The sequence below is a fragment of the Pistacia vera genome, unplaced genomic scaffold (assembly GCF_008641045.1).
Source record: "Pistacia vera cultivar Batoury unplaced genomic scaffold, PisVer_v2 Contig456, whole genome shotgun sequence".
NCBI lineage: Eukaryota > Viridiplantae > Streptophyta > Magnoliopsida > Sapindales > Anacardiaceae > Pistacia > Pistacia vera.
The window spans coordinates 340-72,428 of record NW_022196286.1 but is presented as its reverse complement, the minus strand read 5'-3'; the positions used below and the strand labels follow the sequence as shown (position 1 = coordinate 72,428).

Below are 72,089 nucleotides of genomic sequence, written 5' to 3'. Positions count from 1 at the left end.
AATAGTTAAAGGAGAATAAAAGTATTAGAAGGAAAAAGAAAAACAGTGAGAATTAGAAACAGAAGAACGATAGAGTAAGGAAAGAACCAAAGAGTGAGTTGCGGGGACAGGTAGTAGAGGATTTACTTACTGAGCATTATTGTGCTCACCCCATTGTTCTTCCCTGTTTTGCAGGAAATAGGAGCAGCGGTCGGATGAAAGTCGAGGAGCGGAGAGTATTGGCACTACTGTCCACCAGTTATGATATTTTGTATTAAGTAGAAAGTTTTTAATACATAGTGTTTTGTATTTGTAAAGAATTATATTTTATTGAGTAAAGAAAATTTGAGCCCACTATTTTCCATACGCTATGTATATCTATAAATTACATAGTATGAACTATAAGAATAGTAGTCGAGAACAGGTGTTACATTGGTAATCACACAACCGCATGATCTATCGCCAACAAAGTTGTTCGTCAAGGGTATTATTGACCCATGATCAAAGAAGACACCTACAACTTTGTGAAAAAGTGTGACAAATGCCAGCGGTTCGCAAACATACCGCGAGCTCCTTCCCACTAGCTGATAACCATGATCCGCCTCTGGCCATTCTTCATGTGGGGAATCGATCTCATTGGTCTCATTCCAGTTGGTAAAGGGGGAGTCAAATATGCGATGGTCGTGGTAGACTACTTCACCAAGTGGGTCGAAGTAGAGCCATTAGTCGCAATCACCACCAAGAAGCTCAAGGACTTCGTCTTCAAGAACATTGTGTGTCGCTACGGGATTCCTCATACCCTCATCTCAGATAATGGCAAGCAGTTCGACAACGAGGAGTTCAAGTAGTTTTGCGATGAGCTGGGTATCCATAAAAAATTTGCCTCTGTCGCAAGACCATAAACGAATGGTCAGGTTGAAGCTATCAACAAAACCATCAAGCATACTCTGAATGCCAAACTTGGCACAGCCAAAGCGAATTGGGCCGACGACCTCTTTAAAGTCCTATGGGCATACAGGGTAACTCCGAGAACCTCTACCTCAGAAACCTATTTTTCGCTAGCATATGGCTGCGAAGCGATGATTCCTGTGGAGGTAAGGATTGGTTCACTTCGGAGGGACCTGTTCAATGAAGTCGACAATGAAGCGCTTATGCTCGCAAGTCTGGACCTAGTTGAAGAACATCGCAACAAGTCTCAACTAAGAATAGCAGCCTATCAGCAACGCACTAAAAGGTTCTTCGACTCTAAGGTTAGAAGAAGAGACTTCCAGGTCGACGACCTTGTCTTGAAGGAAGTTCTTCTCAATACTAGGGAACCAAGTGTGGGAGTTTTGGGACCAAACTAAGAAGGCCCATACCGCATCGCCAAAGTGATAAGACCGGGGACTTACCATCTCAAAATAATGAATGGTTTCATAGTGCCGCGAGCTTGGAATGCTGAACATCTACGACCATATTATCAGTAATTCCGAACTCGATTTTTCCTTGTGAAGATTTTACCTTTCTTAAGTCTTTGTAAATAGCAAGTGTACAATTTTTTTCGTTTGTAATTATTATCTTCCCATGTGTATGATTTTGTTCGCACAAACTTGCTCCATTGTAATGGTAAAACAGTTAGAGTGCGACCTCATGTGTAACAATACGAAAATTGTAAATATTCATAACGGGTTAAGAAAGCCTTGTCTTTATTCATAAAAGAAATACAAAAAGCAAGCATGGGAAAAGCAATACAAAAGTAAAGGAAATCAGTGGCCTTCATCCCCAATTCCCGGAGGCGCGACCTCGTCATCCCCAAGCTTATTGCCAATCACCTGGTCGGCTGCGGGCTCCTCGAGGACATACCCCGAATACTCCCCCTGGTAAGGTCCTCGGGCGACCTCCGCTGCATCCTCATCGTCGAGTCGCGCCATGGATATAAGGATTTCTTGGTACTCCTCTGGGAGGTCGGACATATCCAGTTTGGGATTCCTCGGCCGTAGGGCATAGATGGACTGAATTGCCTATTCAGTAGCCTTCGACTCGATCTCCGCCCCTTGACGCTGCATCTCTTCAGTCAACGAAGTGACTCTTCCCTGACTAGCTTGTAGCTCGGCCTCAAGCACCAGCCTTTGCTTTTCGGTGGCCTTCTACAACTCGCCCCTCTCCCGCTCTGTTTGCAAGGCCCGCTCAGAGGTCGTTTTTAGCTCTTTGTCTTTCTCGCCAGCCTCCTTGGTGAGTCTAGCCATTGTCCTCTGAAGCTTTTTCATCTCTTCTCCATGCTTCTCTAGCTCAGCTTTCTGGAAGTCCACCATGTGAAGAGCAGCGTTCCTCTCATTCAAGTACTGGTTCGCCAAAGTAGTGGATAAGTCTTTCTCCGCTTCAGTGGCTTCCAAGTCCTGTTTGAGCCGAGTGTCCTCTTCTCTCAGCGCGACCATCCCTTCGGCGGCTCCCAGCTAGACCTTTTGTAGGGACAGTTGCATGGAGAGCAAAGCCTGCGAAAAAAAGAAATAACAAGTTAGTTTCTTTGCTACTGAAAATAAGCAAAGTCCTCGCCGATGACGGCTCGTCCTACCTTGCTCAGGTACTGAATGGATGTGGACATCAGGTCCACATAATCGGAAGCCATGAACTCCTCGAAAGCCTCCGCGAGCCCGCGCTCCAGCAGGGTAAAAACCATTGAGTACAGATGGTCCGGAAGTTTTCCCATTGAGCAAGCACAGGAGTGTCCGTGCCTGCGCCTCTAGCAGGAGTCGTGCAGCCCACCGGTTCCTTGCCCGATCTCCTCCCAGGGTTCGCAGCCCCGCTTCACAGCACCCCCGAGGCAATGAAAATGCCGATCGCATCCCTGGTAGGCCCTCCCGAGTGGAATGCTTGGTAGGCCTGTGACCTTTTGGGTTGAACGCCCAAGTCCTCTGGTTCGGACTCTGATTCTTCAATCTGAATTTGTCGCCTCTACTTGGGCCGTTGAGCCGTGGTCTTCTACTTCAGGCGAATAGTCGGGGGCTAGGGAGCGCCCGTAGGTCAGACCGGAGCACCAACTGACGCCCTTCCTGTACGGGGACCGCTGGAAGCCCCTCCAGTCAGTCCAGTGGCCCCCACTCTAGGGAAGGTGAACTGCCTCGGTCGTGGTGATCTGGGCACCTTTGGCAGCATGGTCGCTGCATGTGAACATCGTTAGCAAAACAGTTCATTGTACGCACAATCAAAAAATAAACCAAGGTTGCGAAGCTTACTCGGTGAGGGCTCCAAGGTCGCTTTCGAGTTGAAGAAGCCGTATTTCTGCAAGTTTGTGGTTGTCACGAGCAATCTAGCGTCGCGACTTTCTTCGGGCAAAAAGCCGAAGGTAGTAATCCTGTCTGGATCCACGAAGAGCTCTAAACTGATCGTTTCGTTAACTGCAAAGAAAATAAGAGCTCATTAGCGAAGACCAAAAGAGTTCACAAAGCGGTAAAAAAGGGAAAACCTACTCAGATCTTGAAAATAGCAAAGGCTGTCATGACAAAAGAAAAAGAACTTCGTCTCATACACCCCCGCATTGCTCGGGTAGCTATGTATTTTCGCTCCAATGGTGGTTCGCCTGGAAATGTAGTAGGAATCTTTGTCCTTACTCTTTTTCAAGATATACGAGCAACCGAGCTCTAGCGCAGTTAGCTCGCTCAGTCCGTTTTCACAGCACGCGATGTACATGGCCACAACTATCATGCATGCGTTTGGTGTGAGCTGCAAGGGTGCGATCCCGAAATGGTTGAGGACCGACCTAACAAAGGGGTGGAAAGGGATCAACCCCCCCTCCCTCTGAAAATTTCCTCAGAGATCGCGGCCAACCTTCATGGCGGATTCCGAGCTGTGCGTGTCCTATCTCGGAAGACCTCTATGTTGATAGCATATTGGTCTATCACCTTTTGAAGCTCTTCGTCGATAATCAACGACAGGATCTCTTGAGGGGGACCCGCAGGAGCACCCTGCACAGACGAAGTGGTCCCTTCCTCAGCTCTGGTCATTAGGGGGTCCATTTTACTGCGGTTTGCAAAGGCGACAAGCAGGGAATCATTCAGTCCTCGTACACTATTATGTACGATGACGTGGAAGGAAACAATAAATACTTCCTCCCTTAAAAAACCCTAACAGAATACTTTTAAAGCCACCATTAATGGCTCAACCCCAAAGAGAGTATTTCATCTCTAATCATCTACCGACGGAATATCGTCGCATGACAACTACCGAAAACAACAATAAAAGTAGTAGAGGGACATTCCTTACCTCCTAAAATGAGAAGATTAATCCTTCTGCTTCGAATATCAAGTGCGCACCGGTTTGAAAGGCAAAGAATCAGAGTTCACGGAAATCTCTTACTCTCTCTAAGAAGATGTATATCGTGACATTGCCTGAAGTAAACCTGCGTTTTATAATGAAGGAAAAGACGCTTTGGTTTCCCAGAGTCAAACGACGTTTGGGTGGAAGACGCATCTGACCGTTGGTCGCGACCACGTGTCGTGAATCAGCAAAGAAGAGTGACCATCACGCCTCAAGAAACCAAATCGTCATTCTTTTCCGTTGAAAAAGTCAAGCGACGACACGTTCTCCCTCCTCCACATTAAATGCGCCCACGTCCGCATTTAATACTCTGATAGAGAATGTCGTTTCAGCATGACTCGCATTTAATACGTATGGCTGACACTTATTGCGCATAAGGCACATCTGTCAGAACAGAAGACATTTCATTAAATGCACTTACAGCAAAAGCACAACGGAAAACATCTTCGTCTTGTAAGTCGTGAAGCGACGCAACTCTTTAATCCCATCTCGTCAGTCGCGAGGCGACGTGACCCCTTGACCTCAACAGACACCAGTTACGAAGCAACGTGATCCTTTGTTCTTAACAAAACTTGTTAAGTGTAATCAGGTCGTGGAATTCAGTCCAGGTCGGTATCATCGTTATGGCACTGAATTCGATCTAAAAGTCAGGTACCTCTTTGCAAGCAGGTCAAGTCAACCATTACCTCTTCAAGTGCATCAAATCAAGGCATAATTATGTAGTTTCCAAGGTTTGATCCTCAAACCTTAAAAACTAGGGGACTTCTGTTATGCCTGAAAAAGTAAGGCTGACGCAGAGCCTAGTCAGCGTAAATGGTTAGAGTCTAGGCAGATTCTACAACCGTTCAGACGCAGCCACGCTGCATGATAGCGTGAGCAGCATGCCCATGCCAGTGTAGTGGGTGCGCGCCAGGCTGGCGAAAGGCTGAAGGTCGTCCACATGTCCAACCCCTATACTAAACGAGGAAATCGCTCGAGTGGGTGAGCAACGGGAACAAAGAAGGATTTGCACGGTGTCTGCCTCCATTTTATGGATTCTGTAATCATTACCCCAATTCATCCCATTATAAATAGAGAGCTCCTCTCCCGTTTGTGGGATTGGCTCATTTTTACTCTGTAATAGCTAAATTCTCTCTATAATAGCTTATTCTTTCTTCTATAATCACTTGCAAGTCAGCTCGCTGAACGCAACCCGACCCTCCATATTAATACAATATTAGTGGATGTAGGAGTCGCTTGCCTCAGCATCCGAACCACTTTAAAACGTTGTTTCTCCACCTATTACTCATTTTCACTACCCCCATTAGCATGTGTCTTCTGGGCCAGCTCAGCATTTCACACATGCGTTTAATTGGTGTCAAAATCATGTATCAACATAATCAAATGGGCATCATGATTTACCCTAACTGGAGTTGATTCATGCATGAGTTAATAACTCTTCGCATACAATATATTTGTCTTTTAACAAAAAAAAAAAAAAAAAAAAAAATTTAGATGTCTCTCACAAAATTGAGATCTTCACGCATATTCAACTAAAGACCTCTCTTTAAGAGTTATATCTGGGTTGAGTATAATCAATTCTTCCAAGGACTTGAACTCTTCAAAGAGAGAGAGATTACTTGCATGCACGGATATCTCTCGTCCTAACCTTTTAATTCTTTGAATGCGTTAATTTTCTCGTGCATGATGATCATGAAAACTATATATTAAGCTCCAAATTTATATATATCATATCAACAAACTCCTTTTTTTTTTTTTTTTATAATAAAATAGAAAAAAAACTTTAGTAATATAAAGATACAGTTCACAGAAGAAAAACATGAGGTTTGTTACGAAGATCGGCTTCTCCTTTTACTTTACAGGTTGCCCTCTCCTGCAGCCAAACCTCCTCAATCTTCTTTTTAACTGTTCTCCAAACGAACCTAACTATATATTTCATTATTATTATTTATATTCAAGAGAATTATTTCCTTTTATGCCCTTCTTTATCTTATTTTTTTGTTTTCCATTTTTGCATGAAACTTAATGGTTACATGAAGTGATAATTTTGGAAACACAAAGAAGAAAACATTAAACATTTATTGAGGGATAACGATGAGGACAAAAGTGACAGTGATAGATACTAGCTTGTTGGGTTTCTATAGCTAACATAACTCACAATATAATAATATTGCTCTAGTATAAAAGTTTTTTTTTTTTTTTTGTTTTTTGTTATTCGGAAGTGTAGCTAACTTGCGCACCTAAGTTAGTTTTCCTAACTATGAAGTTAACGTAGGTAAGTTTTCATGTACTATCCTTATTAGGGTCGTAAAGATCGAACTCAGAATCTCTTGAATAAAATCCAAAAATTCAAACGAATCACCAATACTTAAGAGATAGTTTAAAACTTAAAAGTTTGTTTTCAATCCATAATTTTAATTCAAGCCTATGGTATTTAATCAATAATTATCTTGTAAATACACTAATATTTTTTGACAGATTTTTCATGTTAGAAGAGCATTGCTACGAAAGTTCCTTTTTTTGTGGTGCTCGTCTTATAGACTACATGCAATTCTATGTTGGAAAGGATATATTCTATTATAATGAAGGGTTTATATATATTTTTTAATAAGTTAAATTTTTGAAAAAAAAATAATAATATTGTAGTTAGTATAAGGCATGTTGGTAATTTCATTATTTGATACTTCTAAGGAAAACGAAATTCAGCAGCCTCCATAACATAATGAAAGACTTCATGCAACAATATAACGACAAGTTACATGAAATGAAGGCCAAGACAAAAAAAGGAGGCTACCGATGCAAATAAAGCAACGCTCTTCACCAATATTCAGCCTTAAAGCTTGCAAATAACAGATATTGGATAAGCACGTAAATCTCTTTTCTCTTCTTTTCTTTCCCTTCTTCTTCATCAAATTATTGGTTTTTTATCATTTATCAAGACATATAGCTTCTAATACAATTTTAAACCACTTTTTATATAGGCTCTATATATATAAACCAAACATATCAGTTCTAATGATATGAGTAGTACTTGATACATACAAAGCTCTTAAAACTCTTTATTATTCTTCCTTATAAATCTTTTAAGAAACCCTAATTTGGTTTTTTTTTTTTTTTTTTTTTAATTTCTCCTTGAATGTTTGAGAGCTGTTGAATTCTTATTCTATTTAAGATCATCAAGTGGTTCTAGTAAAAGTTAGAACTCAAGATGTTGTGGGCAAAACTTAAAGCTGCGAAATTCAAAAGATCTGGTATGTTCTAATACTTATTTATATAATAAATACATGCATTACAATACTACATATATGTATATATCTTATATATCTATATATATATAAGAAAATAAAATACTATGAATTTCAGATTTAATGATGAAAGGGAGTGAAGAAAGCACGTAAAAGCTTGAATGTTAATGAGGAATATCTCAGTGCATTAGAACAAATCGTATGCAGAATTCTTCTCAAAAGCTAAATTACTTGTCAACAACGAGCCCTCTTCTCATCTTATTGCGATCAAAATTTTTCAGAAATCCTCCTCGAACCCGACCAGGACACGATCCCTAGCCTTCTTGAATCGGCTGTTCTTTCAAAACTGCCGGAGCTCAAAGGCCTCATGCTTAATTACTTCGACTAAGCGCCGAAGCTTCAACAATTTGTCCCATCTCCTCAAGAACATCAGCCATATCCAATGCGAATATCGGTTCTTCAAGGGGCACTTGACGCCATCGAGAATATTGTTACTCTCCGGTGAAAGTCGATCGATCGTCTCCAAGCTGAACTCGTTCATAATACTAAACAATCCGTTTTCCAATCCGGGTAAAAGCGTTTCAACTTATTCACGAGAAGTACTCCTCGGTGTTGCACCATTTGAAGTCGAAAGAAGAAGTTACTAGAAAAATTAAGCTGATCAAGTTCGCAAATAAAGCCACCGGATTTGCATAACTGCTGCTGTAGCTTATCGCTGTCACTGCAGTTTGTTCTCGCGGCGCATACTCTTACTGCACTCCTCATGGGCCGTGCTTTTCAGCTTCCCAGCAAAGTGCTTCCGGAAAAAGCTCTTCAGCTTCAGATTCTGAGGAGGGATTCCTGAGAATTTCAAGAGCAACTCGATGTGGCGGCCAAGGACTTATATTTTGAAAGGGATTTCGACACGATGGGGAGACTTGTTGCGAGGCTTCAGATGAAATTGAACACAATAAGGCGATGGTTCAGTTCTGTTGGATAGAAAGGAAGATAATTTTTGTCCGCATTTGGTGAGAAAATCAAGAAGAGCATGTTGGATTTCAGAAACGAGTTGAAGAGCTTGAAGAACATGTTTATTTGTGCCTTGTTACATCAATCGGGCGAGGGTTCTTGTCGTTAAGGAAATGATGATAAGTAATTCTTCTCCTTGTGAGAAAAATTGAAGGATTAATTAATAATTATCAAGCATTGTACAGTGTAATTAAATTAAATTCTTTTTTATTTATTTTTGTATATTACAAGTATGTGTATATTGTTTCAATTTTACATGAATTTTGTTTTATTTATTTCTTTTTGTTATTTTTATTAAAAATATATCTATGCACTTTTCATGGACTGGGCTTCGGTGCATACGAAAGCCCAAATCTCAAGGGTCAAACTCACTCATTTTGTAAATAATTTTTTTCCTTTTCTTTATTTTAATTGGGTTAAAAAAATTTTTGAAATTATCAAAAGCAAAAAGGATTATTCAAATCTCAAGGGTCCAAACTCACTTAATTTGTAAAAATTTTTTTCCTTTTCTTTATTTAATTGGGTTAAAAAACTTTATTCGAAATTATTCAAAAGCACAAGAAATTCCAATTCTTTGAATTTGAGTTTCTCATGTACTAATAGTGGTGTCTGTCACTGAGGTTTTATCTGATCAATAATTTCAAGAGTGCGAAGATTAGTTAGATACACACAAAAATCTACTCACCTTGCTGATAAAAAAAAATATTATAAAAAAGCAGCATAATTTTTTTAAAGGTACTTGAATTGGGTGTGGTTGGCTGGTATAAAATAATAACTTAATTATTAGTAATAAAATAGCATGGTCAAAGATTTACGTATTAGTTCATAGGTGTAAATACATATAGGATTAGTTTACAAAGTTGAGTAACATTATTTAATGGATATTACAACTCTCATTAATTTGATACTGAGATTGATTGGGTGGGTTTCAGTGTTGCCAGCCTGACGTTACAAGTTTTGGTAGCTGGCCTATTCAAGGAAGATTTTTTTATTAATATTTATTATTCCTATTTATTTTCTATTTATTGCGAAGGGGACTATTATTATTTTTTTTTTTTTTCATAAGACACCTAATACCACTTGTACCCTCGATACTTGTTAGGGGGCGTTTAGTTTAGAGAATGGTAGATTACTGGAAAGTTAGATTATCCTGAAGATTACTGAGAATCTTTAGGAAAATGTGTTTGGTTAATTGATGGATATGCTATATTAATATATTTGATTGGGAGAAATAAATTGGTGGGTATGTTATTTAAAATACTGAATTGTCCTCTAATTAAATATTATTATTATATTATTTTTTAATATTGATTATTATTTGGATTATTATAACCCCCCTACATTTAAAAAATTAGCAAAAACAACCCCATAGTAAAAGTTTAAAAAATCAACAAAGCACCCCCACCAACCTAGCCACTACCGGCCGCCGGCAACCACCGCAGGCTGTCGGCAGCCGACAACCTAATGGCGCACGGAAGGCAGGAAATGACCTTTGTGCACTGTAGGCCATTTCCGGCCAGAGATCTGGCCGGAAATGGCTAGACGTGACAAATCTGGCCTTTGAAGGTCATATTAGATCTGGCCGGAAATGGTTAGACGTGACAAATCTGGCCTTTGAAGGTCATATTAGATCTGGCCGGAAATGACCATATGGTGCATGGCGACCATTTTTGGCCTTCTGTGCACCGTTCTGGCGGCTGTCGAGGCTGGCCGCGATAGTGGTTTGCAGCAGCTGGTGGGTGGGGGTGGTGGCCTGGATGGGCTGTAATTTGTTTTGAATTTAAGGGTAATTTTGTCAAAAAAGTTAATTAATTGGGGTGAAATAGTAAAAGTCACATTCACGTAAATAAATTAAAAAATAAGGGTATTATTGTCCTAAAATTTTATTAATAAGGATAGAATTGTAACAAAAAAGGATAACTATGGTAATCTTAAAATACCTAAGAAAATTGAGGTAATCAGATTATCTCAAATATTTCTAATAGTAATCACTATTGGTATTTGAAGATTACCGATATCTTATATTTCAAATATGATAATCAAGTAATATAAGATGACTTAATCCCAATAATCTCACATAACTCCCAACCAAACAGCCGTTAGGCTCATCGTCATTAAATTTAAGACTATAAACCGGAGACGGATTGAACCAAGTTTGACCATTAGATTTGTTAATTTTGCTTTGCTTTATACTATCAGACAAAACAATATATTTATATATAATTAAAATCAATGATACAGTATCATTACCTGAAGCATTTTCCACTGATACGGGATGAATATTCTTTGCTTGCTTAGAATCTTATCACATATTTATATTAATACATGTGATGAAAATATTTACGTATTTAATTAAATATACTTAAGTCTTGTTTGGTAGGGATATTTTAGCTCAATTGACGGCGTTAAAACAGCGCGTCTGCGAATCCTCGTCAAGCCAACAAGGCTGGCCGCTGTCCCAAGATTCCATTAGGAAACGGCATTGCACGTACTTTTGATTTTTTTTTTTAATTAATTCACACACCTAATGTCTTAATCTAATATGTTTCACATTTATTTTTATATATATTCTATACATATTTTAATCATTCTAATGAAAAAATTATACTATATAATTCAAATAAAAAAAATTAGGTAGGAAGAGTATTATTGCTAAATTATTTATCTTCATTGGTTTTTTTTTTTTTTATATGATTCTATAATAAATTTATAAATATAGCTAGGGGTGGATTCAGCCCATTTTTGGTCCACCCTCAATTTTATTTTAAAAAATACTAATATATATAATTTCTAGATTTTGGCCCACCCTAACAAAATTTTTTGGATCCGCTACTGAATATAACATCCTTATTTTAATAAATTATAATATATATCTCACTTCATATTGTCAAAATATTAATTAATATATTAAACTTATAAAAAATTTCTCAATAAAAGTATAGAGTGATGCTATTTGCCCCCACATTTTATCTTATTAAATCCCATTTCTATTTAAACCCATTAAAAATATCTAAATATCAAAATAAACCCCATATATTTCAAAAATTACACTTCTTATTGTTATTTTAACTATTTATCTCATATTTTATCAATTTTTATTTTTATTATTTATTTATTTATTTATTTATTTTTGCTATAGAATTTGATAACGATCACATTTGAGATCTTGTTTTGCTATTAAATCAGTTATAAGACAATTATTGATCACTGAAAATTATTGTAACTAATTTAATTATAAAATAGAATACTGTTGAATTTGTTTTTTTGTTTTTGTATGAGCCAAAAAACGTATTAGACCTAATGAGGTCCAATAACAAAATAACAATCTCAAGGCCCAATGACCTTAACTCAATTCTGGTTGGGCCCACGCTTAAACTACCTTGTGAATTGTCTGCTCAACGAGTTGGACTACCCTACAAGTTAAGCTGAACTAGGACTGGCCCATTCGCCCACAGTAGTCTATAAAGGGATCAGAATCCTACTCAATTTCCTTTTCTTGCCTGATCCCGTATCCTATCCAAATTGGAAGCCTCAGCCAAAAAGGGGAATTGATCTTATCTTTTTCCCAAATTGGAACTCTTCTACTAAAAGGATTCATAATCCTCGTAGGAGACTAACCTCATAGGTTCACTACATAAGGGGAAGCATACCCCTCTTATCAGGCATCGAGAAATCACCTACTAACTCTCACATTCTAGCTTTCAAACCAGTCATATTCTGACAATTGCCCAGTGCCACCTAGCCCCGACCACCTTTATTGTCTTTCCTACAGGTCCACCAGATTGTCAATGACTCACACTATAAGATTCAATCCTCGTATTTGTAACCATAGATTTTATCGTCTACAGTGTTATCAATTAAAAAAAAAAAATTTGAAGTTAAAATAGTGGAGGAAGAATTGAAAAATATTGATCTAAAATGAGATTTTAGGATTAGAATAGAAATTAGGGATTTTGTAATAAATAAATATCTTAATTGCACTTATTAATTTTAATTAGTCTAAATTAGTCATTTTATAAGATGATAAAACTGAAATTATGTAAAAAGTTTTAGAATGGGTCATTTAGATAAGATGTGGACATCACTCAAAAGTATATTAGCAGAGTTTTATCAGTATGGGATGGTCAGAGCTTAGGAAAATTCTACGATCATTCAGAAGTAGCCACGTCGCATAATAACGTAAGTGGCATACCCTGTCAGTGCAGTGGGTAAATGTCAAGATAGCGGATGGTTGGAAATGTTTAGTGTTCCAATCCCTATATAGTCGAGAAAATCACTCAGACAAGTGAGTTATGGGACACAGAGAAGGATTTATATGGTACCCACCCACTTACAGATTTAGTAATCATTACTTGATTCATACACATATAAATAGAGGCATCTACTCATTTGCGGGATTAGCTAATTTTACTCCATAATAGCTTATTCTCTCTCTCTCTTGTATTCTCTAAATTGTGACTCAGCTCGCTGAACACGACCTGACCTTACTTTCATTAATACAATATTAATAGACGTAAGATTCGTTTTTGAGCATCCGAACCACTTTAACATCGTCTTTCCACCCTTTATTTAGCTATATCCTCACATCGCATGTGATTTTAAGCCCGTTTAGTGTTTCGCACGTGCAAATAGTTGGTATCAAAATCAAAGTATAACAAAACTTTTATTTAATTTCTCCCTGAATGTTTGAGAGCTGTTGAATTCTTATTCTATTTAAGATCATCAAGTTTGTTCTAGTAAAAGTTAAGAACTCAAGATGTTGTGGGCAAAACTTAAAGCTGCGAAATTCAAAAGATCTGGTATGTTCTAATACTTATTTGATTATAAATACATGCATATACATACATACATATATGTATATATCTTATTATATATATATATAAATGGAAAATAAAATTACTATGAATTTCAGATGTAGATGATGAAAATGGAGTGAGAGAAGCACGTAAAAGCTTGAATGTTAATGAGGAATATCTCAGTGCATTAAGAACAAAATCGTATGCAGAATTCTTCTCAAAAGCTAAATTACTTGTCAACAACGAACCCTCTTCTCCATCTTATTGCGATCAAAAGTTTTCAGAAATCCTCCTCGAACCCGACCAGGACACGATCCCTAGCCTTCTTGAATCGGCTGTTCTTTCAAAACTGCCGGAGCTCAAAGGCCTCATGCTTAATTACTTCGACATAAGCGCCGAAGCTTCAACAATTTGTACCCATCTCCTCAAGAACATCAGCCATATCCAATGCGAATATCGGTTAATTCAAGGGGCACTTGACGCCATCGAAGAATATTGTTACTCTCCGGTGAAAGTCGATTCGATCGTCTCCAAGCTGAACTCGTTCATAATACTAAACAATCCGTTTTCCAATCCGGGTAAAAGCGATTTCAATCTTATTCACGAGAAGTACTCCTCGGTGTTGCACCATTTGAAGTCGAAAAGAAAGAAGATTACTAGAAAAATTAAGCTGATCAAGTTCGCAAATAAAGCCACCGGGATTTGCATAACTGCTGCTTGTAGCTTAATCGCTGTCACTGCAGTTGTTCTCGCGGCGCATACTCTTACTGCACTCCTCATGGGGCCGGTGCTTTTCAGCTTCCCAGCAAAGTGCTTCCGGAAAAAGCTCTTCAGCTTCAGATTCTTGAGGAGTGGATTCCTGAAGAAAGTTCAAGAGCAACTCGATGTGGCGGCCAAAGGGACTTATATTTTGAACAGGGATTTCGACACGATGGGGAGACTTGTTGCGAGGCTTCAGGATGAAATTGAACACAATAAGGCGATGGTTCAGTTCTGTTTGGATAGAAAGGAAGATAAATTTTGTCCGCATTTGGTGAAGGAAATCAAGAAGAGCAATGTTGGATTTCAGAAACGAGTTGAAGAGCTTGAAGAACATGTTTATTTGTGCCTTGTTACAATCAATCGGGCGAGGGTTCTTGTCGTTAAGGAAATGATGATAAGTAATTCATCCATCTCTTGTGAGAAAAATTGAAGGATTAATTAATTAATTATACAAGCATTGTACAGTGTAAATTAAATTAAATTCTTTTTTATTTATTTTTGTATATTACAAGTATGTGTGATATTGTTTCAATTTTACAATGAATTTTGTTGATTTATTTATTTCTTTTTGTTATTTTTATTAAAAATATATCATATGCACTTTTCATGGACTGGGCTTCGGTGCATACGAAAGCCCAAATCTCAAGGGTCCAAACTCACTTCATTTTGTAAATAATTTTTTTCCTTTTCTTTATTTTAATTGGGTTAAAATAATTTATTTGAAATTATTCAAAAAGCAAAAAGAAATTTCTTGATCTCTTGAGTTTCTCATGTACTAATAGTGATGGTTTGTCATTGAGATTCTTATCCGATTAATAGTTTTAAGGCCCAAATGATTAAATGAGATACATACAAACTAATCCGCTCATCTAGTTGATTAAACAAAAATAATAATAATAAATATTATTTAAAAAGCAGCATAATTTTTTTAAAGGTACTTGAATTGGGTGGTTGGTATAAAATAATAACATTAATTAATTAATTAATAAAATAGAATGGTCAAAGATTTACGTATTAGTTCATAGGTGTAAATACATATAGGATTAGTTTACAAAGTTGAGTAACATTATTTAATGGATATTACGACTCTCATTAATTTGATACTGAGAGTCTGAGATTGACTGGGTGGGTTTCAGTGTTGCCAGCCTGACGTTACAAATTTTGGTAGCTTGCCTATACAAGGAAGATTTCTTTATTAATATTTATTATTCCTAATTATTTTCTATTTATTGCGAAGGGGACATTTTTTTTTTTTTTTTTTTTCCATAAGACACCTAATGCCAGTTGTACCCTCAATACCTGTTAGGCTCATCGTCATTAAATTTAAGACTATAAACCGGAGACGGATTGAACCAATTTTGACCATTAGATTTGTTAATTTTGCTTTGCTTTATACTATCAGACAAAACAATATATTTATATATAATTAAAATCAATGATACAGTATCATTGGAAAATATTTATATATAATTAAAATCAATGATACAGTATTATTACCTGAAGCATTTTCCAATGATACTGGATGAATATTCTTTGCTTTCTTATAATCTTTTTGCATATTTATATTAACACATGTGATGAAAATTGTTATACTGAAAAAGTAGTGCTGACGCAGAGTTTTATCAGTATGGGATGGTCAGAGCTTAGGAAAATTCTACGATCATTCAGACGTAGCCACGTCGCATAATAACGTAAGTGGCATACCCCTGTCAGTGCAGTGGGTAAATGTCAAGATAGCGGATGGTTGGAAATCGTTTACGTGTCCAATCCCTATATAAGTCGAGAAAATCACTCAGACAAGTGAGTTATGGGACACAGAGAAGGATTTATATGGTACCCACCCACTTACAGATTTAGTAATCATTACCTTGATTCATCACACTATAAATAGAGGCATCCTCACTCATTTGCGGGATTAGCTAATTTTACTCCATAATAGCTTATTCTCTCTCTCTCTCTTGTATTCTCTAAATTGTGACTCAGCTCGCTGAACACGACCTGACCTTACTTTCATTAATACAATATTAATAGACGTAAGATTCGTTTTTGAGCATCCGAACCACTTTAAACATCGTCTTTCCACCCTTTATTTAGCTACATATCCTCACATCGCATGTGACTTTTAAGCCCGTTTAGTGTTTCGCACGTGCAAATAGTTGGTATCAAAATCAAGTATCAACAAAAATATTTATATATTTAATTAAATATACTTAAGTCTTGTTTGGTAAGGATATTTTGACGGCGTTAAAACAGCGTCTGCGAATCCTCGTCAAGCCAACAAGGCTGGCCGCTGTCCCAAGATTCCATTAGGAAACGGCATTGCACGTACTTTTGATTTTTTTTTTTAATTAATTCACACACCTAATGTCTTAATCTAATATGTTTCACATTTATTTTTATATATATTCTATACATATTTTTATCATTCTAATGAAAAAATGATACTATATAATTCAAATAAAAAAAATTAGGTAGGAAGAGTATTATTGCTAAATTATTTATCTTTATTGGTTTTTTTTTATATATGATTCTATAATAAATTTATGAGTATAGCATCCTTATTTTAATAAGTTATAATACATATCTCACTTAAGATTGTCAAAATATTAATTAATATATTGAACTTATAAAAAATTTCTCAATAAAAGCACAGAGTGATGCTATTTGCCCCCACAAAACCTATTAAAAATATCTATATACTGAAATAAACCCCATATATTTCAAAAATTACACTTCTTATTGTTCTTTTAACTATTTATCTCATATTTTATCAATCTTTTTTTTTTTTTTTTTTTTTTTTTTTTTTTTTGCTATAGAATTTGATAACGATCACGTTTGAGATCTTGTTTTGCCATTAAATCAATTATAAGACAATTATTGATCACTGGAAATTATTATAACTAATTTAATTATAAAATGGAATACTGTTGAATTTGTTTTTTTGGTTTTTGTATAGGCCAAAAAGCGTATTGGACCTGACGAGATCCAATAACAAAATAACAATCTCACGGCCCAATGACCTTAGCCCAATTTTGGTTGGGTCCACACTTAAACTACCTTGTGAATTGTCTGCTCAATGAGTTGGGCTACCCTACAAGTTAAGCTGAACTAGGTCTGGCCCATTCGCCCACAATAGTCCACAAAGGGATCAGAATCTTACTCCATTTTCTCTTCTTGCATGATCCCGTATCCTATTCAAATTGGGAAGCCTCAGCCAAAAAGGGGAACGATCTGATCTTCTTCCCAAATTGGAACTCCTCTACCAAAAGGATTCATAATCCTCCTAGGAGACTAACCTCATAGGTTCACTACATAAGGGGAAGCATACCCCTCTTATCGAGAAATCACCTGCTAGCTCTCACATTCTAGCTCTCAAACCAGTCATATTCTGACAATTCCCTAGTGCCGCCTTAGCCCTAACCACCTTTATTGTCTTCCCCGCAGGTCCACCAGACTGTCAGTGACTCGCACTATAAGATTCGATCCGTGTATTTATAACTGTAGATTTTACCGTCTACAGTTTTAAAAAAATAAAAATAAAAATAAAAATTTGAAGTTAAAATAGTGGAGGAAGAATTGAAAAATATTGATCTAAAATAAGATTTTAGGATTAGAATAGAAATTAGGGATTTTGTAATAACTAAATATCTTAACTGTACTTATTAATTTTAATTTGACTAAATTAGTCATTTTATAAGAGGATAAAACAGAAATTATGTAAAAAGTTTTAAAATGGGTCATTTAGATAAGATGTGGACATCACTCAAAAGTATATTTACTTGGATCATACCAAATTGGACCAATAATTACATTTACCTCTTCTAGAGTTGGGGTCTATTATTTCAAATCTTGCTATTTAAACTACTAGAATACAATACTTAGGTGTGTTTGTTTTATTATTCCTATCATATTCTACTCAAAATACATGTTTATTTTACTATTTTCAAAATCCAATCGTATTTTATTAAACTCAAAATATTTAGTTTTTTAACTCTCTAGGTTTGTTAATTTAACTAAACAATAAAAATTTATAAATTAACATAAATGCCCCCACCCACCCACATATTCCCGACAGCCGGTGGTCGGCTATTGGCATTTAATGGGTGAGTGGAGGTGTTTTTGTTAATTTTAAAACTTTTATTTGTAGGGGGTGTTTAACAAATTAACAAATATAGGGGATTAAAAAAATCTTACTAAACACATTTTCAAATTTAAATCCTATCATCTTAATAATAACTCAACTCAACTTTTTCAAAAATACCACTCAAAATAATAAAACAAACATACCCTAACATATATTAAACTACATAAAGACAAAATGGATATATTCTATGTATTATTATTTTTATAGTAAAGTCGGGTTAATGTCACCTTAACATACGTTCATCTCTGCATAAAAAATATTATTTCGGAGTTAAAATGTAATTAATAGCCTTTAATTTAAGGGGGTATGTTGTAGTATTTGAAAGATTATGAGTAAATTCATTTTCAAATTAAAAGGACAGGTTAATTACATTTTCCCTCCAAGCTTTGGGAAAAATTGATCCACATATTTTGAAAACCTGACACTTTCACCCAAACAGCGACTGGGAACCTTATGGCTTAAGGTAGTATAGACTGTATAGTGGATTACCAATTTCAAAGAGTTTATAATTGCTGTGTTGGCTGGCTTCGGTTTCGCATCTCATCATTCACCGACGAACCTCTGTACATCATAAGCCTTGTAAATTTTCCACCTTTTCTTCGACCTTTCTCTCGCTCCAACACATATTTTATAATATCAATCTTTTCAAACAATATAATATTTTATAAAATTTCACTACTTTGCTCCCTTTACAGTTCCTTTCTCTCTCTGTTGTCTCTTCAACAGCGTCTTCCCGTTTTGAAACACAGTGATGAACCAAGTTTCATGCTAAAACTAAACTGCCCTCTATTACAAAAAAAAAAAAAAAAAAAAAATAGTTCTTCTCAGTACTTCTGTTACTGTTTTGTGAGCAATTTAAGAGGGTATTGTTTATTCTTTGTTTTGACTATAAGTTTGAATACCTACCTATCAATTTCAGTTGTCATGTTGCTTGTTTCATTCTTGTCGTGAAAAAGGTGAAGTTTTACTTGTTTTTTTAGGTGATTCTTTTGTTGGTTTAGTGTTTAATGGTCTTTAAGTTTTGAGTTTTAACTTCACCTAACGTTCTAGTAGTTTGATTGACTGGTGGGTGTGCTGGTTTGTTTGTTTGCTTGATTGGGTTAAGTATAGTTTAGCATTTAAATAAAGTTGATGATTCCAATACTTTTTTTTTGGACTTGGACGTGCCTTCACTTCGTTCAAATCTTTGAATTCTGATTCTGGGAAGTGGGAGTTGTTGTTCAACGTTTTTTAGTTTCTGGGCCCGCTTGGTTTTACTTCTTGATTAAGGATTTGTGAAGGTGGGTTGAATGTAAGAAATTTTTGTTGAAGGGTTTTAGAGTTGTGAATCTAGTGAGTCACTCACCGAGTTTTGCTGGTTGAGTTGGAGGATTTGGATGTGAATAATTGCTGTTAAATTCTTGGTCTATTGAGGCTTCATCTTTTGAGGTTGTTTAGCATTGTTAGAGGGCTTTAGAGCTGTATGCTTGATGGTTTTAGTTCTTTACTGTAGTCTTGCACGTTTTGAGCTCTAATATTTGCTGTTAGATTGAACAAGTTGGGTGCCGAGAATTGAAATTAGAGGGTTTTGTGGTAGTGTCCTGGTGGAGTTTAGTTGTTGAAGTTACGGTTCTGATGAAATGGGGAGTAATGGGTTTGATCATCCATTACAAGATTCAGGGAAGGGGGAAGGTGTTAGCCGGAGCAAGAAACTGAAGAAGGATGTGGAGCAGAATGATGTGGCTGATACATCAATAAAAGTGGATTATTTGTCTTCCGAAGAAGATTCCAGTGCAGGCTCATTTGATGAGGAAGAAAATCAGGGGACAAGTTCATCAAAGCAGCCATCAGTTTTGGAGATTTTCAAGGCCAGAGACTGGAGTGTTAGTTCTTCGACTCGACGAGGTTAGTACCCAGCAACATTGAATTTTAGTTCCTTTTCTTCCTGTTTATGCATTAGAGCTTGTAATTGATGTTGTCATCTTTTTATAACACTGCATAATACCTTTTTCTTTGGATGGGAAATTAGGTGTCAACAACTTATCGTTGTTAGTTAAGTTCCAGTACTGCAATGGATAAATTAATTTTAAATCATGGCCTTAAATGTGTTATGCTAAAGTGGACTGAAGATCTATTACAGAACTATGGGATGTAATCTGGGTTGCATATCTGGATCTAATTTTTTGTTACTACTGCAACTGAGCTAAAAGAAAGTGACTATAATCTTAGCTATATATAACTGAAGCGCTGACATAATACTGAAGTGATTAACTAGTAATTAGAACATAATATGATGGAGAATAGAGATTGCTTGTTTGTGTACTATATTCATCTCTAACTTTCTATATAATTTTTTTTTTTTTTTTGGTTAACTGTTGTGTGTAAGGAAGCTACTAAATAGTTGAGGAATTTTTCATTTTCCTTTAATACAAAGTTTATTAGTATATTCACTGATGCCAAAGCATCTGTTCTTGAAGGCGTGGATCATTGCACCACTGCACCTATAACTGCTTACAACAATTCACTAAATGATGATGATGAGATTATATATTCAAGGTCAATGACAGAAAAGAAGAATGTACCAAGGCATGACCTGAAATTGGATAGACTGTCAGAGCGTGAAAAGGTACAAAATTACTTGCATTTGACAAGTTTTATGCCCTTGCTTGCTCATAAGAGCCTAAACAGTTAGATACAGAACTGCATGCATGAGACTGCGATTTTCCATATTCCTGCCTGTTCACAAACACGGGTATACATCATAGTGCAAATACAATATTAACTTGTTCTTTATACATCAGAAACATGCATTGGGTTATTTTGTGTAACTGCATTCTGTGAATATTTTTCCCTGTTTACTTACTTTTGGGAGGACAAGGTAGCCCTTGTTTTACAGCATTATACACCAATTTAAGGTGTCTAAAGAGTTTGAAGTTATAAATTTAGCAATGCTATAGATTCATTAATCAACAACTGGAGCGACTGTGGCTGCATGGATATTTCTTCTCTTATTACAAAGCTTTGACTAACTCTGTTACATCTAGAACCATTTACTGTGGCCTTTGTGTGAGCCACTCATCCTTTAATGTTATTGAGGAAGAAATAAATGATGTTCATCTTTTATTTAATTTTATTTAATTTTTATCTTGCCTCAGTGTCTATGTTTGTGATTGTTTTAAATTTCCATTTCTTTCCTTTAATTGTTTATGATTTCTCCTTATCTTTACCGTTCAGAAAAAGCTGATTGTGGAACTAGTCAGGATCCAAAATGATGGCACAGTTGAAGTTGATATAAATAAAGGCACACCTGCAGCTTCAGAATTATTAGAGTTTCAACCTGTTGAAGCACCACCTGTCTCTTTTGATAATACCAGTTTTTATGAGTCCAAAAAATCAATCCCAAGATTGAAAATTACCATGCTTGTTGTGGGAACAAGAGGAGATGTACAGCCGTTCCTGGCTATGGCCAAGAGACTTCAGGCATGTTTGACATAATTTATTTGTTCCAATTGTTCTCTGCTTTGCTATAATATTACGTTCTCTTGTTACTTTTTCTTTTTCAAAATTATTTTTAAACACTTTTTTACTTTTTTTACTATGATATTCTGTTCTTATCTTACTGGTTTCTGTCATCACATATACATATTCACAATATAAGCACATGGCTTTTATGTTCCCAAAAGGATAGCCTAGTTGGTAGTCGGTAAGACCTCTTATTGATTTTTTTTTTTTTTTGTTGGGGGTCGGGGAAAGGGGATTACTTTAATTTGTGGTTGAGCTTCTGAGGATGTGGGATAGGGTGTGGTACAAGAGGTTCAGCTTCTTTTAGAATCATACTAGGATAAACACATATGTAGGTTACATATCAGGACTTCTACAGTGCTTTGGAAGTATAATTATCGATGAATGTGACTGTATTGTATGTGTTCAGAAACCTGTGTTTTCAAGGATATGCATATTATAGTTGATCTTCCATTGTGTAATTTATACTTAAGAAGACTCAGAATTACTTCATTGCAGTATTCTGCTCTATTTGATCTGTTGTCTAATGTGTTTTTTTTTTTTTTTTTTTAATAGGATGTTATCTAACATGGTTCATTGTTTGCTTTCAGGAGTTTGGTCATCATGTTAGGTTGGCAACACATGCTAACTTCAAAGATTTTGTGAGGTCAGCTGGTGTAGAGTTTTTTCCTTTGGGTGGTGATCCTCGGGTTTTGGCAGGATGTAAGGTCCTAATTAGGGAATTTCTCTTGGTTTTTATTTTTTATCTTTTGGTGCTAATATACTTGTTTGTTATCTGTGAAGGGATCACTTTCTAGGATCCCTTTTTTTTCTTATATTTTCTTAACCCTTATGATTTTTCATTTAGATATGGCCCGGAATAAAGGTTTGATCCCATCTGGACCAGGGGAGATATCAATACAAAGAAAGCAACTGAAGGCCATTATAGAATCTCTTCTTCCGGCTTGCACAGAGCCAGATATGGAAACTGGCGCGCCTTTTAGAGCTCAGGCAATTATTGCAAATCCTCCTGCTTATGGTAAGTTGTGGAACATGCTGGGTTGTTTTAATATTATCATCATCCCTTTAAATCACTCTTATGTTAATTTTTACGGATACTTTTAGAAATTTGAAATTTGATAGATGCACGTTTAGCTTGTGTTTGGGTTTTATGTTTTTTTACATTCCTTTGGAATTAGAGCTGGATATCCCAGTATTTGGGGAGGGGAATTGGTTTACTTTTTATTCTCATTTGATAAAATTTTAATGTTCATATATATTTTTGTGTAACATTAGATTTCAACATGTTCTCTGGAGTGCAGGGCATGCACATGTTGCTGAAGCTCTTGGTGTACCCCTTCACATCTTCTTCACAATGCCTTGGACGTGAGTTTGACTATCCTTGCTTGTTAATATATGAAAGTTATTTTAAATCTCTAACATGTTTTCAATAGGCATCTTATTTTCATGTAAGTAAAACTTCATTCTCGTTATGCCTTCTTACTTCTATTTTCAATAGGCAGGCCAACTTATGAATTTCCTCATCCACTGGCACGGGTACCTCAAAGTGCTGGATATTGGGTATGTTCTTCATTTGATATGAATGTTATATTTCTTTATTGGTTATACCTTCTTACTTTCTGTGACAAATTTGCCTGTCCATTTTTGTTCTTTTCTGAATCCAGCTTTCATATATAGTAGTGGATTTACTGATATGGTGGGGCATAAGGAGTTATATTAATGACTTCAGGAAAAGGAAGTTGAAGCTTCCTCCTATTGCATACTTCAGTACATACCATGGATCAATAACTCATTTGCCAACGGGGTATATGTGGAGTCCTCATCTTGTGCCAAAGCCAAGTGGTAGGGATGCGTTTTTTTCCTTTTACATCAATGTTATAATGTGCTATTTGTTCATTCATACCATGCTGTCTTTTAACTTCGTTCAACAGAGTTATTTTTACGTAAAATTGATCCACACCTTGCTCTAATCCATGTTGTATTTTCTACTTCATGCTCAATTAGTTGATGTCTGGATGGGTATCCACTGATCTTCTGGTATTAAAATTCAGAATTATGCCGTATTTCTTGCTTTATGCCTGGATCTTTTGCTTAAGTAGCATAGAAGATGGTAATTTAGGATGTTACATCTTTCTTTGGCTGTTTCTAGCTCTGATGGATGCAAGGTGCATTGAGGGAACTAATTCACCAGTGGAAGTGTCTTATCTTATTTTATTGGACCTTTGAATAGGTCAAATTTTTACTTGCCGGCACAGTCCAATTTATCTCCTCCAGGTCTAGTTTAACAGGTTCTAGCCTGATAGAATAATATAATCTAACCCTAATCTAGATCCACTTTATTCACTGTATGAACTTGAAAAATAACCATCCCTGTCTATACTGAACATAATTCACTTCATCGTAGAATTTCCACTATCAAACTAAAATTCACGCCTGATGGCTGAAGTTTACTTTTTAGTAGTAAAAACTGAAGGATAGAACCATCAGAAATATTAGACCTCCATGCATATACAAATGTTTAAGTAGATGGTTTCTCTAATGTCAATATGGTGTAGTTATACTATCACCGCAATTTTGCTACTCCAAACTTTTTTGTGGTTTAAATACCTGCACAGTTTAGCACTACTAATTGTGTGGCATAAAAATCTTAATGTTATTATCATTCTAGACTGAGTTCTTTAATTGCTGAGAACTTGAATAGAGATAGTTGAATATAGTATCATTCTCAGTATTTTCTCTTGACAAAAACATTAGCTATCACTATTCTCCAAAAGATTGGACTTCTCAGATTGCTATCAACTTCATGTGTTCTTCAGAAATTCTTCTTGCTGTATGAATATCTAGGTCATTACTGTATTCTTTTAAATGCCAATGCAAATATTTATGCCTTCTATATTACAGATTGGAAAAGTTGACTTCATTTAACAAAATGCAGACTGGGGGCCTCTAGTTGATGTTGTTGGATATTGTTTCCTAAACCTTGGGTCGAAGTATCAACCACAAGAAGAGTTTGTTCAATGGATTAAAAATGGACCAGAACCTATATATATTGGATTTGGGAGCATGGTATGGGTGACCTCACTAAACTCTTTGCGAATTGATTGATACTGTGATGTGATTTCTGTCATCTAACGTGGCTTCATGATATCATATTTTCCCTAAATTTTGATGAAATGTTATGAAATTATTTCTGAACCTCGGCATATCATTTATATTCCTGGCTGCTCTTTTATCATTTGTGAAGTAAAAGAGTCCTGGACTGGGTTTGCATCTCGCACCTCACATTTGACAATCAGAATTCACATATTTTTTTGTCATTTTTTTACTTAAAGGACCATCTACGTATAAACATGTAATATTATTTCCTTTTCCACTTGCTTCTCAGCCTCTTGATGATCCTAAGAAAACTACGGATATTATATTGGAGGCACTAAAAGATACAGGACAAAGAGGAATAGTTGACCGAGGTTGGGGAGATCTTGGAAGTTGTAAGTAGTTTCCTTTTTGTTTGCCATTGTGTTTTCCGCACCTATTGATATCTTGAATTCTCACTGCATGATTATATTCTATATTCCAAATGAACCTCCAATTATGAATAATATGTTTTTTCCAGAATGGGGTTAGTTGTAAATTGCTTGTTATGAGTAGAAAGTCCATTCAAATTGTGTTATTAGTAATAATTTTGTTTATTTTGATAAGCATTTTGTCTTTCATCTTTTATTTGACGAAATCCCTTACAAATATGTTTTTAATAGTAACTATGGTATCAGAGCCCAGTGACTTCATTCCAATGTTTTGACGATAATAATTGTAAGGATCAAACTTACTGAAGAATGCTTAAGAAAACATGTGACTTCATTCCAATGTTTTGACGATAATAATTGTAATTTTACTATTGCTACATTTGAAGATTGTTATTAACGAGTAATGTGTTTCCATAACTTGTTTCATAATGATTGCAACAGCCAAATATCGACATATTTTGGCTTTTCATCTGTAGTCATTAAGACCTTTATAATTATGTTTTAATTGTACGTTTAAGAATATAAGCACGCAAATTTGTTTCCCTTTTTTTACGAGAAATTGACCTGCATAATTTTTCTTACAAAATATTTCACATCGTGCAGTTACAGAAGTTCCTGATAATATTTTCCTTGTGGAGGACTGCCCTCATGATTGGCTGTTTCCTCAATGTTCTGCGGTGGTAAGTCTTCTAAACTTAAGGTGAACTTCTGGATGTGGATGCATTTTACTAGATAGAGAATTAGGATAGCTGATATCATCGCCTATATTTAGTGGTAGAGGAAGAGCATGTGGCATTGATGCATACACAATTTTGAGGCAGACCAAAGTATGAGCATAACCCTAAGTAATAAGAAAGTTAGCAGCAATTTCGAGAATTGTACAATCCAATCAATGAATCCTTCTGAATATGAAAACCAAAAAACAAATTATCTCGATTGTTGAGACTTGTGATTAGTTAAATTTTACATAATGAAAGAAAACCAATGTCAATACAAAAGCTGTTAGGTTCTTTCTTGATGTAAATACATAAAAAATTTCAACAAAAGAAGAAAAGAAAGAGCATATAAACTTATTAACCTGTTGGCATCAAGTTGCAAGATTTAATTGTTCGTAAAGAAACAATCATAATACGAGAAGTTATTTTTGTCTTGATTTCACTAGGCATTAGAATTGAGGTTGGGAATGTAAAGACTGAAGCACCCCCTTTCCTCCCTGTTTCTGCCACTGATGATGTGGAGTTGTTTCTTAGAGCATTCTTTTTGAATTTTCTATAATTGTGCTCATAAAATCCCATTAACCTTGAAACTATATTGCCCCAATATTTGCAGGTTCATCATGGTGGTGCCGGAACAACAGCAACAGGATTAAGAGCTGGGGTAACATTCTTTTAGCTTCGGGTTTTTTCATTTATTCTTCCTGACTGCATTTCTGAATAGATCTTTTATACTGTTTCATTGCAATTAGTTATTTGGCTATGGAAGACACTAGGTGGAATAACTGATTGCCTGTTTAGAACTAATTGGTTGGTTTTGTCTAACTTAAAATTTGTGCATTACAGTGTCCAACAACTATAGTTCCTTTCTTTGGAGATCAGTTCTTTTGGGGCGATAGGATAAAGGATAGAGGGCTTGGACCTGCACCAATACCAATATCTCAGCTTACCGTTGAGAATCTTTCAAATGCCATAAGATTTATGCTCCAGCCAGAGGTATTGTTGCATATTGCATTGAGTGTTTTTTTTTTTTCTTTTTTTTTTTTTTTGCTATTTGAAGACTATTATTAATACATAATGTATGGTTTACCTTTCTGTTTTGATGAACTTAGAATCGATATCTGAGATATGCTTCAATACTTAAAAGAAGTTTTGTTTCTGAACTGGACTTTGATTTTTTCAGGTGAAATCTCAAGCAATGGAGTTGGCAAAGTCAATAGAGAATGAAGATGGTGTTGCAGCTGCAGTTGATGCATTTCATCGGCATCTACCTGCTGAGCTACCACTGCCTCCTCCATCACCGGAGAGAGACGATAATCCAAATCCTATCCAGTGGTTCTTTATTCAAATCGGAAAGTGGTGCTGTCAGCCTTGTGGTGGTGTGTAAACTTCATAGAGAACTTATAGCGTGATATAGTTAGGTATTTTTTTCTCAATTATTTTATTGCTATCATTCTAGTTAAGTGATTCATTCATTTCATTGGCGGTTCTCTTCTATTGGCTTCATTTCTTTCATGTGTCTCTTATACCTGTTTGATTGATAGAGAGAAAAAAAATATAAAAGTAAATAACAGTGTAGATTTGTCTCAAAGCATTGACGACAATGTTTCTTGTGTCTTTATTCGTGTAACGTGAATCTGAAGTTCCAAGAGCTTGATTTTTTAAATCTACAAATTGGTTTTTCCATTTTTCATGCCTGCTACAGTTTAATGTCCATTGCCGGTGGAGAGTTCTGCACCTGGCTGGTATAACCAGTACTAAGATACACTCTAAGACCATTATTGAGCGAAGAACGTAGCAAAGTGATATTTTGTGTGAATTGCAAAATTCCGTGAATCAAGACTTCGAACGTAAGAGTAGAAAGTTACTGAACTATATGAAATGTTTAGCTGCATTAATGCTAGTAAAATAGATAGATTTACACCCACTACTCATCACTGACTGGATTTAAATTTAGCTGTATACATTCATAATAAAAATTTAAGTCATCATTTCTTGAAAAGTTTGATATTTTTCCACTTTGATCCCATGTAGTTGCTTGAACCAGCTGGTGCCGCATAAACACCACATTTAAAATACAGGTCTCCTGGCCCCTGGTCATTTACCACAAACTTCTGTTCACCGTCAATGAATACTGTAATCTTACCCTCATCGACATTGTGGATTATGTTAACTCTGAACCATTTGTCGTAGAGATCAGTTGCCACAACGTTGTATTTGTAGTACTTCATGTTTCCATCGTAAATTCTCAGCTGTAGGGTTGTAGCTCCCTCGGATGCACCATGAATCTGCACTATTGTGACACCAGAGGTTCCTTTTGGTACATAAGCATAGCCTTCGAATTGCCACACTCCGGAGGAATAGTCATATCCCTGATTCAGAAACCATTAAATTTAATTTAGAACAACCTGTATATCTATGCTTCCAGTTGAGGCAATTTTCATTATGCAAAATCTCAATATCAATAGGGAAAAGAACATCAACTGACTAATGTTAAAAGTAAAGATCATGATAGTATCATTGAGTATCATATTGATGATGAATTGAATAGTTGTATAAAATTTGGACCTGTCGTAGGGGAATAATACTACACTAATAATCCTCTCTTATAACCCTGATGTGATAACTCGTAATTGGTCAATTCATAATGAGTATCACATTGATCTTACTGATTAATTATAAACTGACCAATTACAAACTGTAACATTAGAGTTATCAGAGTTGTAAGAGAAAGATTGTAAGAAATGATTGAAGATCGTGAGAAATGGTTGTTGGCGTAGTATTGCTTATGTTAGGGATCAGGTGCTTGTCAAGTGTCAACTACTCAAAAGTTTGATATGTTAGATAATGACGTCTTCCTACCCACATGAAACTCTTCTATTCTTATAAGTTTAATGACGTCTTCCTACCCACATCACATGAAACTCTTCTATCCTTATAAGCTTAATGACGTCGTGCTACTCACATGAGACTCTTCTATCCTTATAAGCTTCAATAACGAGATGCCTTTGTCATCTCCGGCAATATCTTTGACCGGTCTAACTCGCTTTTTAGTTGGTTTGGAATATTATAGTTCGGATGTTTATCAACTATCCAAAATACTAGTTAAACGAATCTTTGTCTATCCATCCTTATACATAAAATACCTAACACAGTCTATGTGACGCGTGATTGCTGTAGTGATAAACATTATATACCTGAATGCGCACTTCTGTGCGAGGTCTAGTGCCGCTGTCGTGCTTGAAAGGCTTGTCATGGTTGTAAACCCAGAAACTTCGAACTCCATCCCAGTCATTGTAGCGAGCACTCAAGGGCACATTATATGGTTTCTGCAAGACAAAGTTGTCGTCCGATAATGGCAGTTGAGTGAATCCATCAGTAGGATCAGCAACACATAGCTGAAGCTCTTTCAAAGAGCATAGAAACAGCAACAACACAACAACACTACAGCAGTAAGAAGTCTTCATTGTCATGCAATAATAATCTCAATTTCCGAGAAATTTAGAAGCTGTTTAAGGAAGTTTTAGTACACCATTCACATCCTGAAAACATATTTATAGCCAGATATTGTTTGGCTTTTCCCACCTTTAGACAAAATAAGAACCTTAGTTTGTTGCTACAAAGCATATAAAAATAATAGCAAGATTGTTTGTATAAGGAGATTTGGATTTTAAGTTTGCATATGAAAATTTTTGTGACTTCTGTTTTGTATATATTATTACTGATTTCAGGGTGGCAATTAAAAGAATATTTTATAATATTTTGGTTAATTATAGGCATAAGAAATCTGCTTTGTTGAGACAGTAAATCTTTAGTCTAACATTCTACAAGAACACAACATCGGAGTCGTTTATATAGTGCTCTTATTCTGTCTTATTAATTAAGATTAAACGAAAAAGTGAATCCATGCAGCTTGCCGTTAAATTTACGGCAATGTAATTTCTCAAAAATAACTGCGATTTATGGACAACTACATATAACTTTAATTCAAGAGCTAGGTGTGGATAATTAATTAATATAATTATCTATTCAAGTTAATTCTAGCTTATGTAATTAAGTGTGTTTGGATAAATCAAAATCCATTAGCAGCATGATGCCAAAACGTGGGAAAGATTGATTGATGCCTTTCTTAGGAAGAATCCATGTATATGCCAAATGACAAGAAGCCAAGAAAAAGTAGTACAATGTCTAGTTTATATTCTGTAAAATAACAATAATGATCCTATTATATATATTTCTAAGTTGGGATCTTTCATTCACATTTTTTTCCATCAAGAAAGTTATATAAAACTCTTGTACTCACGAATTTTGAGTATCCTATTTTCACGCAATTCATAGGGTTCAATAAGCAATCGATATTTCATGATCAAGGGTATAGTATTTTTTGTAGTAGCGATCATTTTATATCATATTAACAATCGAAATATGGTCGAAAGAAAAAATCTCTATGATTGACAGGGCTAAATAAAAAAGAGTGTGGAGAGAGAATTTATTAGGGAGATCTAGAATTAATAAGCAAAATTTAATTAATTTTTTTTTTTTTTTTTAATGACCGAGGGTGTCCGAGCCAATACATACCTCAAATAATCCTTCGGGACCCTGGAACTACTAGGCAGGTAAAAGTTGCAATGACCATTCAACTGAGGAAATACTCGAACTCAAGACCTCTTAAGTAATATATCCAAAAGTTTCTATTAAACCACTTGGTCATCTAAGTTTGGTTAGCTTAATTAATTCTTGCTCAATGAGAAATGTCTACACAAATTTCAACAGATTTTTGTTCTCCTCGTTCGTCTGGCATTCGATTTGAGTTGCTTCTTCTTTCACATTTACACTACTAATTACTCAGAGATTCTTAATTTTAAAACCTGAATTTATCCTTTCTGAATAATGTTACCAACCTCTTAAAATATTGGAGTATAAAGTTTTGTTTTCTTTTTCTTGGATTTTCTGTGCACCAGACAATTCCTAACCTCATATTTTGGAATCCTCTGTCAATATTACAAAGTTGATTCTACATCAAGACTAGGTATAATTTCTTAAGAGCTTAGTTATGATCTTTGGATGTTTCCAGTATTATTATTTTTAAATAATATTTCATTCTTAAAGGGTTCACATGCAACGATTAATTGAATTAAGAGGAAACTATATAATAAATTTTCTGGGTGCTATAATATTCTGCACTGATACTTGCATGATAAAATTGTTAATTAATAATAAAATAAAAATACAGAAACTATAATTCTATATTAATACTTTTAAATCACAATATTTGCTAATTATAATTTTGTATCATTTCTTATAAATCTTGATGTCTCTCCATCTGGATTCCATGTGGTAGCTGGTATCTTTTGGTGCAGCATAAACGCCACACTTGAAATACAAATCACTACCTTGCCCTCTATCTTTGGTTGAATATTTTTCAACTCCATTAATGTAAACAGTCACTGTTCCTCCACCCACATCATGGATTAAATTTAGCCTAAACCATTTGTCATAAAGACCGGTGGCCACGACATCTCCACTGTAATACCTGATGTCTCCATTGTAAATCCTTAGAATTATTGTGGTGGCCTCCTCGGCTGCACCATGGATCTGTGATATTGTCACACCTGAGGTCCCATTTGGCGCAAAGCCATACCCTTCAAATTGCCATATTCCTGATGAATAGTCAAGACCCTGCACAAAGATTAAACATATGTTAATACGTGCACAACCGGAAATAAGGGATACCTCGACGTAAAATTAGTGTAAACAGAAGTGGATTTTGTCTGTCCATACGCCGACACCATGCATGACCTCGACATATGGACAAATTGCTGTGGTTTCCCAACGCAATCTGCCTGCAAGGCAGTGGTGAAACTATGCGTTGGCCTAGGGCGTTGGCCTAGGGTGGTCACTGCCACCCTAACCACACAAAATTTTTTAAAATTTTATATAGAAATATATCATTTCACTTTTTAACGTTTTGCTACCCCATTCACTAAACCTGACACTTTAAACCCCATTAGGCATTAGTCTTTAGAGCAGCTTTCTAAATTTATTTTTTGTATTCTAAATCTAAACCCCTTTATTTGTTGAAGATAACACCGGCCCCCCAAAAAATTTTCTGCCTCCACCCCTTCTCGGAGGAATAGCATTACCCTGACATGGGCAGTGTTGGAGTATTCAATTCATACGCCGAAGCCATGCACGCGTCGGAGTATGAACTCAACACCCCGATGCAGCGATGCTAGATCCCTGGCATCGGGTTTGGCCTAACTCCTAAGTAGTGACTCAACAATAATATTAAGCTCTCTTAATACTCACTTTTATGCGAATTTCGGTGCGCGGTTGGGTACGGCTGTTGGGGTCATGTGGCTTGTCATTAGCGTAGACCCATAATTTGTGTACTCCATTTTGATAACTGTAGCGTTCTGCAAGAGGAATATCATATGGTTTCTGCAATTCAAAGTTGCTGTCTGTTAAGGGAACCTAAGTGAACCCTTTTGTAGGATCTACAGCTGCACAAAGTTTGAAGTCTTTCAAAGAGCATACAAACAGCAGGAAAGCCAGGAGGCTATAGAAGTAAGAAGGCTTCATTGTCATGCAATACTAATAATGTTATTGCAAATGTCGAAGATAGGGAAGTTATAGTTGCAATTCATATCCGAAGATATATTTATAATCAGTTACTATGTGGGATTTGTCACCTGCAAACAACATTGGAATCTTATTTGTTGCCGTAAATCATTAAATAACGTAGAAGTTTAAGTTTTTATTTTACAACGGACTTGTTTTGCATGTTGAGGAAAGTTCGTAACTTTGTATTTAACAGCAGGCATAATGCGTGCATTGTCAATGGTCAGATATTTGGCTGTAAACAGACAGATCCATGTGAATCTGGCCGAAAACGGATAGATCGGTGTACGATTGACCAGATCCATTCGATCGTGCATCGTTACGGTGCCGACGGCTAGCAGTGGAAGCAACGGCAGTGGCTGCTAGCTGGTGATGGTGGCTTGGGTGGGTGGGGTGTTTTTGTTAATTTTAAAACTTTTATTGAGAAAGGTAATTGTTAATGTTTTGAGTTAAATAGAATAAAATTGGATTTTGAAGAGAATTGAGAATATTAAAACAAATGTGTATTTGGATAGGACTGAATGAGATAATAGGATAGGATAGTGGGAAAAAAAAGAAACAAACGGAGCCAACATCTCATTTTTTTCTTTTTAGTAATTTTCTATAATTACTGGAGCTTTCAGGGTGACAATTGCAAGAATTTTGGTAAATTAACAAGCTAAAGAGGGACAATAATTCAACATTCAACAAGAAGATTGAACAAATTCCTTTGGTTGTTACACTACTTTGGATCATTATTCTGTTATCCTATTTGGATTAAAAAATAGGATATGTGTTTGTTTACTTATTAGACTAATCCAATATGAAAAATTAATCCAACTCAAATAAGGTTTTTTTTTTTGTCTAAAAATGAAAAGAGGGTGAGACTTGTTTTTAGATTATCCAACTCTATTCAACTGAAAACATTTTTCTTTCTCTCCTTCTCATTTTTCTCTCATTCCAATCTGAAAATTAATCCACTCAAGACCACCACCGTTGGTCACCGGTGGCCGACATGGCAAGAACGGTGCACAACCGACCGGCCTACCAGTTGTGCGTCGATTTGGCTGTCAACGACTAGATCTACGCCTTGAGATCTGGCTATTGACAGCCAGATTCTAGCCGAGCTATCAGACCGTTAATGATGGCCAGAGATCTGGCCGTCAACAGCATGATCTTTGGTTGTTTTTGGCCAAATCCATGATGGATTTGGCACGAAATGGCCGTATCAGCGCACGATCGGCCAAATACAGCCGGTTGTGCGACGTTCTGACGACTGCCAATTGTCGTCCAACAGTGGTGGCTTGGTTGTCCTCTTGGGTGGTTGGAATGCTTTAGTTAATTTTTAAACTTTTTTTATGAGGGTTTTAGCTAAATTAACAAATGTAAAGAGCTAAAAAAAATCTAAACATTTTCAGAAAATGTACCAAACAACTATTTTGTCTTAAAAACCTTTTTTCAAAAAATGTACCAAACAATTATTCTGCATTTTATCCAACTCTGATATAATTTTCAGATATTTTACCAAACACATTTTTAGATTCAAATACAATTCGATTTGATTCAACTCAACTCCACTTAACTTAAAACACTTTTTCATAATAACATTTTAAAAAAAGCGTAACAAACAGGGCTAATTGTCTTTGCCATACAACATAGATTCACATTTTATTCTATTGCATAAACTCATTCTCAGCAATTAAGAGCTTCTATTTTGTTTGTTTGATTGATTATATTAGTTTATGTCGTCAGGATCAAGATTAATATCATGACTTACCATTACGGCAACTATTCTTAAAAATGACAGCAATTTGGGAACAATTAACATCGACATGCATAATTGTAACTGTATTATTATTGATTAAAAGGAAGCACTCCAACCAATATATGAATAACAAATGTTGAACTACATAAAGGTTTCATTCTTCCAGAGATTCCTAATTTAACTTGTCTACTAAAGTCGTAAATTCGCAATAAGTTATTGGGTTACCAATCAGGAGCCATTCAATAAGATGTGAAAACCTGAATATAGTTCAGAGTTTACCAGGCTGATATCATTGGCAGCTCATTTCACTTGGCCTATTCTATTGCATCTACATTTCTGTTCATATATTTTGTGTTTAATTTGTTTTTAACCGTATAATCTGTTGGAAGCGGGAACAATAGCTTTTGGCCATGTAAATAACCATAAGTGGATTTAAATCCCAGATCTTATGAGATTTGGGATATAATCTAGAGCAAGTTAACCATGATCACCCGACTAGCTCCTCACGACTTCATATATTCTGTGTTTATGATATCCAAAACTCTTGAGGATAGGCAGACTCTAATGTGAGTCTGGATACCCAGATACCTAAAAAGAAAAAAAAGAAAAAAAAAAAATCCTTAGATTGTCTTTGCATGTTGACTGCAAATTTTCGGTATTGCAGAATCTAAAAATAATAATAATAATACTAATAATAATGATGATGAAGTTATAATTCAAGGAAGCATATTCCATTTGTGTATTGCGGAATCCGAATTCTGAAATAATTGTCCTGATTTTCTATAAACTTCTCAATCTTAACACTTATGGCCCTAGTTTCAAAATTTTGTCCAAACAATATTTAACCTCATTTTGAACAACATAACTAAACAACATAATTTTTCTTATACTTTATTCAATTATTCTTGAAGGATTCACATTCAATGCTTTGTTGACTTGAAAATGATTCAAGTAGTAACAACTCCTATTTTGTCCAGTCTCATGAGCATATGCTCCCATGCATTATTTTTTAACACCAAATTGACAGGCAAGTGGGCCAAAATGTAAAGATGGTTTTTGCACCTGTGATGAGGCATCTATCATTTTGAGCTACATAGCCTTTCTGACAAATTTAGCGACAAAATTTGGAAGTTCGGGGTTTCTTCAATAATACTACATTGCTGGAATAGTGGTCTACCCTGACGAAAAGGCCAATGGCCTCTCCGATGCGAAGGCCGATGCGGGCACTTGGCGCCGGCGGTCTCAGCATACCCCGACACGACACTGCATTGGCGCTTAAAAGGAAATACCCCGATGCAATGTACCTGCATGTCCAACATAACTCACCTCACTTGGCGAAAGTTCTCCACACAAATTTGAAGCGTACGTTGGGCTACTGATTAAGTTCCCGACACGGAGATGTGTCGTGGCATGAGCCCCAGCGGAAAACATGGTTGTCTCAACGCATGATTACTGCGCCGGTTTGCATCTCACCATGTTCTGACATATTTGTGCTAAGACAATTCCGGCCTGTGAACTTTTCGGGTTCAGCAGTATATGAATAAGAAGAGAGATTGTGTTAAAACAAGTAATTAAGCTTAACAAGAAAATTCAGCATTCTTATGGATTGTTTAGCTTGGACACTTCATACAATTCAGGCTATTTAGCCTGTCAAATGCAAGACAAGAATTTTATAACAATGTTGGGACAATCAACAAGTTCCCAAGTCGAATTCTTCGATTTCATCTCTTCATTCATAGCAGCTTTCCATTTTGGATCAGATAAGGCTTCCTTCACACTGTTAGGAATAGATATTGCAGATAATTGATTCTCAAATGACAGATTCAATCCTGACAAACAATGGTTAGACACATAATGGCTCATGGGGTATTTGACCTTACTAGATAGCTTAGGTTCGTATGTTGGTTTGAGAATCCCTCTAGTACTGCGTGGTGGTAACTATTTCCTAATTGGTTCAGACTCTAAATTAGGGAAATTTTCAAATGATGGTTGTGACATACTAGGAATGGGAGACTTAGACTGAGAAGTTTCTACGGACGGGTTTGATACCACCTCCACATTTTCATCATCCACTTCATCTTCTTGTCGAACAACAAGTCTAGTTTGTGACTCATAGTCTCCCATATCTTGAACAACATCTTGAATAACATAGTTGAGAGTCTGAATTTCTTCCTAACAATACTCCCCCTGAAGTTCAGACTCATAAGAAAAATAAATCAATTCTTCATGGAAAACAACATCCATCGTCACAAACGTTTGTTGAGTTAGAGGATGATAACATCGATACCTCTTTTGATGAACACCATACCCAACGAAAACACATTTCAATGCACGAGGGGATAGATTTTTGCGTTGATGTTTATGGAGGTGAACAAAGGCGATACAGCCAAAAACATGAGGCGGTAAGTTCGGGACCGTTGGAATATTCATTGCTTTACCAAGAGCCTGAAAAGGTGTCTGGAACCCAATAGAACTAAAGGGTACCCGATTGATTAGGTAGGCTGTAGAAGTAAGTGCTTCTTCCCAAAAAGATAACGACATGTGAGCTTCTATTAATGAGGCACGAACGACCTCCAATAAGTGTCAATTTTTTTGCTCAGCAACACCATTTTGTTGGGGTGTGTTGGGACAAGTAGTCTGATGAATGATACCATGTGTTGCCAAGTACTGTTGAAGATCCTAACTTTGATATTCTCCTCCATTGTCACTCCAAAGGACTTGAACCTGTGCATTATACTGCGTATGAACCATTTTGTGATCCAAGTCATCCTTATACATTCATCAATAAAAGTAACAAACCAACGAGATCCATCTAAAGAAGTAACTTGTGATGGCCCCCAGACATCTGAATGTATAAGCATAAAAGAACTTGGACTTTTGTTTAATATTATTGGATATGGCACTTGATGACTTTTTGATAGTTCACAAACGTCACAGCGGAAGTTACTGATATCATTTTTTTTCAAACAAGCTTGGAAAAATTTTATTTAGATAACCAAACGAAGCATGTCCGAGACGCCGATGCCATAAACAAATGTCAGATTTTTGTTTATTAATTTTAGAGTAATCTATTGTTAAAGCCTATTGTAACATGGAAGAGCTTTTTGACTCTAAATCCAAGTAATACAATTGTCCCTATCTAATACCACGACAAATAGTCTGTTTTGTCTGAATGCTTTTAAACTCACAAAATTCGGGCCAAAAAATCACCATGTAAGATAAGGCTTTGGTTATTTTGGAGACTGACAATAAGTTATAATTCAGCGATGGGACAACTAAGACATAATCTAAGTGTAAAGAGTTTTTAAGGGTTAATGATCCTTCCCCAATGACCCGGTTAGATTCACCATTGGCAGTAGAAACAAAATTTTGTGAGGATGACTTAAGGTTAGAAATATGCCTAGAATCAAATGTCATATGATCGGTAGCACCAGAATTAATTATCCATACACTATTAGAAACAGATGTACATATATGTAAAGACTTACCATCATTTCCAGCTATGGCTATAAATGATGAAGACTGTTTGACATCTGCTTTCTTTTCCACAACAACATTAGTAAAACTTTTCTTTGTGTCATTGGTGAGCATGTCGGGTTTAGTTGCCACTTGTCTAGCCTCCGAGTAACTTGCTTCCAAATGTGGAACCGAGTTTTTGCGTAGAATTTCTCCACACATATATTTTTTTTTTAACTTTTATTTTTACCTTGATTTTTTTTTTTAAAAAATGTTGGTACTGTCTTTTTTCCCTTTAAATAAAAACTTGAGTGAGTCTCAAACACTCAAACTCTAAAAAAAAAAAAAAAGAGTTCCTCGACGCCTCCTCTTGGTAGTGGCTGGCCGGCATCGTTCACTCCGGCAAATCAGCTGATGGGTTTCTCAGCGACAATGGCAACCATAGATTATCGTCAGCGCGGAGGGTGATATGGTGGTTTGATCTTCTTGGCAACAGCAGCAACAGATCAGCAAGTTAGGCTTCTTTTTCAATGACAACAGCAACAGACAGACTCATTTTTTTTTTCGTGTGTCACACTGGGCTTCTTCTCCAACAACGGAAGCAATAGAAGGGTATCAAATGGTAGCAACAGATCGATTAATTCAACTTTCGGTTTTCCAGGCGTTGGTGATTGGTGGTGGCAACAGCGGTGGTGAGGTGATTTTAGCGATGTGGTTATTCTTTGTGAATCCGGCGATTTGATTGGTTGTCGGGGTGGATGTTCTTGTGTGGCTGGAGTCGACAACTATTGAGAGTGATTGGAGTTTTTTTTTTTCTCGGTATTTTTTGTTGTTTTGCAGTGGTTGTTTTCTTCTGGGTATGTGGTTGAAATGTGATGGTGGTTTTGTGGTGACAGAGAAGAATTGGTTGTGTGTGTTTGGTGATGAGAGTTGCTTTGGTTGCCGGCAAGTTTGTTTCCCTCTTGCGGTTGAATTTGATGGCTGGAATTTGGGTTGATTGATTTTCGATTTGGATAGTTGGGTGATATTAAGACAGAAAAGGCAGTGGTGGTTTTGGTTTAATTGGTTGCTTGGTTGGTGTTTGGGTTTGATTGGATTTTTTTTTTTTTTTTTCTAGAGGGATGATAACTCGCTGGTAAATTTTTCGATGGTTGCTTTGTGATGAGCAATTATTTAGATCAGAGAACCTGGCTCTAATACCATGTTTGTTTGAAGAATTGGGTTTTCAATTCATCGATTAATTCAGTAAGAGTTACAAACTTTATATAGGGAGAATACAATCTACGGAATCTCCTAATTATGTCAATTACAATATACAGACATAATTAGGAGATTACAAGATATCAAATACATTATGAGTATCATAAAATTGACAAAATAAGAAGATCCTAAAAATATTTAGGAAATATTTCTGAAATCTCAACAATTTCATCAGGATTATGTTCATTGCAGTTTATTGTCACACAAAGCTAATTAGCAACATTATTCTCGATTCTTCACTGTCAATTCTTATGTATCTTGATGTCTCTCCACATGGATTCCATGTAGAAGCTTATATTAGCTAGTGTTGCATAAACTCCACATTTGAAATACATGCCACTTCCTGGCCCTTTATCGTTTGTTGAATATTTCTGAACACCATTAATGTAAACAGTCACTGTCCCGCCATCCACGTCGTGGATTACATTGAGTCGAAACCACTTGTCATACATACTAGTAGCCACCAAATCTCGGCTGTAGTACCTCATGTCTCCGTCATAGATCCTTAGAATAAACGTGGCGGCGCCATGAGCAGCGCCATGAATCTGAGCTATTGTAGCGCCAGAGGTTCCGTTTGACACAAAACCATAGCCTTCAAATTGCCAAACTTCGGATGAATAGTCAAGACACTACACAAAGATTAAATTGTTAGTGCTTGTCATGAACAATTATACTAATGAGAAAGATTAATGCGGGATACTTGTATGCGAATTTCAATGCGCGGTTGAGTGTGACTGTTAGGGTCATGTGGCTTGTCATCAGCATAAACCCATAATTTGTGTACTCCATTTTCATAAAGGTAGCTCTGCTCGAATGGCGTATCGTATGGTTTCTGCAATTTAAAGTTCGATTGTGTTAGTGGCACAAGGCAGAAGCCATCAGTAGGATCAGCATGACATTGATTGAAGCTGTTCAATAAGGCTCCAAGAGCTGGAAAGAAAAACATATAGAAGTAGGACATTTTAATGATCTTCATTCACTCTTCTTGGAATGGAGTGAAAGCTCTATGAAGTAGTGTAGTAGAGTGTAGATATATATAATTGACGTAGGTACAATTCAATTTGTAATAGTGCTGAAATTTGGGGAGATTCTAAACTTCTGTTTGGACTTATGCTATTGTTGTTTTGTCCAATTAACGTGGGAATATAAATTCCTCTCAAAGCCAAGGCCAGGATGACATTGTTTACTAGCTAGGAGAACCAAAGAAAGCAAAATGCTAATATGATATATGAGGCACAGGCATTAATGAATTGGAAATTCTTAATCTTAGGCATCTGTCATGTGTAGCATGGCCAAACTCATACTTAGAGACTATAGGATCTCCTATATTGCCATATTAGATAATCCATTGGGAAAGCCAGGAAACATTTGCAAGAACTTGTGTATTCACTGTCCTCAAGTGAGTAAGAGAGTCCTTGATTTAATCAGCTTTTCTAAGACTACAGATAAAAAGGTTCGCAACAAAGAAAAGATGGTAAAAAATAACATTCATTTTGACACTTTCTATGTTAATTGAATGTGTTATGCTTGAAAAAGTAGGGCTGACGCAGAGCCCAGTCAGCATAAGTGGTCAGAGTCTTGGCAAATCCTGCAGCCATTCAGGCGTGGCCACGTCGCATGCTGGCGTGAGCAGCATGCTCCTGCCAGTGTAGTGGGTGCGCGCCAGACTAACCAAAGGCTGGAGATCGTCCACGTGTCCAATCCCTGCATGAACCAAGGAAATCACGCGAGTAGGTGAAGAACGGGACGCAAAGAAGGATTTGCACGGTACCTGACCCCTTTTTACGGATTCAGCAATCATTATCCCAATGTATTCCACTATAAATAAAGAGCTTCTCTCCCGTTTGTGGGGATTGGCTCATTTTTACTCTTGATTAGCTAATTTCGCTCTGTAATAGCTCTCTCTCCCTCACTTGTATTCTTAACACTCCAAAGTCAGCTCGCTAAGCCGCGACCTGATCCTTCAAATATAAATACAATATCAGTGGATGTAGGATTCGCTTGTTTAAGCATCCGAACCACTTTAAACATTGTCTTGCTACCATTTACATTCTCAATCCCCCATTCACATGTGTCTTCTGGGCCAGCTCAGCATTTCACATGTGCGTTTAGTTGGTGTTAAAATCACGCATCAACAGTTTGGCGCTAGAAAGAGGGCCCTGATTTAGTATTTGTCCTTCATCAGGAGAATCTCTAAATAACTGGTCCTACAACAGCAAATGGCTCGTTGATTCGAACCTGAGCGAACCAATCATGGTGTTGAGGAGATCCCCTAAGTATAGGAGGACACTTCTCCCAAGGTGCCCTCAGTTCCACAAAATGCCGCGGGGGATATCCCTTCAAGTTCACAACTTGACCCTGCCATTATGAGCTACCTGGAGAGGTTCAACAATACTCTCCAAACGGTCAACCAAAGGTTGGACCGTTTGGACCAGGGCATGCTGCCTAAATCAAATGGGGCAATGCAACCACCAAAAACACCTGTAGGTTGCGAGAAAGTGAGGAAAAGGGTGATAGCCCAGGCCGTGTGCACTGCAGCGCGTCGAAGAAAAGGTAAGCAAGTGGCTTCAAAGGGCTTAAGGGCTCCAAAGGGCTGGCAAACACTGACCACATCCCAAGTAGAATACCCGTGGTGTTAAGGCTCGGTGAAAGGTCGCATCCTGAGCTGTCTCATGCCACGTCGCATGAGCACTCCCATAAAAGTGCTAGGCTGGGTGATCCTCATCACCGCCAAAAAAACGATCCTGATCGTCATCGTGCGGGAGATTCCCACACTTCGCGGGGCGTTTCGTACCACCGTAGAGGTCGTGAAAATTTCCCGCACCGTTCATCGCTGTCACATGACTCTAGCCAGCATGTGTCAAGGGCGGCCGGAACTGCCGGCTGAGGCGAAGAGGAATCCGACCTCCAGACTTTCCTCAACCGCAATCGCGGGGGTCGAACTCGCATGGGGGAAAGCAATCCCCAAATAGCTCCGCTGCCTCAGATTGAGGAGCTGCATCGAGCTCTAGATCAGCGAAAAGCTCAGCAAAATGAGCAAGGGCAGGTCACAGCAGCGTCTCCCTTTTCTCCAGCAGTATTAGCTGCCCCTTTCCCATCAAGATTCAGAATGCCCGATATGCGGGCGTTCGATGGAAATTCTGATCCGCAGGATCACTTGTATGAATTCAACGACCTGATGGAGCTTCACTAGGTTTCAGACTTGACGAAGTGCCGTTGTTTGGCAGTAACTCTAACCTCTCATGCCAAACGATGGTTCAGGTCGCTCCTAGCGATATCAATCAACTCGTGGCCTCATATGAGCATGACGTTCCTGAGGCACTTCCAAGCAAACCGAAAGTTTTCAATGCCTTTAAGCTACCTTAGTAACATAAGGCAAGAGAGGGATGAATCCCTCCAGTCTTACATTGACCGATTCCATAGAGAACTTAACAAGGTAACTCACACTCCCGAAGAATCTGTTCAGACTCTCATCATAGCGGGAGTTTGCCCACAGACCGACCTGTGGAAAGAGCTACAAGTTGAGAATGATGTTTCCCTCACCCGCTTCTACAACCTTGTGGAGAAGTACCTCCGTATTGAAAACTCCGTGGCGGCGTTCCACTACCGCGACCTCGGCGCTTCAAGTAGTGCGCCTGGTCGGGAGAAAAGTAGAAGAGTTGATCGCAGATGGACTAATGACGATCAACGAAAAGGAAAGAAACCGCGGTTCGAGCCCAAAAAGTCTTATGCTCTAATTCCTCGTCGCGATCGCGACAGGAATCAGTATACGCCTTTGAATGCGTCTGTATCGGCTATTCTTGACAAGTTAGAAGAAGTCGGCCTGCTCGGAGAGCCTGAGCCCATGAAAAATCCCCCATCAGCCAGAAATAGTAAAAAATACTGTTGCTTTCATTCGGACAATGGGTGTCACACCGATGAGTGCTGAGCACTCAAATAGGCAATCGAAGATCTCATCAAGCAGGGGCATTTCAAAGAGTATATTGATGACTCCACTCCTGTGTAGGAGAAAAATCAAGGGGAACCAAGAAAGAAGCGTCGTGATCGCAAGGGTATCTGTAGCGTCGGAATGATCTTTGGCGAACTCGCAAGGTGCCTAAGAAAGATATGCTCGCGCAGCCCATCACGATCCTATCAGTGTGATGAACATGACACGACGTCCACCAAAAGTTCGCAAGGAGGAGGAAATTACCTTCTCCGAGAAGGACGCAGTTCTATTGCATCATCCCCACGATGATGCTTTTGTGATCACGCCCCTAATAGGGCGCTTCGACGTCTACAGAATGTTGGTGGACAACGAAAGTGCTATGAACATCCTGTTCAGATAGCTTTCGAGAGAATGAATTTGGAAGAGGCCGACCTGAAGCCTGCCTTGATCGCCCTATACGGTTTTACAAGGGACCACCTGATCCCCAAAGGAACGATCTCGCTTTCAGTCACGCTGGGTGACTCTGACGAGGTGACTAAGGTAACTGAATTCTTGGTAGTGGATTGCCCATCCTTTTTTAATAGTATCCTGGGGCGACCTCTGCTGAGAAACTTCAAGGCGGTTATTTCGATATACCATCTCAAGATGAAGTTCCCTACCCCGACGGGGATAGGGGAAGTTAGCAGATCTCAGCGCGTATCTCGCGACTGTTATGTAAGGGCAGTGCAGATGGTGTGCAAAGGGAAGGGCATCTCACGTGGCATTCCCCGAACGGCAATGGCGATCAGCTGGATCAAGCTACAACCTGGCCCAGTCAAGGATAATATGGATCCTCGTATTCAGGAATGCCCTTCCAGTGGGCCAGTTGAGGATCTATCTAAAGTACCGGTCGACCAGAGCGAGCCAAGTAGAGTGTTAAAGATTGGGAGCAATCTTAACCCCCAGCTCGTCGCCGAACTGACCAGCTTCCTCAAAGAGAATATCGATGTGTTTGCATGGTCACATGCAGATATGGTCGGGATCAGCCCGAATATTATTTGCCATACATTGAACATCGACAGTGAAGCCAAGCTGGTTCGCCAAAAGAGAAGAGCGATGGATCTGGAGCGATATGCTGCCTTGAAACTTGAGGTAGATAATCTCCTTCGGATTGGATCCATCCGAGAAGCGCTCTATTCGAGTTGGGTTGGCAACCCGATTCTAGTAAAGAAGCCCAACGGAAAATGGCGGACCAACGTCGACTTCACTGACCTCAACAAAGCATGCCCAAAAGATAGTTTTCCGTTGCCCAGGATCGACCAGCTTATGGACGCCACCTCCGGGCATGAGCTGCTGAGTTTTATGGATGCGTACTTGGGATACAATCAAATTCTGATGTACGCATCAAATGAAGAGCATACATCCTTTGTTACAGATTGGGGGCTGTATTGCTACAAAGTCATGCCCTTCGGCCTCAAGAACGCTGGCGCAACTTACCAGTGACTGGTTAACCGAATGTTCTCCGAGCAAATCGAGAAATCGATGGAGGTCTATGTAGATGACATGCTGGTCAAGTCGCATGTCGCTTCAGATCACATAGTGCATCTCGCTGAGATGTTCGACATCCTTCGAAAATACAGAATAAAGCTAAACCCCCTCAAGTGCTCATTCGGAGTATCCTCGAGAAAATTCCTGGGATACATGGTTAATCAAAGGGGAATAGAGATCAACCCCGAGAAAATCCAAGCTCTCCTCGATATAAAAAGCCCGACTAACAAAAAGCAGGTTATGAGCCTCAATAGGCAAATAGCGGCACTCAGTCGCTTCATATCGAGGGCAACAGACCGCTGCTTGTATTTCTTCAATGTACTAAGGGCCAACAAGAAGTTTGAATGGACTCTCGAGTGTGAATAGGCGTTCCAAAGTATTAAAGAACACATCGGGAAGCCACCTCTTCTATTCAAACCTCTCCCACAAGAGATCCTCCTCCTGTATCTGTCCATCTCTCAGTTCGCGGTCAGTGAAGCCTTAGTTCAGGAAGATAACAGGGTCCAATGGCAAGTGTATTATGCGAGCAAGCGTCTATTGGATGTCGAGATGCATTATTCGAAAATGGAACGATTAGCTTATACCCTACTAATCACTTCTAGAAAGTTGCGACCTTACTTCCACGCCCATACAATCCATGTAATGACCAATTACCCGCTCAGGCAAGTCCTTTAGAAACCAGAGGCATCGGGTAAATTGCTTAAATAGGCCATGGAATTAAGTCAGTTCGATCTGAAGTGCAGACCAAAGGCAACCATCAAAGGGCAGGCCGTTGCCGACTTCATATCAGAATTCTCATATCATTCGACGAATGAGTCGGAGCAACAGCCCAGTGAAGTCATTCAGGAAACTGCCCAAAATCTATCGACCTGGAGCCTCTACGTCGATGGATCATCGAACAGAAAGAGGGCCGGGACAAGTCTTCTCTTTTTGAGTCCCGAAGGGACTCGTATTCATGACATTCTCTGGTTCAGTTTTAAGGCGACCAATAATGAGGCCGAGTATGAAGCTCTGCTTGCTGGACTGCAGTTGGCTAGAGAAATGGGTTCAACCGCAATCAGCATCCACAACGACTCCATGTTGGTCGTTAACTAGATTTTGGAGGAGTACCAAGCCAAGAAAGAAAACATGATCAGCTATCTGAAGAAAGCTAAGGCCGCACTCAAGCCGTTCAAGCACTTTATGATCAAACAGATTCGTAGAGATAGCAACTCTGTGGTAGATGCCTTGGCAAGGATAGCCTCGTTGTTGGATTCAGATGCACCGGAAAGCATTCATGTTCGGTTCATCGAGATCCCTAGTATCAGCCCGATCAAACAGGCCGTAAATGTAGCAGAATCAGTTTTCTGGATGACCTCTATCATTCAGTATCTCAGAGATGGGACCTTGCCCAACGACAAGGTCGAAGCAAGGACCTTGCAAACAAGATCCGCTCGTTACACCCTCATCGGAGACTAGCTGTACAGGCCAGGGTTTAGCGCCCCTCTCCTCCAATGTGTAACTAGCGAAGAAGCAGATTACATCATGAGGGAGATACATGAAGGGATCTGTGGTAATCACACCGCCACACGATCTCTCGCCAACAAAGTTGTGCGTAAATGGTACTACTGTCCCCTAATCCAAGAAGACACCTACAACTTTGTCAAAAGGTGTGACAAGTGCCAACGGTTCACGAACATACCGCGAGCTCCTTCCCACCAACTGATAACCATGACCAGCCCCTAGCCATTCTTCATGTGGGGAATCGATCTCATTGGTCCCATGCCAGTTGGTAAAGGGGGAGTCAAGTATGCCGTGGTCACGGTAGATTACTTCACCAAATGGGTCGAAGCAGAACTGTTGGCCGCGATCACGATCAGAAAGCTCAAGGACTTTGTCTTCAAGAACATTGTGTGCCGCTATGGGATTCCTCATACTCTCATCTCAAATAATGGTAAGCAATTTGACAACGAGGAGTTCAAGCAGTTTTGCGACGAGCTGGGTATTCATAAAAAATTTGCCTCAGTCGCAAGACCGCAAGCAAATGGCCAAGTTGAAGCTATCAATAAAACCATCAAGCATACTCTTAAAGCCAAACTTGGCGCAGCCAAAGGGAATTGGGCCGATGACCTCCTTAAAGTCCTATGGGCATACAAGACAACTCTGAGAACCTCTACCTCAGAAACCCCTTTTTCTCTAGCATATGACTGCAAAGCGACGATCTTGTAGAGGTAGGAACCGGTTCACTTCGGAGGGACCTGTACAGCGAAATCGACAATGAAGCGCTTATGCGCGCAAGTCTAGACCTAGTTGAAGAACGTCGTAGAAAGGCTCAGCTAATGATAGTAGTCTATCAGCAATGCGCGAAAAGGTTCTTCGACTCTAAGGTCAGAAGAAGAGACTTTCAGGTCAGCGACCTTGTTTTGAAGGAAGTTCTTCTTGGTACTAGAGAACCTAGTGCGGGAGTTTTGGGACCGAACTGGGAAGGCCCATACCGCATCGCCAAAGTAATAAGACCGGGGACTTATCATCTCAAAAGACTGAATGGTTCCGAAGTACCCCGAGCTTGGAATGCTGAGCATCTTCGACCTTATTATCAGTAATTCCGAACTCAATTATTTCCTTGTAAAGGTCGATTTTAATTTTTGCAATCTTTGTAATAGCAAGTGTACAATTCTGATGATTCGTAATCATTTTCCTATGTATACAATTCTGTTCATATAAACTTGTACCAATATGATTGTAAACAGTTAGAATACGATCTCATATGTAAAAAATGCGGATATTGTAAATACTCAAGAAAGAATGTGAAAAGCAATATCTTTATTAATGAAAAGGGAAAGTACATAAGCGTAAAGGGAGAAAACAAGAGAAGCGGATCACTGATCCTCCTCCCCAGGCTGGTCGCCGGCCACTTGATCACGCGCAGGCTCCTCTAGAACGAACTCAACCTGTTCCTCTTCCAGGTCGGGACCCCGAGCCGATTCCTTAGCTTCAGCCTGCGCCATGGAAGCAAGCTCATTCCGGTAATCGTTAGGGAGGTCGGACAGATCCATATCAGGATTCCTCGAAAGAAGGGCAAAGATGGACTGAATCGTCCATTCTACAGCCCTATTCTCGATCTCCACCTCTTGCTGCTGCATCTCTATGGTCAGCGAAGTGACGTGGCCCCGAGTAAAGTGGAGCTCGGCCTCAAGCGCTGATCGCTGCTTCTCAGTATTCTCCCACAGCTCGCCCCTTTCCTTCTCTGCTCGCATGGCCCGCTCAGAGGCCGTCTTCAGCTCCTAGTCTTTCTCATCGACCTCCCTGGTGAGCTTGGCCACCATCCTCCAGAGCTCATTCATTTCCTCCCCATGCCTCTCCAGCTCGGCCTTCTGAAAGTCCACTATGCGAAGAGCAACATTTCTCTCGTTTAGGTACTGGTTCGTCGAGGTGATGGACAAATCTTTCTTTGCTTCAGCGGCCGCCAAGTCCCGCTTAAGCCGCGCATTTTCTTCCCTCATCTCCACCAATCCCTCAGCAGTCCTGAGCTGGACCTTCTACAGGGACAGGTGTATGAAGAGCAGGGCCTGCATAGCGAAGAGAATAAAGTTATTTATATTGCATAAGCAAATGTCATCGCCAAGGGCAACTCGTTTACCTGGCTCAGGTGGTGGAAGGACGTGGTCATCAGGTCCATGGTACCGAAAGCCACGAACTGTTCGAAAGCCTCCGTAAGCCCGTATTCGAGCAATGCGAAGACCACTGGCTGTAGATGGTCTGGGTGGGTAGAGTGCCCCTTGTCGGCTCTTTGCCCGACCTCCCCCCGGGGATAGAGGTCACATGTTACCTCACTTATTGACCCCCAGGAGTGATGGAGATGCCGGTTGTGCCCCTAGCTGGCCCTCCCAAGCGGAAGGCTTGGTAAGGCTGCGACCTATTGGGCTGAACGCCCAAACCCTCCCATTCGGACTCCGATTCTTTGGTATGAATCAGCCTCATTTTTTTTAGGTCTCTAGGCCGTAGTTTTCTGCTTAGGGCGAGCAACGCCTTCAGGTCAGGCCGGATCGGCCGTCGATGTGCCCCCGTTAGGAGCCGCTCCAGTTGGTCCGGTGGTACCCCTTCAGGGGAAGGAAAATTGCCTTGGTCGCAGTGACTTGGGCACTCTGGGAGGCATGGTCGCTGCACGTGGACGTCGTTAGTAAAACAGTTCACTGCACACGAAGTAAAAAAAGATAAAAATCAAGAAGCTTACTCGGTATGGTCTCTAGGGTCGCTTCTGAATTGAAGAAACCGTATTTCCACAGATTCGCGGTTGTCACGAGCAGCCTCGCATTGCGACTTGCTTTGGGCAGAAAACCGAAGGTTGTGATTCTGTTTGGGTCCGCGAGCAGATCTAAATTGGTCGTTTTGTTAACTGCCAGAAAAATAAATAACTCGTTAGTGAAGAGCAAAAATCAAGTCAATAAATTCGAAAGGAAAAAGAACCTACTCGGCTCTTGGAAACGACAAAGGCCGTCATGACAAAAGAAAAAGAACTTCGTCTCATACGGTCCTATATTACTCGGGTAACTATGTATCCCCGCTTCTATGGTAGTTCACCTGGACAAGTAGTAGGAATCATTGTCTTTGCTTTTTTTTAGGATATACGAGCAACCAAGCTCTACCGCAGTTAGCTCGCCCAGCCAGTTCTCACGACATGCAATGTATATGACAAAAATAATCATATATGCGGCGTGAGTTGCATTGGCGCGATCCCGAAATGATCCAAGACCGACTTGACAAAAGGGTGGAAAGGGATCAACCCCCCACCCTTGAAAATGTCCTTGGAGATCGTGGCCAACCCTCGTGGCAGATACCGAGCTGTGCGTGTCCTATCGCGGAAGACCTCCACGCTGATAGCGTACTGGTCCATCACCCTTTCAAGCTCCTCCTCGGTAAGTATCGAGAAGATCTCTCGAATGGGACCCATAGGAGCATCCTGCATGGGCGAATTGGTCCCTTCCTCGGCTCTGGTCGTTGAGGGGTCCATTCTCCTGCGGTTTGCAAAAACGACAAGCAGGGAACCATTCAGTCCTCGTACACTATCTCGTACGATGACGTGGAGGAGAATAAATATTTCCTCCCTTAAACCCTAGAAAAACCCTAACATAATACTTAAAGGGCCACCATCAATGGACCTGACGCAACGGAGGATATTTCATCTCTGATGAGCTACCAATGGACAGTCTTCTCATGGCGACTGTCGAAAGCAAAATCAAACCAAAAATAGAAGAAGGGAATCGTTTTAAACTCTTGAAATGAGAAAGATTGGCTCTTCTGCTGCGAATCTCAGAGAAACACCACTCTGGAAGGCAAAGAACCAAGATTCGCAAAAATTTCTTGCTCTCTCTGAGAATGAAAGTACTGTGACTTTGCCTGAAGAGAGCTTGGGGTTTATATAGCTGAGGAGGTGGCGTTTTGGTTTCCCGAAGTCAAACGACATTTGGGCGAAAAACACATTCGACTGTTGATCGTGACCACGTGTCATAGATCAGCGAGGAAGAGTGACCGTCACACCTCGAGAAATCAGATCGTCATCCCCTTCTGTTGAAACGCTCAAGCGACGACACGTTTTCCCTCCTCCACATTTAATACGGCCATGTTCGCATTTAATGCTTTGATAGGGAATGTCGTTTCAGCATGGCTCGCATTTAATGCGTATGGCTGACACTTATTACGCTCAAGACACGTCTGTTAGAGCAAAAGGTGTTCATTTAATGTATCCGCTGCAAAAGTGCTACGGATAACATCTGAAGAGGTTGTTATGAAAAACACTTCGTTTTTTTTTAAGTCGTGAAGCGACGTAACTCTTCAATATCGTCTCACATCAGTTGCGAAGCGACGTGATGCCTCAACCTCGACGGACATCAGTTGCGAAGCAGTGACCATTTAACCTCTAGAAAGCTGCCAAGTGTAAACAGGTCGAGGATTCCATCCAGGTCGAAATCATCATTGCAGCACTGGGTACCCAAATCCAGGTCGCTGACTGCAAGGGCAAAAATCACCCCAGGTCGCATGCGAGAAGACGTCCTCTTGACCTCCTTCGCAATCAAGTCTCTTCGAACAACATCTGTTCAAACACATCAAATCAAGGCATTTATAATTTCTAAGGTTCGATTCTCAAACCTTAAAAATTAGGGGACTTCTGTTATGCCTGAAAAAGTTGGGTTGACGTAGAGCCCAGTCAGCATAAGTGGTCAGAGTCTTGGCAGATCCTACAGCCATTCAGGCGTGGCCACGTCGCATGCTAGCATGAGCAGCATGCTCTTGCCAATGTAGTGGGTGTGCGCCAGACTAACGAAAGGCTGGAGGTCATCCACGTGTCCAATCCCTGCATGAACCAAGGAAATCACGCGAGTAGGTGAAGAACGGGACGCAAAAAAGGATTTGCATGGTACCTGCCCCCTTTTTACAGATTCAACAATCATTACCCCAATGTATTCCATTATAAATATAGAGCTTCTCTCCTGTTTGTGGGGATTGGCTCATTTTTACTCTTGATTAGCTAATTTCGCTCTGTAATAGCTCTCTCTCCCTCACTTGTATTCTCAATACTCCAAAGTCAGCTCGCTAAGCCGCGACCTAATCCTTCAAATATAAATACAATATCAGTGGATGTAGGATTCGCTTGTTTAAGCATCCAAACCACTTTAAACATTGTCTTGCTACCATCTACATTCTCAATCCCCCATTCACGTGTGTCTTCTAGGCCAGCTCAGCATTCACACATCAACAGAATGTGATATTAGGATTTGGTTCATAAGAGAAATGACTTACTGGGATACCATTTGCAGGTTTTTGTGGATGAGGTGATGGAACTAGTAAACATCAGTAATCTCGAAAAAGCCATAGTTGGCCTTCTAAGAATCTCGGCTCTGTAAATTCAAATACCGAACTTAAATTCAGGGTTTGATACAAGGCAATGAGATCTAATAATGGTGCCTACTTATTGATTACAAAAACATCACTAACCAAAAATATGAATGCATAGCACAGCTCAGTAAAATCACTTCACCAACCAGAAAAAGAGAAATTTACTTTGCCCTCCATACTTTTGGTAAAGCTAAATTTGTGGGGAACTATACAAATTATCATTCTAGTCCACAAAGATTAGATGTGGAACAAATGGGTTGGGTTAAGCGGGTCAACCCTAACCCGGCCCGCCTCAACCTGGGTATACCCTGTCAAGCGGACTGGGCCTTCATAGGCCAATCCGACGACCCAACGGGTTGTTTTTTTTTTTTTTTTCAAAACCAATCCAACCTGCTAGGTTGACCCGTGGGTTGGCGGACAAAAAAAAAAAATTAAATATTTTTTTTGCAAAAACCCATTTTACCCTTGAAATATAAACGTTTTATAGCAGATGGAGGGTCTTTTTTGGTCATTTTTTTTCTTTCTATAAATAAGGCCTAAACTCTCATATTTCCTCACATCCCAAATTCTCTCATTCTCTCATTTTCTCCATTGAAATCTCTCAATCTCTTTGCTGTCAATTTGCTATCATTTGAATTTTTATTAGTTTTTGCAATTTTCAATTCATATTTCCAAATTCCAATTCTCCTTCTTTAATTCTTTATTTTTTATTTATTTATTTATTTTAACTAGAATGGATAGATATTTCCATCCCATCAATTTTGATGATGAAGAAAATTATCCTAGTCCCCCTGAATTTACTAACGTAAATGCAGTAGATTCAAACAGTTTTGCTTTCCCATTCTCAGAATCCAATACACCTCATAATATTCCCTCCTTCCTCCCCATGCTGCTACAGCTCCTGGTGGTTCTAGAAGTCGTCCTCATAATCATCGTCCTCGTCCAACTTCAACTCAAGTAGAAGCGGGTTCATCAATTGTAGTCGAAACCGACGCAGACACAAATCAGACGTTTGGGTGCATTTCAAAAAGTTTTACAAGACAGAAAATGAAGTTCAAGTGAAGAAAGCAAGATGCAAGTATTGTGAAAATATTTATAAAGTTGATGCAGGTAATAGTACTAGTACTTTTAAAAGCCATGCTAGTAAACATATGAATCAACATGGAAATAGAGAAACCAATCAAACTCAAATAACTAATATGGATACTACTTGGCGTTATAATTTTGATGTATATAGGGAACAATTAGCTTTATCTATTGCTATAGCTGATCAACCTATTAATATGGTTGAAAATAAATATTTTGAAAGATTTATTAAAAATTCATTTTTTCCAGGATTTACAAGTTATTCTAAAACTGCAACTAGAAATGATTTAATAAAATTATTTGGGAAAATGTAATTAGAATTAAGAAATAAAATACATGCTTGTCATGTTAGTGTGGCTCTAATCATCGATATTTAGAGTGGTAGAGCTAAACAAGATTATATTTGTGTAACTATTCATTATTTTGATAACGAATGTAAATTAATAAATCTTTATTGAAATTTAGATTAATGGATGTAGATCATAGGGGTCAACAAATTTATAATAAAATTGTTGAAGCTTTAGAAAATTATGATATTGTTCACAAAGTGATCAGTTTAACTTTAGATAATGCAAGTGCTAACAGTAGAGCTATAAATTTTTTTTAAAGTAATTTTTTTTTTTTTGGATAAGTAAGCTTTTATAAGAAAAAGAAAAAGAATGTACAAAAGGCCTATAAAAGGCGGCCAGCCTACCTCAGGAAAATCCCTTGGGCGAGGATCCAAAAAATAGCCTATACAAGACTATGAAAAACACAAAAAAACTCTTCCTACCTCGGGACATGCCTTGAGTTAGGAACAAAACCAAAGAAAGCTAATGCCCACTTTCCACTCCTCCCCAAAGCATGGAAACCTTCCCCAGGGCTTGCCTTGGCCAATCCAACTCTTAAGAGCCGAAGAAAACACCCTTACTTTCATAGCCCTCCAAGTGCTCGACAAAAAGCCTCACTACAAAAGCCTTAATAACAAGTTTGTCCTAGGACCTCACCACCATCAAAACCGCAAAACCCAGAGTGATCATCCGTAAAAAATAGACATTGGTAACCCCCAAATTTGTGCAAGCCTTCTATTTCCCGTGGTCCTCTTCATCTTCCTAAGCCCCATGGCCTTATCCCTCACCACTAACCTAATGATATTGTGGATAGTTAGTGCATCTTTACACTCCCCTCCATATACCCTATTGTTTCTCTCCCTCCAAATCCAATAGATAGTGACATTAAGACACAACTTTGCCAAAAAATACTTGAGCTTATTTCTCTTCCAATTTAATGAAAACCCATGAATATATGCATTCATGGCTTATCATTATTAATTTAATTGTGACAATTTGAAGTTTTTTCACCAACGTTGTGCATGTCACATTATTAATTTAATTGTGAAAAGTGGTATGAAAAAAATTAGAAATGATATTAATAGAATTAGGAATTCTTTAGCTTTGATTACTAGTAGTAATAGCAGAAATGCTGAATTTCAAGATGTTTGTATAAAATCAAATATGTCCCCTAAAACATTTGCATTAGACATGCTTATTAGATGGAATAATACTTATTTAATGATTGATTCATGTTTACCTTATGCAAATTCAATTAGTTATTTTGTAGCAAATAATAGGGGTCCTCATTATTTGGTAGATAGTGATTGGCATATAGCTCAAAATTTTCATTCTTTTCTTAAAAATTTTTATCAATCCATTTTACAACTTTCTGGTGTGTATTATCCTACTAGTCCATTGGTAATGCATCCAATTATAAAAATTTCAGATTTATTTAAAAAAAATAGAAACAATGAAATTTTAGCGGGACCAATAGAGGCAATGAAATTAAAATTAAAAAATATTGGAAATTCATTCCTTTTCTTTTTTGTTTAGCTGTCATATTTGATCCTAGAATTAAATTAGCGGGTTTAGAAAATGGTTTAGACATGTTAAGTGAAAATTTACAAGATGAAGTATATGCCAATCAACTAGGAGAGATAAGACAGTGTCTTGCAGAGGTATATTTGCAATATGAAAACAGGTATGGGAACTAGCGAAGAGGCGAAATACCTGAGAAAGTAGCTTCAGAAAACACAAATGAAGACTTCGACTCTTGGAGTGCACTTAATAGGCCGAAGAGGACCCAAACCCGAAGCATAGCCTCCTCTTTAGAAGCATCAATAACCAATATACTGAAATATGGATGCATGGAGAATCAAGCATATCATACTATAACAAGTATAGTCATAGTTTAAAAAAAATTCNAAAAACTCTTCCTACCTCGAGACATGCCACGGGTTAGGAGCAGAACCAAAGAAAGCCAACGCCCACATTCCACCACCTTCCACCTCTCCCCAAAGCATGGAAGCCTCCCCTAAGGCCTACCTTCGCCAATCCTACTCTTTAGAGCCAAAGAAAACACCCTTACTCTCATATCCCTCCAAGTGCTCGACAAAAAGCCTCAATAACAAGTTTGTCCTAGGACTTCACCACCACCAATACCACAAAACCAGAGTGATCACCTATCAAAAATAGACATTGGTAACCCCCAAATTTGTGCAAGCCTTCAATTTTCCATGGTCCTCTTCATCTTCCTAAGCTCCATGGCCTTATCCCTCACCACTTACCTAATAATATTATGGATGGTTAGTGCATCTTTACACTCCCCTCCAAACACCTTATTGTTTCTCTCCCTCCAAATCCAATAGATAGTGGCATTAAGACACAACTTTGCTAAAAAATACTTGAGCTTATTTCTCTTCCAATTTAATGATAAGCCATGAATATAAGCATTCCATGGCACCACCCTATATCCTATAGAGCTAATGGCAAGGATCCAACTTCATATAGACTTGGAGAAAGGGCAAGAGAAAAAGAGATGATCCAAGGTTTCTTGGGCCGAATTACAAAAACAACAACATGAGTTTTGCAAAATGCCATACCTCTCAAGCTTATACTTTGTGTTGAGTTTCCCTTTGATAGCCATCTAAAGAATCATAGCATGTCTTGGAATGGATTTCGGGAACCATATAAGATGGGACTAATAATCCTAGGGTTATATTGTTTTATCTATGCTTTTTGGCTAGATTTTGGATACTTCTTCTTAAGTTTGTGCCTGAATTGCAACTTAATTTCATATATTTTATGTTTCAGGCCAAAACGTATAGTTAGAGCAGAATTGAGTTTCTGGACCCAGAATCAAACGAATTTTAGGAATCGGGAAAATTCTGAGGCGGATTAGAAGCACTATGAAGCTTGTTCCTATTGGGGATCACTAAGATTGAAGATTCAAGCAAAGAAGCAAACGGAGGGCAGTTTCGTAATTTCAGGAAAGTTCAGAAAATTTCACAGCGGCGAAGTTTATTCTTTGTCGCGGCAAAAAAGTCTTGGGTTAGATAGTTCAATAAAATCCAACTAATCTTCGCCGCGATGCAAACTGCAATTTTTCAGTTGTTAAAACTGTGCATTTTAATTGTATTGGAGGAGTTTGAGGGTTTTGGGGTCGACTATTTAAGAGTGACTTGTTCATTTTGAAGGGGGTTCGACACTGTTTTGGAGGAAAATGAGAGAAATTAAAGATTGGAAGCCTTTGGGTTTATCAAATATGGAAGATTTTATTCTTTTTCCGTTTTTCCGACATGTTGAACTCTGTTTTTACAGTTTTTCTTAGGATTTGCTTTATTTTTAGTATGAAACAACTCACTTTTGGGTTAGGGTTTTGATGTAATTGGGATTTTAATGTCTAATCTATAAATTGATGTTGCTTTCACATTCTATTGCTTGGATTATGTAGTTATTCTTGTTTTAATTGCAATTAATTGTTGAGCACGATGAGACTGAGAAGTGATTCATGTATTGGCTTCTTAAAGTAAATATCATTGATTGATTGAACGCTAGAGGTAGGTTCGGAGATCCACGAAATCAATTTAAGAGTCCATTTAGCTTAATGGACTTGGAACTATTAACCTTCAATTTGTAGGGTGCGGAAGCTTAGTAGGGATAAGTAGCAAAATATAGCTTGAGAAGGTATATTCTACAGATTAGGGTGTCCGATTTATAATCCTTGCATGTGAACTTAGAAGTAACAGAAATCGTGGACTAAACCAGAAAATCCTAGTGAAGTCAAAACCCTAACCGCTTTGTCTTGAATTGATATTTTCTTGAATTGATATTGCCTTCATTAGTTAGATTTTTAATTACGTTGTTGATTTTGTTTTAACTTCAGCTAATTGTCTCCCGCAAATCCAACCATTTTTCGTTTACTCCAACTTGATACAAATTAGGAAAATTAGTACTTGACACGCAATCCTTGTGGGAACGATACTTTATTCATCATTCTATTACTTGTTGTGACTAGTGCACTTGCTACACATTGCATGTTGTAAAAAACACGCATCAGGGACCAATCAACCTTAGCTTTCCTCAACCTTATTTCGTTCCATGCCGAACTAATGGAAAAACCTTTGGTCATAAACAGGATCCAAACAATTCTATCCTCCCTCATAGTGGGATTGAAATTAACCGACCTTTTCATTTCCAACAAAGCACAACAGTTTGCCATCGGCCATTTCCACTCACCTCAATCGCAAATCTCACTAACTCGAATATCATGCCAAAGCCGAATATGTCTCCCATCACTGACCCCACACTTGATTCTCAACCTAGCCTCTCCTCTAAGCTTAAGGATGCTCCTCCTAGCCCAAAAACAATCACGGAGAATGGGAATTTCCCAAATACTTTTGCTCTTAAGAAGATGTTTTGATCTAAGAGACCCATCCCGAGGAAGGATTAATTTAGGCAATGTTCCAAATATGCCTCATCATGGCCGCCTTGTTCCATTCCTTAGTTCTCATAATGCCTAGACCCCTCTCCTCCTTTGGAACACATACATCTTCCCAAGCAATCTTTGCTTTAGTTTTCTTCATATCGGATCCGGACCATAAGAAAGCCCTAAGGGAGGCCTCGATCTCCTTGTACACTCTCGAGGGAAGGATGAAAATTGAGAACCAAAAAACTTGGATGCTCCACAGGATAGGTTTGATGAGAATGACTTATCTTGCGTAAGACAAAAACTTACTTCTCTAAGAATTAACCCTTGCAAGGATTTTGTCAATAAGAACTTTGCAATCAACATACTTCAACTTACTTGTAATAAGAGGGACGCCCAAATACCGGACCGGGAGATTTCCTTCTCTAAAATTGATAACCCACAAAAAATTGTCTTTTTCCTCCTTTAAGACTCTGGAACAAAACAAGTTGCTCTTACTAGTGTAAGCCTCCAACCCCAACCAATCTTTGAAAGTTCCCAAAGCTTGCTTAAGTAACCCAATAGAAATTGTGTCCCCATTACAAAAAAAATCATTAGATCATCTGCAAAGCAAAGATGTGTAATGTTTTCCACACTACACCTCGGGTGGAATATGAACCTAGGGTCCTTAGCCACTTTCCCAAAGATCCGAGAAAGAACTTTCATAACTATCACAAAAAGATACAGTGAGATTGGGTCCCCTTGCCTCAACCCTCTAGAGCTACCAAAAAAACCTCCAAACTCCCCATTAATGGCAATAGAAAACATAGGCGTTTTAATGCAAATCTCAATCCAATGAACAATTTAAGGAGGGAAACCATACCTCTTAAGGATTTTAATGATGAAGTCCTAATTCACCGACTCGTAAGCTTTCATCAAATCAACTTTCATGGCACATTTCTTACTCTTTGTCGATTTCCTTCCATAGTTGCGTACCAACTCTTGGCAAAGAAGAATGTTATCCCCAATCTTCCTACCTTTAACAAAAGCAGATTGGGCTCGATCAATAAAACTTGGGAGGCCATCCTTGATTCTATTTGCGATGATCTTTGAGATGCATTTATAAATCGTGTTACAACAAGAAATTGGTCTAAAGTCATGACAAGTGGATGGGTTCTCACATTTCGGCACGAGGACTATAATTGTACAATTAATTTCCTTTAGGATCTCCCCGGATCTAAAGAAACCTTGGATAGCCTCTATAACATCCTTTCCCACCATGCTCCAAGCTCATTTAAAAAAAATAGGCACCATATCCATCACGGCTCGGTGTTTTATCATTACCAAGCTCAAAAATAGTTCTTTTAATCTCATCCCTAGTCACCTCGGCTGCCATGAACATCTTCTCTTCATCCCTTATGCGAAGTTATAAGCTCATTAAGGCCTTCAAAATTTCTCTTAGGTTCCTTCTCCTGAAAAAGATTTTGGTAGAATGCCACAAACTCATCCTTGATTCTAGTATTGTCTCTAGTCACATCACCATTTTCAAGAATTAATGAGGAAATCTTATTCCTATTTCTTTTCCTATTGATGGTTTTGAAGAAAAAAGTCGTGTTTTGGTCTCCTTCCCTAAGCCAATTAACCTCGCCTTTTGTTTAGCAATGCTCTCTTTCGCCAAACTCAACTTTTTGAATCTAAGTGTTTTATCATTCTCTTCCTCAATAAAGTTACTATTAAAAGGATCGACGGCCAATTTGTTTTGAACTTCCAAGAGCAATTCTCTAGCCTCTTTAACTCTTTTCGAGATACACCAATATTCCTTACGATTGAGCATCCTAAGTTCTCCTTCAAGCTTCCTAAGTTTTGTCACTACCGGTACATGGGGTTGCCATCCACATTTTCTCTCCAAACCGACCCTAAAATTTCCAAGAACCTAAAGTCATGGGCCTAAAAGCTAAAGAACTTAAAAGGGGATCTCCTAATCTCTCTTAGAGAACCACAATCAACCATTGCCGGACTATGGTTAGACACACTCGGGGGATGCAAAAAAAGCTCCCAAATTGGGAAAAGAAAAGGCCCATTGATCATTGACAATAACTTAATCAAGCTTGCACACAATTCTTATGCTTTCCTCACTCCGATTACTCCATGTAAAGAAACACCCCATATTCCACAAGTCATCAAGATTAGCATCTAAGCACATCCTATCCATATCCAAGCACTCCGACATCCATCTGTTATCTCCACCACTTTTCTCACTAGGCTTCCTAATGGCATTAGAGACACCTCGTACAACCCACATGCATTGGCAAAGTCCCTCGCCCCCAAAGGACTAACTGCTCTTAAAGACTCCTCATTTCTACGAAAGTATGTAACCCACACACCATGGAGCTCACAAACTTAGAATCTTCCCCCACCTTTTGGACTACACAATGAATAGCTTGATAGGAGACCCTAATTATGAAAATATCCACCATATTTGAATCTCATCCAACCCATATTTGGCCACCATTCGAACTACAATAGTTTTCAACAACCCTCTAATCACCAAAAACTTTATTAACCACAACCTCACAATCACTTTCTTTAACTCTTGTCTCAAGAACACCAAACAAAGAAATATTATTAGAAAGGATAAAATTACATACCTCTTTATGCTTTATAAGGGAATTTAGACCCTTAATGTTCCAAACTCCAAAATTTATCATTGAGGGGAGGAAGATTTACCAAGTGCTCTATCCTTCTTGGCTAATTTCTTCCTAAAGGATTTGCTCATACATCAGACTTTATCTGTCGCCTCCTTCTCATTAGCCTTTTTAAGCATCCCAAAATTAACCAAGTCTGGTGAGACGAATCTCATCTCCACTTCCTCTAATTGAGGAGTAACGCTATTCCCCTGCCTATCCATCAAATCCATCCCTCGGCTCTCCTTCAAATGTTCAATCTCACCAACCTCCAAACTCCCATCTTTTTCATTTGGAACTTGTAAATCAACAAAGACCTTCCTGACCCTCCTAGTCTCCTTTACCCCTACATCCTCACTCACCATATCCCTTTGAATCCCTCTATCTTCCACATTGGCTCTTCCATTTATATCCTCAGATGACCCACCAATCCCCACCTCAATCTCATGAGGACCACTACCAGTTTCCTCGCCTTCAAAACCCAAGGCTAAACTATCATTAAACATATCAAATTGGTTCTTCTTGACAAGATTAGAACCCATCACATTCTCTTTTCCCTCTAATCCATCTCTTGGAAAACACTCATTTTTCCTATTAATCACTTTCCATTCTAAGTTTTGGGGCACCTTTTTGGTGTTTTGTAAGGGGTTACTAGCCCTAGGGGCATCCGGGCAATTCTTGGACTGATGGCCAAAAACTTTGCACCACGAATATTTCAAAGGCTTCCAAGCATACTCCACATGTAAATCCACCACATCCCCATTAGCAAGCACGAGTTCAATAACATTTGGAAAGTCCAATGAAGAATCAATCTCTAGAATACTCTTGCAAACTCATGTCTATCACTCGCATCCGTGATGTTATCCAAGTAAAAGGGTTTCCCTATGGCGCTAGCGATGTAACTCAAACCTTTAGGAGTCCAAAACTTAAGAGGAACATCAAAAATCTTAACCCACATTGGCACTTTCTTCACTCCCTCTTTATCTAAATTAAGATTTGGGCTACATTTCTTAATAAACAAAGGATGGCCAGCCACATGCCAAGGTCCTCCCTCCAAGACTTGGTCTCTACTCACATCATCATCAAACCAAATGATATAACTTCCTACCCCATGCGAAATGACTCCCACATTCCCATATTTTCCCCACATTCTAATCACATAGTTCTTGACCATCAAAAAGGGTAATTTCTTCCCTAGAAAGAAATTAATTAAGCAATTCTTCTATTTGTCAAACCTCAATTCCGCAACTTTGGAGAGGAAACTCTCACCTTTCTTCTCTCACCCACATATTTTGGATCAAAAAACTCCAACTTCGATTCAGACCATTTAGAGACAAAGAGTTTGTTTCATGCAATTTGATAATCCCCTCTAAGAGGTTTCTTGATAACCTTCTCTTTACAACACACGGGATCCCTTTTTCCCACATTCTCCTTACAGCCATTTCCCATCAAAGGTCGAAAATCCCCATTGGCCATTCTATTTTTTATTCCCATACCATCATACAAAGGAGAGTTCCTATTCAAATCAAGGCTAGCCTCCTCAATAATGGCATCTCTAGCCACCTAAACGACTTCCCCCTCCTCACACAATGTGTTATATGTTGGAGTAGGTGCCCTAGAGCCAATCAATTATTGTAGAATTGACTCTTTGTAATAATGTTCATTAATCAATAATAAAAGGCATCTTATTCTATATCGCGTAATCATTATTATTACAATATGTATGATATATGTCCTTGAATTGTAGAACCGTGACGAGTGTATCAATGTTTCAAATCTTGATAATGAGAACCCTATGAGACATATGGTGGCCATTCTAGAAACGTCCGTAGCCCCATATATTTGAAGTAAAGGCCAGATAATATGGTAAGAATATATAGTGTTGAATGACTTGTCGAAAGGCAGTGACTGACTCACTTGTCAAGGTTGTTGGTGACAACCTGGCAACACATGGGTGCTTGCTGTAGGTGATTACACCGAGCAAGTTCACTGGACGACCCACCAGAGGATTCCATATGGATGATAAACCCAGTGTCTATGGAACAAATCCTCTACGAATGGTGGTGCATGTGATCCTTAGACTGAGATACATCGGAGCGCCTTGTGCACCGATTGATGTAGTTTGACACTAGCCTAAAGCAGTTCTTTTCAGAGCTATCAATACGGTGGTGATTGGCTGCATCGAGGAATGTATCAAGACTATGGGGTGACAGAGGATTCATCACTCTCGGGTACGGGAGAAGTTATCTCATGGCGTAATTCAGTATATGGCAAGTGACACTAAAACGTGGCCATAGTGGGATTGAGTTGTTGCTCTATCCAGTTTATATACGGGTCATTGGTCCAGAAACTGAATACATAATATCGAGAGTAACAAAGGTTGACAATTTCTATGCTTCGTCTCGTCGAGATAAACGTATAATGAAAGGATCGATTGCACGGTAACCATATCGTTGACAGGTAGCTACTTTGCTGAATCGAATCTATGGGTGGCTATGATGCCGCTAGGGGCCAATCTGGTTTGTTTTAGTGAGACGATTAATTGATGTTAATGCGATACTATACACTGTCGATATGATGAGGAGCCTATGGGTCACACAATAGAAGACAATTTAGATCCAAGAGAAGAAGGGCGTTTTCGTCTTTAAGGTGAAAGAGTATTTTGGTAATTTCACAGTGTAATTAAATTTGTGAGGTCGTAGCCTATTTATTTGTTAGAAAAATTAAATAAGTGAAATTACGATAAATGTGTGTTCGCACATATTTAAATATATTATCATTATGTTAATGTTAATATATATATTTAATATATATAATTGATTTTAATGAGATAACGATGGAAAATAAAATAAATCAAATTGGAGTGTTTGGCAACATGGGGGCGTTTGGGTTGAAGCCCAAGCCTATTCCGTATGGGATTAGGGCAAATTGTTTTACTATAAAAAGAAAAGTGTGTTAATAAATAGATGAGATTTTTCTTTGTAAAACAAAAACACACAGCCCCCATTTGACACTCCACGCCAAAAACCTTTCTTTGGCCAAATCCATTCAATTTGATTCTTTCTTCTAATCTTGAAGCCAAAGAGGATCTAGCAAATACCTCTTTGGTTCTTTTGAGATTTGTCTCGTGTGGACTACATGGGTTCGAACACCACTTGGTCGGTAGCAAAACGTTCAAAGACAATCGTGGTGGAGCCTCAAACGTCCGTATGTTTCTAAACATAGTTATTAATTTTGCAGATTCTGTTTAATATGAATTGTAAAATTATACTCTGATCTTGGTCATATAAACGATCATGTTATATTAATTTTTGTTTTTGCTGCGTATACGGGACCGTTTACTAACATTATCATCACACAAAATGGCTCATTAGGATTCTTGACAAGCTTAACCTTGACAAATTCTTTTTCTCTCCTTCATCCTTTGAAAGACCATGGTAATAAATTCCTAGGCACTTTAGGGCAAGAGACAAGGGGAGGGAAAGAGTTGGAATCGGTTTGAATTTGGGTGTGGAGGTGTGATGTGGCATGATGCGTGGCAAGGGAGATGATATGGCAATAGGGGTGACTGGAAGAAGGCATGTGGCAAGGTGATGTGGTAGGTAAGCAAACTTGGGGAGGTGATTGTAAGATGGATCCATGGAGAATCATGCATATCCTACATAACAATGATGGTGATAGTTTAAAAAAAATTCAATCAAATTGAAATAAGTAAGAGTAGAACATTACCTTGAGCCTTTAGCACCTTGGGACTCAATTTCAAGAGAAATTAAGCAAAAAGTATCCACCCCAAGGAAGAAGAAATTTGGCAAGAGAAATTTAGGGTTTTAGAGATATTTTTTTTTTTTTCTCTACACAAAAATTGATATATCATTTTCTTATATAGGAATCCTTGTAAACAATTCAATAATTGTTTTGGACTTCCTTAAACAATTCCATAATGTTTGAAGTGTTAAACTTCTTTAAATTATAACATTGGATAACATTTAATCACAATAACAATTAACACTTAAATTGTTCAATAACAATTTAACCCTTAATTGTTTACAGTTACAAACCCCTTAAAAATCCAATTAATATAAAGAAAATGATTAAATAAAAACTTAATTACGCTTGGTAGATGCTAGCCACCTTGGATAATCAACTCTCTTTGGCTATTTCTCCATTCTCCTTAGTTTTATGTGTGACCTTAGTGTTCACTGTGGCCTAGCCGTGGACCTAATATTTATGGTATTTCGATAGTTTTGTCATAACTCTTTATGAACAAAACCCCACTGATTATGGTAGGCATCTAGCAATGCTCCATAACCCTTAAGTCACAATGAAGATATACTCCAACAACCTTTTACAATCGTACACGTTGTATAATCAAATCCTTTCGTTATCTAATCCCAATTAAGAATGGATTCATAGTATGTCAAAATCCTTATTAATTTTAATTAATACAATATGGAAGTGTTACTATGAAACAACCTTTCATGTAACATTTTGTATATCCCGGCTGGAGATTTCTCTTTTCCAATGTATCTTGACATTTGTCTAGGAACTTGATATCAACTATACCAAGTCAACGGATCCCATCTTGATATCACTGTCCTCACACATAAACAACACATGGCCAAATCGGCTATAAAACACATGGATGATTAGCCTGTTGATACACCATATGAACAATAGCGTTATGCAGAATCCAACCGTGAATCTCAGGTCTAAGGATTAATTCACTAGTACGATCTTATAATAAATCATTGACTACATTTTAATATCCATGTGATTCATCATAATGGCCATATTCGATAACAGTTCACTAACACGTGTATCCATGCTAATGCCCTAGTGATATATTTATAATCACCCCACACTAATACCATCACATGATATTCTATGGAGGCCTTCAACATGCCTACTATGTAACATTATTGCCAATAATATTACCTATGTAGGGAATACATTGATGATTTTGATCTTCTAGAGATTTGTATCATCTAGACATTTCACATGTAATACATATTAAGTGAAGCTACCACATGTGAAATAAGAACACTTTTTCTATTGATCAAATAAAATGTATATACAAAATATACATTAAAAATATATATACAAAACATAATGCCTGGAACCGATGACCAGACTGGTTCCTATGGCATACACTAACAGTGATGTGGCAATATTAGATTGAGAAGGTGAGTTGGCTAAAAGATTAGATTGCAGTGCAATAGAATTAGGACCCGTGGCGGATAAGGATAAGGGTTTTGGGGGGGGGGGGGGGGGGGGGGGGGTGGGGGAGTGAGAGGGAAAAAGGATGCTGCCCACAAGAAAGACACCTCTAGCCAACCAACTCCGACTAACTCACGGCCAAACCAAGGGACACACACACCCAGCAATCCACCTCCAGCAACCAAACACCAGAAACCACGACCAAACTCGAACATACACCTTCTTCCATCACCACAAAGCAAAACAACCACACAAAACTCAAGGGATAAAGGGAAGGTCGGCCAAGAATGAAGTAAAAATGTGGAGGGGGAGGGGAAGAAATGGAAGGTGACTTGTTTGTTACTTGTAGTTGAGGAGAGCCAATACACTACACACTGACTTTCCAATAAACTTTAAAAAATGAGCACAGGAAAGTGTATTCACGTTCCCAGAGAACTGCATGCTCAATCTACCAGAAATTCTATGCACTGGAGAGTTGCAACCTATACCTGAACAAATTTTGGCTAAAAAAAATTGTTTGTCGTGGAAGGCGTAATATCATCGAAATTCTAGTTTAGTGGTCTGGCTCGAATATCAATAAGGCTACATGGGAAAGACTCTTAGATTTAAAGAGGGAATTTCCATATCTGAACCTTGGGAACAAGGTTCCTTTAACAGGGAGGGCTTGATACGTGTACAACCAACTCCCCATTATGCAACCTAACTTTCTCACTTAATCCACGCAATTGCTTTTCTTTTTGAATAAGTCAAATAGGCAATATCTTCTCAAGTAGTTGGGATATATTGTTAGCTTAGTTGCACTTTTAATTAGGCAATATTCCCTTAGATTGTTGAGGATATCTTGCTGTTAGTTACTTTAATTTATGTATTTAAACGTGGCCTGAAATATTAATAAACATCAGAAAAATTCAAATCCTAGAATTCATTTGTGGAGGACGGGTTACCCTTGAAGTGAACCCAAATCTAATACTTTATTTCTTCTTGTTTGAGCACGTATCAGAAGATGAACAAGTTAGCGAAATTTTCACACTAAATAGATCTTTTTTTTTTTTTTTTTTTGGGGCGGTTGTGAACTAGTAGTATCTAAAAGCATTTAGTGTGAAATTGTCGCTAATTGAATTATATTTTTGTGGATTGAGATAAGACTTATACCAATTAGCTAAAAGTTTCGCTAAGTTGGAAAATATTTTGGGTACTAGCAGTAGCCAAAAGCACTTAGCATGAATGTTTTGCTAACTGAAATATCTTTTCTCGCAAGTTTTATGTTTTATATCAATTCGTGAAAAGCTCATGCTAAGTGGAAAATTTTTCGCTAATTTGTATTTAAAAAAGACACATGAAATATCCGTTAACTAATTAAAGAAATACTAAGAACACTTACCTTGTCACTATTTAAAAAAAAAAAATTGTACAAAAGACAATGGGAGTTACAAGTTGATCCTACAATAGAAGAATTTTTATTTTATCTTTTGCACATGTCGTAAGGAAAATGACTGAGCATAAAAAAGTAATAGAGGTGGGAACTTCGGCTCTGGCCCAATGGGACTGCCTAAAAAACTAGACCTAGGACCGGTCTTTGGGAGGACTAGTCTTATAAGGCCCAGGCCCAAACCGAAACCTAGGCCCAATAGGAGAGACTGGTTCCAGGCTTGGGCCCAAACCCTCCCCCCTTAATTTCTTATACACCCCTAGCAAATATTTTTTAAAAAAAAAAAAAAACCTGTCTTATAAAAATTGACAATAAATATAGGGGCTAAACTAAAATTTTATAAAAAATATATATATAAAATTCGACCATTCAGCCGATGTCGGGGAGGGGGGGCAAGTTTTTTTCTTCCACTTCCCCCCCAAACCTAAATTATAAATAACTGCATTTTCCTCCATTTTCTTCACAACTCACAACTCTCAATCTCTCATTCTCTCTACTCCAATTCTCAAACTCTCTTCAATTTATATTTATATTTATTCATTTATTATTCATACTATTATTTATATTATTCAATTTCTTCCATTTTTGAATTTCATCTATTATTCATATTATTCAATTTCTTACATTTTAGTCATTTATTATTTTATCATAAATTCATAATGGATTCCCAAAATTATGCATTCGAAGGATCATCCCCAAATGAGTTTTATGTTCCATCCACCGAAGAAATGGAAGGGTTCGATCTATTTTCACACTTTTTAGAGGCAACAATTCTACAACCAGAAATGGTCGAGACTACGTGCAATCAAACACAAGCGAGCTATGACAGCATGGGCACGACAAGATCGTTAAATAGGGTCGTGTCCATGGTATGGCAATACTTCACCCAATCAAAATAGGCAAAGCCAAATGGGGATGGGGAAGAAACGTGTGGGGTATGTAAGTTTTGTGCAACCATTATCGGTGTTGAGTAAGGGACTTCAACGATGCAGCAGCACCTAGAGAAGAAGCACCCCTAATATATGTAGCACGGACTTTCCAGTTCAACTTCAACCGCACCCGGTAAGCAAATTCAAACTCAATTTAATTTTAATCAACAATCTTCAACTCTCTCAACCTAGCAATACAATGCACTCAAAACACTAGAGGCAATAGCAAGACACATAGTTGCTACAGACTCTCCTCTTTCTTTATCTGAAAACCTTATTTTGTTGAAATGATTAAAGATGCTTTTGTCCAGTATATAGCCCTTTTAGTAGAAATACAAGTAGAAGAGACATACTAAAACTTTATAATAGAATAAGAGATCAACTTAAAATAGAATTTGAAAATTTTAGGAATATATCTATTGCACTTACTTCAGACATATGGGCTCTAGATCAAAAACAGATTTTTTGAGTGTCATAATATATTACCTAGATGTTTACAACAAAAATGGATAGGTTTTAAACTATTATATGATAAACATAGTACTAAGACAATTTATTTTACAATTATTGAAGTTTTGTGAGATTATATATTTTAACTGAGAGAGTTGTGGCGTTAACACTTTATAATGCAGCTACCAGCACTGCAACAATTTCTTTATTTGAAAAGAAATTGGATCTTCATGGGGACGACAAATTTTTTCACCAAAGATGTGTTTACCACATCATTAATTTGATTATTAAAGCAGGTTTAAAAGTTATACATTTGAAGATTGAAAGGATGTGTGCGGCTATTGGATTCATCGCTAGTAGCAATACAAGATAGACTGAGTACATAAAATATTGTCGTCAAGAGGAGCCACTGATTCGACCAAAGAAGTTATGTATGGGCATGCCTATCCGTTGGAACTCTACGTACTTGAAGTTGCAAAGAGCTATGCTAACTGCAAAACAAATTACAAAGTTCGTCAACCGAAAGAACTATTCGGACGAAGTCGTCAACGATGATGATTGGACGGTTTGCAATGTTTTTCATTCATTTCTTAAAGTTTTTTACAATTCCATTAACACATTAAGTGGTATTTATTATCCTACTAGTAATGTAGCATTAGATATTTTACTTCAAATTTCTAAAGCTAAACATAGATATGATGCAAATTTAAGCGACATTGTTTTAAAAATGGAAACGAAATACTAGAAATATGGGTTAAATATTCCATTCTTTTGTGAATTATGTCTTATTGTAGATCCTAGCTAGGTGTAAATTACACATATTTAAATGTATGATTACTGAGATAGGCCAGCATTTAGATCATGACTATAGTTCTTGTTTGATAGACTTTAACAGAAAATTGGAAAGCCTTTTTGTATTTATATCAAATTAGGTAAAATGAACACCTAGCAATAGCGGAGACGACCAGGACCCTAATGAAGACATTTATCAACAAGAATCGAGCATGTGGACGTATACAGAACATGGTTAAAGTAGCAGCTCTAGCTCGTACAAACATGGACAAAATGAGTTGCATTGGTACCTACAAATGGACATGTCCTACATGACGAAGAAGGAGAAACGTGAGATGGATTTACTGAGATGGTGGGGCCAAAATGCAAGTCGATTCCCTATTGTAGCCCAAATGGCACGTGACATTTTAGCTGTGTCAATTTTGACAATTGCATCCGAGTCAACATTCTCAATTAGTGGCCACATTGTTGAAGACAGAAGATGTTCTTTAACCAATGAGATGATTGAAGTCATAACATATTTATTGGATTTAACTCATGCAGATAGAAGACTACAACAGCACCTTGAAGATCCCAAACTACTTGACCTCTTCAGAAACATAGATTTGGACGATGTAAATTAATTTAATAAAAAAAAATTTATTTAACTGCTTATTTGTGAAGTGTGATTGTGTGAATATTATATTTATGTTAAAATTAAATTATATTTTTAAAGTTTAAATTAAAAACACCCACCCTAAATTTATAACCAATTAACCATTCATTTATATTTATTTACTAACTAATTAAAAAATTTACAAATCACCCCCTAAAAAAACTACATAAACCCTCTACATAACTTTTGATTTAGTCCCAAATATATAAAAAATCAAGGGGGTATTGGTAATTTTCCAATTAAGGGGGTATTGATAATTTTTCAAACCTATAGGACTAGTCCTAGGGTCTGGTCTCGGCCTTGGTATTTCTCATGGGCTTGGGACCAATCCCAGGCCCATGAGAAATAGTCCTTCAAGACCCAGTCCCAAGCTTGAGGGGGTCTGGGCCTTGCCCAGATCTAAAAAGTAACAAAGTGAGTGTTGTTAACATTTTTAATTGAAGTATTTGCGCGTTAAGTGAATTATGTTTTAGACCACTTAGCAAAATTTTCACGATAATTAAAATTTTGTTTTGTTTTGTTTGTTTGTTTGTTTGTTTGCTTTTTTATTTATTTATTTTATTTATTTTATTTATTTTTTATTTTTTATTTTTTATTTTTTTGTAGTGAAGTAAACACTTGTCCCCTTATTTGTTTAACTTTTCCAACCCTATTATATTCTACTATCCTATCCTAAAAAATAAAAAACGTGTTTGTTTTATTATTGTTCAAAATTCAATCATATTCTATTCAACTTAAAACATTTAACAATTACCTTTCTCAATAAAAGTTTATATATTAACAAAAACACCCCGACTCACCCAGACAATAGTCACTCACCAATAACCATTGCCAGTCATCGACGCCAAAATGATGCATGATCGGTCGGATTTGGCTTATCGTGCGCCGATCTTTCCATTTCTAACCAGATTTGGTCGTTGATGACGACCATATCTTTGGCCATGAATCTAGCCGAAAACAGACCGATGCACAACCGACTAGATATAATCGGTCGTGCGCCATTTCGAGGACTTTCAACCACCGTCCAGCAATGGTGGCCGACTGCTGGTAATCAGTTGTGTGAGTGGGGTTATTTTTGTTAATTTATAAATTTTTATTGTGGGGAGTATTTAGCTAAATTAACAAATGTAGGGGGTTAAAAATAATCTAAATATTTTCAGAAAATGTTTCTAAAAAAATGTATCAAATACATTCTCAGAATCCTATCTTATTTATTTAAATCTTATCGTATCCTATCCAAAATAAAATATTATTAAAAAAAAGTGTACCAAACCAAGCCTTTTATTTTGTATTTGCATCGTTTTTACTTAATGAAGTTGGAAATAAGAAAAGGAAGAGAGGCGAAGAAAATACGTTACAAGTATCCGGTGAGCTCATTATAATATTGTTGTTACCATTTGTAGTAATAATGGAGGTGTATCATGTATGTGCTACAAATTTACTCCAAGGCAGTGCAAATTATTCCGAGCCACCTGACTTGCACATCAGTGATAACAGTGGTCCCAACAACAACAATGATGACATTCTAACAATAGTAACAGTGCCAATGGTAGGGCAATACAATAAATTTATTTTTAATGTTTTAATTTAATAGTTATTAAATTACAAATAATTAAAATAAATTATTTTAGGGGTAAAATGGGAAAAAATTCAACACAATGACAAAATGGTAAATTTTGACTAATAATTAGCATTAGAATGGCCATTCATCCCAAATTTGGGAGGAATGACATTTCACCATTTTAATTTGCAATGCCATTCTTTTGCGAAATCAGTGAAGGAAACAATGGAAAACCTATTCCTTCACCTTCCATAAGTAAACGTGCCCTTAGACTTGGGTCATCAAAGGCTCAATTATCATATTTAACCTATTGAACCTCATTAAAAGAGATATTGTCCATTAGGGTACAACATTTTAAAACTTCCGTAATGGGAGGATAGAAGTTACAAATCATTCAATTAAGAGATATCTAACGGTTATTTGGAGTTAACTTTAACGAAAAATGACAAAGTGACTAAAATGTCCTTAATTTTGTTCTTTCTTTTTTAAACTAATTTAATTCTTAATCTAAATTTAAAAAAAAATTTAAAAGACTGAAAATGGACCAAATTATTTTTTCAAGGAAATAAAAAATAAATTAATTAAAAACTAAAAACAAAAAAAAAAAAAACTTAAAAAAAAAAAAATTTCTATTCTAATTTATAATATCCCTAATTAAAGCTGTTAAACAATCCAAAGAAATAATAAAAAAAAGAGGCTAGGGTTTCATTGATACTGCATAATTCAATTGAATACAAAAAGTATGATTTAACCTAAATACAAAGATATATATATAGGCTAAACAAAGGAAATAATGAAAAGACAAATCTACCCTTAATAAACAATAAAACAAAATAACCCCTATTTCTTAACATCTCCCCTCAAACACACGATGCGGCAGCTACAAGCATCGAGAGTTTGCCAACTAGAAAACGAAAACGGGAAATAGAATGCGACTTGGTAAAGAAATCTGTAATCTGCAAAGAAGAAGAAACAAAGGGCAAGGTGATGGTGTCATGCTTGAGATGATGACGAGTAATGTGACAATCGATCTCAATGTGCTTAGTTCGTTCATGAAAAACCAAGTTGTGAGCAATCTGAATAGAACTCTGGTTGTCACAATACATAGGAGTGGGATGAGAAAAAGAAACGCCCATATCTGCAAGTAACCAACGTAACCAAACAATCTCTTTGGTAGTAGATGCCATAGCACG

General features: G+C 37.7%; 4 protein-coding genes and 1 pseudogene across 4 annotated transcripts; 2 read left to right on the top strand and 3 right to left on the bottom strand.

Annotated features, from left to right (window-relative positions):
* The first annotated feature begins 13,281 nt into the window (after window positions 1–13,281).
* On the top strand, window positions 13,282–14,513 carry LOC116144786 (UPF0496 protein At1g20180-like). Its single transcript, XM_031430215.1, has 2 exons — window positions 13,282–13,324; window positions 13,438–14,513. Exons 1-2 carry the CDS (start codon window positions 13,282–13,284, stop codon window positions 14,511–14,513), a joined length of 1,119 nt encoding a protein of 372 aa, XP_031286075.1.
* A 4,227-nt stretch (window positions 14,514–18,740) lies between these two features.
* Window positions 18,741–27,630, top strand: LOC116144794 (sterol 3-beta-glucosyltransferase UGT80B1). The gene is made up of 14 exons (XM_031430224.1): window positions 18,741–20,111; window positions 20,684–20,832; window positions 21,441–21,686; window positions 22,319–22,430; window positions 22,576–22,746; window positions 23,030–23,093; window positions 23,231–23,288; window positions 23,393–23,570; window positions 24,664–24,794; window positions 25,114–25,216; window positions 25,856–25,932; window positions 26,582–26,629; window positions 26,812–26,961; window positions 27,149–27,630. Exons 1-14 carry the CDS (start codon window positions 19,847–19,849, stop codon window positions 27,350–27,352), a joined length of 1,956 nt encoding a protein of 651 aa, XP_031286084.1. The 5' UTR covers window positions 18,741–19,846; the 3' UTR covers window positions 27,353–27,630.
* A 229-nt stretch (window positions 27,631–27,859) lies between these two features.
* On the bottom strand, window positions 27,860–29,475 carry LOC116144780 (citrate-binding protein-like). The gene is made up of 2 exons (XM_031430208.1): window positions 29,163–29,475; window positions 27,860–28,337 (listed from the first exon to the last, which is right to left on the bottom strand). Exons 1-2 carry the CDS (start codon window positions 29,436–29,438, stop codon window positions 27,954–27,956), a joined length of 660 nt encoding a protein of 219 aa, XP_031286068.1. The 5' UTR covers window positions 29,439–29,475; the 3' UTR covers window positions 27,860–27,953.
* A 1,782-nt stretch (window positions 29,476–31,257) lies between these two features.
* On the bottom strand, window positions 31,258–32,547 carry LOC116144785 (annotated as a pseudogene).
* A 6,741-nt stretch (window positions 32,548–39,288) lies between these two features.
* On the bottom strand, window positions 39,289–40,644 carry LOC116144784 (citrate-binding protein-like). Its single transcript, XM_031430214.1, has 3 exons — window positions 40,593–40,644; window positions 39,747–39,976; window positions 39,289–39,675 (listed from the first exon to the last, which is right to left on the bottom strand). The coding sequence occupies exons 1-3, from the start codon at window positions 40,642–40,644 to the stop codon at window positions 39,289–39,291; spliced, it is 669 nt and encodes a 222-aa protein (XP_031286074.1).
* Between the last annotated feature and the right edge of the window lie 31,445 nt (window positions 40,645–72,089).

Bases quoted from the DNA above. Each gene is read 5' to 3' on its own strand.
- LOC116144786 (XM_031430215.1), top strand. From the start codon at position 13,282: ATGTTGTGGGCAAAACTTAAAGCTGCGAAATTCAAAAGATCTG. The intron at 13,325-13,437 runs GTATGTTCTAAT...TATGAATTTCAG, and splicing joins TGCGAAATTCAAAAGATCTG to ATGTAGATGATGAAAATGGA.
- LOC116144794 (XM_031430224.1), top strand. From the start codon at position 19,847: ATGGGGAGTAATGGGTTTGATCATCCATTACAAGATTCAGGGAAGGGG. The intron at 22,747-23,029 runs GTAAGTTGTGGA...TCTGGAGTGCAG, and splicing joins TGCAAATCCTCCTGCTTATG to GGCATGCACATGTTGCTGAA. The intron at 23,571-24,663 runs GTAGGGATGCGT...AACAAAATGCAG, and splicing joins TCTTGTGCCAAAGCCAAGTG to ACTGGGGGCCTCTAGTTGAT.
- LOC116144780 (XM_031430208.1), bottom strand. From the start codon at position 29,438: ATGACAATGAAGACTTCTTACTGCTGTAGTGTTGTTGTGTTGTTGCTG. The intron at 28,338-29,162 runs GTATATAATGTT...TTTCTGAATCAG, and splicing joins GCACAGAAGTGCGCATTCAG to GGATATGACTATTCCTCCGG.
- LOC116144784 (XM_031430214.1), bottom strand. From the start codon at position 40,644: ATGGCTGCAGGATTTGCCAAGACTCTGACCACTTATGCTGACTGGGCT. The intron at 39,977-40,592 runs GTCAGCCCTACT...TTTTCTTTCCAG, and splicing joins TTATGCTGACTGGGCTCTGC to CTCTTGGAGCCTTATTGAAC. The intron at 39,676-39,746 runs GTATCCCGCATT...ATCTTTGTGTAG, and splicing joins GCATTGAAATTCGCATACAA to TGTCTTGACTATTCATCCGA.